This window comes from Miscanthus floridulus, chromosome 1 (genome assembly GCF_019320115.1).
Source record: "Miscanthus floridulus cultivar M001 chromosome 1, ASM1932011v1, whole genome shotgun sequence".
NCBI classification, from domain to species: domain Eukaryota; kingdom Viridiplantae; phylum Streptophyta; class Magnoliopsida; order Poales; family Poaceae; genus Miscanthus; species Miscanthus floridulus.
Genome location: NC_089580.1, coordinates 176,378,125 through 176,442,182, shown reverse-complemented (window position 1 = coordinate 176,442,182; position 64,058 = coordinate 176,378,125). Strand labels below are relative to the sequence as shown.

Here is a 64,058-nt window from a genome sequence, read left to right as displayed (position 1 = left end):
AAAAAGCTACGAATCTCACTTACAACTGATTGGTGGTTTCCAATTCAACACATCTTGTACTTTGTCTGGATCCACTGCTATTCCACCATTGGAGACAACATGACCCAGAAAAGAGACCTCCTTCAACCAAAACTCACACTTGCTCCACTTAGCGTACAACTTATGTTCTCTAAGCTTTTGCAAGACCAACCTTATATGTTCAGCATGTTCTTCTTCGGTCTTGGAGAATACCAGTATGTCATCAATGAATACCACCATGAATTTATCTAGAAACTCCATGAACACCTTATTCATTAGATACATAAAGTATGCAGGTGCATTGGTCAATCCAAAAGACATAATGGTATACTCATACAAGCCATACTGGGTAGTGAATGTTGTCTTGGGTATGTCCGCGTTTCGAATCTTATGCTAATGGTATCCTGAGTGGAGATCAATCTTGGAGAACACATAGGCTCCTCTTAACTGATCAAACAAATCATCAATCCTAGGCAAAGGGTATTTATTCTTGATTGTAACCTCATTAAGGAAATGGTAATCCACACACATCCGTTGACTACCATCCTTCTTATCCATAAAGATCATAGGTGCCCCCCAGGGGGAAGAACTGGGGCGTATGAAACCTTTTTCTTGCAACTCTTTTAGTTGTTTCTTAAGCTCTTCTAATTCATTAACCCCCATTCTATATGGACATTTAGCTATTGGTGCAGTCCCAGGTAATAATTCAATAATAAATTCAATGTCTCGGTCAGGTGGCATACCTAGCAAGTCATCGGGGAAGACATCTGGGAACTCCTCCACAACATGATCTTGTTCATTGGCATCACCATCCAACTGATTCACAGTGGCTGTTGTAACACCTCGGGTGTTTAAATGTTAAAATCTGACATGTCATCATATGCATTGCAAAGCATTTGGCATTTGGTGAAAACTTTGATGTGCATTTACTAAAACAAGTTTACATTTGTGTAATGAGTGTTGAATTGTATTGTTTGACTCAAGTTCAAAGTTTGACTGGGTTTTGAATTTTTCGAGAAAACCCCGCGTTTCAACATGTAAACCCTACCCTGAAAATCCATTTCAAAATCTAAGCATATTTTGGGGTTGGGCCCAAAAGAAAAAGTGTAGAGCTTGGCAAGTTATACAAAGTTTGTTTTTGGAGTTTTTCAAGTTGTTTAGAAAATTTTTGAGTAAATCAAAAAGGCGTAATTCGGTAAATTTCCCTATTCAAATTCAAAAGTTCATTTCAAAATCTAGACCGAATTAGGAGATGGTTATAAAAGCAAAGTTGTAGAACTTTTGATTTTGAACAACTTTTGTTTTTGGAGATTTTTGAGTTGTTTAGAAAATTTGAGAGTAATTTATGAAATTTGGCGAATGGCAAACTCGTAATTTCTGTGAACAGTACTCACCGCTCAGGCTACACCGGCGGCGATCTTCGGCTTGCTTCCAGTCGCGCGCGTGGCCGTCTGGGCGTCGCGTTGGTGCGCTGAAGGCTGCGTCGTGGCTTCCTTGCGCTTCCTTGGCTGCCCTATAAAGCTCTGGAGCCGCCGTCGTTCTTCTCTCTTCGCTCTCTATTTTTCCCGTCGCCGCTGCTCCATCTCCGGCGAGCCCGTGCCGTCGTTGTCGTGCTCCACCGTCGCTGTTAAGCTAGTCCCAGCTCCGCCTGAACCTTGCGCGTCCATCTGACCCACCAATTTGGCTTGTCTTCACCGGGAACTCGAGTTTCATCGCCTTCTTCCTCGCGGCCGGTAACCTCACCGTCGCATGCGCATCTTCGTGGCCAGAGTCCGTCGGTGAGCCGTTGCCCTTGATTGATGTCCCTTTAGCTTCGTCTCGATGCCGTAGTGCTCATTTCACTATTGTTTGGCCGTTTTATCCACTGCAGTCGCCGGCACACACCGTCACCGACGATCCTTGCTCCGCCGCCGTTGCTGTTCACGTCGACCCGTGTCTACGTTGCTTCTCCGGCCTTAATTCTTGCTTGAACGTGTTCGTGGTGAGCTACTGGACCTTCCCATGCCCTCTGTTTCCCCATTTTCGGCTTCATTTCACCGGCGTAACGTCGCTGAGCCACCGCATCCGCCATGGCCGACGCCAAGCTCGTAACTCGTAGTAATTCGTCTAGCTAGTGCCTTCAGTCGATGCGCCGTGATGATGTGGTCATTTTGGTACCTTGACCGTCGCCTTTGGACTCACCGTCGGTGAGTTTGCGCCGGTCAGCGCCGTCGTTGTCGTAGTCAACACGCGGGAGGTAGAAGATGACAGGTGGGGTCCGATGTCAGTGACTCAGCGTTCAAATGGATTTTTCTATTTTCAGATTTGAATGAATAGTGTCTATTTTTGTTATTTTTGTGTAGATTTATTTAGAGCTCCAAAAATTATGACAATTTTTGTGTGACTTCTCTGAGATGTATAGTATTTAAGAAAAATATGAAATAGTGTTTTTCAGTAAGTTTTAAATGTGATAAAAATTGCTCAATTTATTCATAAATGGATTTCCAGGATTTTTCTAGGCTTATTTATTTATCCAAAAATTATAAAATTTGTTTTGCCACTTAGTTAACATGTAATGAACATGTACTAAAATTTTGGGCTCAATTAGAATAAGTTGATTTATTTCATAATTTTGAATTAAATAATTAATTCATAAAAGCAAATAGTAACCTTTAGTGATTTAGGTTTTGTTTGGAATTTTGGATTGAGTGATGACCTTGGGTCATTTGTTGTTAATGATCCTTGGCAGTTGATGTATGTGTTTATGAAAAAGAATTAGTTTGTTTGATTTGCAACTGTACCGCGAAGGAAAGTTGTATTCAAATTATTAATTTTTCATCCCTCATCGAGCATCATGTTTAGAATTCCGCATCATGTTAAACATGGCATTGTTATTACGTGTAGTGAACGAAGGTGAAAACGTGGTAGTTAATCAAGCTGTTGAAGAGGTTAATCCGTCTGTTGAGGTCGGGTCGAATACTTGTGTAACGTCGCAGGAACCGGACTTTTCCGTCAACGAAGGCAAGCCCCGGATGCATACAACCCTACCTTGTATTTTATAAATTAATTTCGCTTTTGCTTTCTGTTACTGCATTAAGTGATTAGGAGTTAAGTAAAAGCCTAATTGGTGCATTACCACCCTTGTTATTCCATATTTACCATATTACCTGTTTTAAACTCGTATATGCCTAGTTTTGCTTAGCTATGCGTAGAACGATGAAAGTCGGGTGACTACCTGCCATCTGCTAGTTTTAAATGGAACATTGGTTAATTATGTTAGCATGTGATATGGGAATGTGGAGTAATAAATCTAGACTGGGCAGACTCGGTGTGTGTGAGCCACAAGACATGGAGGTCTTGTGAGCGGGTTCTTTCCGCCTGTGTTGATTAAGGCACATCCGTTGTTGAATTGCATGAAGTGAGAATTTGTAGTACTAACCACATACTCCGGTAAGCCTGAACTTGGAAATTCTATTAAGAGAATGGCTACTCACGCACTGGGAGTGGAGAGATGGCGGGAATAGCGTGTACCCACGTGGCCATGGGCTGGAATGGTGGAGTACTGTATTCTCGGGTGGCGTGGACCCGTTCTTGTTTTAGAGGATTCGAGGGTAGGTTGATATATGTGAGTCGGGGACCTGCATATGTCGTGTGGTCTGGAATTCCCAGCTGGGTTTATAATCGGTTCGAATCGTCGTTGCTCCTCGGTTATGGAGACTCAACTCACTGTTCATCATCGTAGAATTAATAACCAGAACTTGACTAAGGCTTGTGAAGATGTTGGATATGAAGTTTCATGATCTCAGTGCGGATCATGTCAGCTTTGTATATAATTCTCGAGAAGTTTTCTATATAAAGAATGTTGTTAAAAGAGCTTTTACGCAAAGGAACTTTGATCATTGTTAAAGCTATACCTTGAATCCCTGAGCCTGCATTACTGAGTTTATCAGTTAAGATTTCGGATAAGTCTTGTTGAGTACCTTTGTACTCAGGGTTCGTTGACCCCTTGTTGCAGGTGAGCCTCATGAGCAGATCTGTTTTGGATCGTGCTGCATGACTATCGTTCGTTCTGATGATGAGAATTAAATGTGTGATCCTTGGGCAGGATGTTTGTTTTGTGTGTTAAGTATATGTTAATTATGCCACTCCACTACTACTATGGTTTGTAATAATTATGGAACTTAGTTTGTAAGGTTTGAAACAATTGGTTTGTAAACTATGTTATTATAAGACTTCCGCTGTTTTTACTCTGGTTTTGATATTTGAATAAATGTTGTAATACTGCAATGACTCTGTAACATGATCCTGCTCGGAAATCATGGATGATTCGGGGTTCCCCGAGGACACCCGACAGTCTTTTTAAGTTAATGGAAACATATGCATGAGTGTCAATGGTCGTCGGACAGTGACAGGTGCATGTGGGCCCAATAACTTAGGAGGTTCTGCCATAGCTGTAGGCTGAGCTTGCACTATCACTTCTACACAGATTCTATCTCCATTGGGTGATGTCACAACCACAGATTTCTCCTAACACTGAATCACTGCTGGTGTTGTTTCATCCAATCCATTCCTAGAATAAGATCAATTCCTATTGTTCTCAACATAATAGGTTTCACTTTGAAGTCTACCCCCCTTAAGGAAATGCTAGTTGAGGGACTCCAATATGAAGCGGGCATACTACCTCCCGGTGAATTTACTAGTATGGGGTTTTTTCATGGCACACAAAGGTATGCTATGCATTCTAATAAAAGCTTGGGAAATAAATGAATGCGAAGAACCAGAATCAAAAAGTATTATAGCAGAGATAGAGTTGATGCTGAACGTACCCAACATGACCTTAGGCGTCTCCTAAGCTACATCAGATGACACATAGTTCACCTTCGCGGTGTGAGGTGGTTGGGCGTTGAACTTCTGATTGCTAGCCTAGTTCTGAGGGACTTGCTGGTTCTGCTTCTTTGGACACTGATGAGCATAGTGACCTACTTCTCCACAGCGGTAGCATGCATTGGGGCTATTGGGTGCACCACTCTTCACTAGAGCATTGTTGGTCATTCCCTAGTGTGTTGCCAGATTGCCAGTCTATTGCAGGGGACGCTGATTACCATACTATTGCTGGTACTGAGGGCGTTGCTGGAACTGGTTACATTGAGGATACTGACCACGGTTTCCCTGGTTAGATTGTCCTTGATTCCTTTGTTGAAAACCCTGCTGGGGATAGGCTCGCGGGCGTGTGTTGCTTCCAGAAGCTTGCCCTTGAAGCCTCCTCTTCTTGGCTTCCATCTCTTTGCGCTTATCGTCAATCACAATAGCGCGGTTCACCAAAGACTAAAAGTTAGGGTAGGTGTTGGACATCAGCTGGAGCTGCAGGCCATCATAAAGTCCTTTGAGGAAATGGCATTGCTTCTCCTTATCCTCAGCTACATCATTTGGAGCATAGCATGATAGTTGAGCAAACTTGTCACGATACTCTGCCATAGTCATGGATCATTGCTTGAGGGACCTGAATTCCACCTGCTTCAATTCCACGAGTCCATCAGGAATATGATAAGATCAGAAATTGTCCTTGAATTCCTACCAAGTGATAGCAGGAGCATTGTTGGGGTGTCTATACTGGAAAGAATCCCACCAATCCTAAGCTGCTCCCTGGAGTTGACCAGAAGCATACAACACCTTCTCAAGATCATTGCATTCTGCTATGTTAAGTTGCTTCTCTACAGCACGCAACCAATCATCTACCTCTATAGGATCTGAGGCATGGGTGAACACCGGTGAGCGACCCTTCATAAACTCTCCATGCTTATCTCTGACCTGAACAGGCGGTGGTCCTCTTGCAGGTTTATTATCCAAGCGTTGCATCATGGCTTGCATTAACTGCGCTTGCATTCCCATCAATTGTTCCATGGTCATAGGTGGCGGTGGTGGTGGATTTATGAGAGCATCATGTCCATGACCACGGCCTCTACCTCTTCCTCCTCTTACGGCCATCTGCTTTCCAACAAATGCGTAAAATTTTAGAGATTTCCAATTTATAGAGAGCTTATAAAGATAAGGAACAATGCTGAAAATTTTCTGGACAAGATTCAAATACAGCAGTTCAGTAAATCTATCATAACTCGAGTTTTAGAGATCCAACAGAGGTGTACCAAAAATGGTTGGAAAGCTTAGGAGATCAGCTACAACTTTTATTTAGATCACTTTTACAGATTCTGACATGCACATGGTCAAAAATAGCGCTAAACCGAATCTATTCTGGATTCTAGTCTGCGCAGGAACATCAACTTGTGACAGCTAGATCTCACAAACCTGAACAGCTATTGACGTGATTCCAGAGACATTTGAAAGATACAGACATCTAGTTATCTCCACAAAAATTTCAGAATTTTTGGCAGCCTAGATTTCGAGATACAAAATAAAGAACACAGGCTGCTCCAAAAAACAGCACAGCAGAGATAAGATAAAGCAAACCATCTGCATTAATATTTCATCTAAACTTAAGGTTCCAACCTAAGTAAGTTGTGGACATGCCCACAAACTTCCAGAAAACAACCAAACTCCAAATCAACCAAGTTCACAATTAAAACATCTAATCATCAAAGTTCACAAGACCAAACAAGACTAAACATGAAACACGAACTAACAACGTCATAGATTTAAAACAAGGCACCTAACATCTTTGGGGCGGTGTCAATCATGGTGAACGACCGGCACTTCTTCTTGTAGATCGGTGGCTGCCCAAGTTGAGCACGTAGTTCATCAACTAGCTTCTGGAGGCGTCTCTCGGCTCTCTGTGATGCACGTAACTCTCCCTTGACTTCTTCATCCACCCCCTGCATGGCATGGACATGCTGCACTATTGCTCCCAGAGTTGGGTCACTCTCTGGTGGTGCCAAGACCTGCCAAACACCCTCATGACCATTGCGAGGAAGGAACCTGAAACAATCCTCCTTCATAGCCTCAAAACGACGGTCATGGTAGTAGATGTAGGCGTCCTGCGCTGCATCTTCCATGCCATCCAAGGCATGGGCCCTCCTGGTAGTGGCACGATGGATAGTCTCCACCTCATGTCCATTCTTAATATCATTCCAAGCAGTGACAACCAGCTCTACCTTCCAAAAGGTTGCCTCCAAAGGATGCTGGTACTCTGCACAATGATAGCTAATGGAGGCGTGCGGATCAGGGTAGTAGTCATCCAGCACATGGGTGAGGAGGGTGTGGTAGTAGGCCATCTCCGGGGCTGGCTTGAAGTAGTACTTGCACTTCCAGCCTATCTCCTCATCCACCACAGGGACAACTGGGGATGGCACAGGTGTAGGTGAAGTAGCTGATGACTCCTCGGATGTAGCTATAGCAGGATAGACCGGTGCAACAGCTGGAGTAGGAGCAGGTGTAGGTGTCGGGGTAGCCATCTCCTCATCGTTGGAGATGATCACAATCTCCTTCTCTGCCTGTGGAGCACGTGGGGTGAACAAGGCACGGTAGCCAGCAGTGCTGAGGCGGGCGGTCTTCGGGTTATGAGACATCTATCGATTTAAAGTGAGATAGAATTAGAATCAACAATTTTATATAATAGATTAAGGTATGAAAAGCATAAATGTTTTAATAAAATAACAAGAATAAGACAGTAAGCAAGAAACTAGAGGAGCAAAGATGCTAAAACGACTGTTTCTAACTAGGCTTGCGTCCTACAGTCAACACGGTTCTGATACCAATTTGTCACACCCAATTTTAAGGATAAAATTGAATACACTAACTCATATGTGCCTAGGGATCAGTCACACACACAAGCTGACAAATTATAAAAGAGTATCATCATAGTGTATCTTACATCACGATAATAACATAACTTAGTCTTACACATCACAGCGGAAAATAAAAGATAACTCTCTCTCGTGGAACACCATCATAGAGAAGGTCAACTGGTTGACCACAAGCCTAATAATCCTCAGGAAACTCCTCATACATGTTGTCATCTATTACCCATCCGGGATTTATATCCAAATAAAGAAAGTAAACAAGCATAAGTACTTCCTGTACTTAACAAGACAACATGGGGTTATGTAGCTCAAAAAGGATGACACTGGTTTACTTGCAGTTAGCATTTTTAGTAAGTCAAGATTTTATTATCAAGTTTAATCAAATTATGCTTAAGCTCCCATTTATACCCACATAATCAGACATCAGAATCATTTGCATCATATTATCATCGTATACCATCATAAATGAACCACAATGAGTAACCATTTATTCTATGAGTTTTCTGGGCCGCTCGTGACCATGAGCACGGCTGTTATAACAGTTTGTAACCCTCTGTAGAGGTGGTGCACATTCATCACGAGTCGTGATTCCCATATGCCTGAGTTAATTACTCCCATGTCACTACCAAGGTGAGCGGGCAGGGTACACTATAAAGTCATTTCATAGGTTTCTCTAACAAGTTAGGGCCGCTAGGTTTCCTTGGCAGGCAGATGTAGGAACCCCTCTTTCCTATGGCACATATCCATCGCGGCTATACACATAGGAACAGAGGCAGCCCTATACCCAACGTGGCAAGCCCCTCTGCGCCATAAAGTTAGAGCCATATGACTCTCATGGTTGCACTATCAGTCCCAGCTTTTGCCGACAGATAAGTCCTTATGGAGGGCCGAGAGCAACATGATCAAAAGTCATTTGCACCTTCGCCCGATGGATCAGTTGATATAAATCATGTTATATTTTTAGTTCCATAGAACCATTAACCATTGTATAGATCATGTTTAGTTAGAGCACTAGCAATCTACCCATATGCAATTAACCCATAGGAGTCAAGGGAACATGTCATCAAATGACTAGAATGTCCTTATGGTTATCAAAGTTAGACACATGCACATGAGTAAATGATTAAAGTGAATAGGACATCAAGGTAAGCCCATGCTATACTTGCCTTGGTTCACAAACTCCTGTTGGTCCTGCTGGTCGTCGAAGAACTCTTGATCTCTAACGTTCTCCTCACCGTCTGAACGCGACCAACACGGCAATATACAACATTCCATAGGCATTCATGCAAAGCCAACAATCCTATAGTTAGAATAGTACACCAACAGTATAGAAAACAAGATAAAATGTTTATGAAAATAATCTACGTCTTGCTACGATCATATCAACGCGAAGTTCACGAAAATCAGAGCTAAAACGCGAAAGTTATGAATTAAACGGGGTTTTCTATAGCACTTTTTTTAATTAAACCTAATCATGAAATTTAAAAGTTGCAAACTTGATTTATAGTGGTACTAACACATAGATTATGAAATTACAAAGCTAACGCAATTTGAACGGGTTAATTCGGAGCTAAAACGAAGTTTTTATGAGCAAAATAAATCTAGTGTCATTTTTGTAAATACTGAAAACATATTTTGTACTAAAACAGTGTACTTTTCGTTTTCAAAATGAGAAAGCGTACTCTGGGAACTGCGCTAGGGACGGTGGGTTCAATTAGGTGAAACTAGGAGGTCTCTTTAGCAAATTTACCCACGAAGGGGTATCGGCCTCTGTGAGCCGTTGGATCAAGAACGGGTGGCTTGGATTAGATCTAGGGGGAGAGAGAGAAAGGGGGGTGGCGCAGCCATTGCCAGCGGCGAGAAGGTCACCGGCACACGTGGTTAGGGGCCTATGGGCCACGGTTCGAAGAACCAAGGGCACCGGGGAGTAGCGGGGGTTCTCACGAACTCATCCAGGCCGAGAAGGCGGCCGAAGGGCGCGGCTGAGGCGACGGTCGCCATGGCCGGCAGCCGAAAGCTTGCGGCACACGCAAAATGGCCACAAGAAGCCATGAAATGAGAAATAGACAGCACGGGGAGAGAGAGGGGAGTACGGTGAAGCTCACCGCGACTTCAATCGGGGACGAACACGGCTCGGGGACGGCAGTTCGCGTAGAGGGATAGACGATAGAACACGGCAATCCTCGGCACAGCGGTTTTTGGCGTCCATGGCTCGAGCGAGTGTGAAATGGGAGTGGGGATAGGCAGTAGGGGTGCGCACAGGGTCACGACACCCTTTTTGTAGAGGCCGAGCGCGGGCGACGCGCCCACGACGTGAGGAGCGGGTGCGGGACGGTTGTGGCTTGACCAGCGCTGTGGTTGTGGGAGGTGGGGGACAACGTCGACAGGTGGGGCCAGGTGGTCAGCGGCTAGGCGCGGGGCGTAGGCAGTGGTTAGGCGCGTGGTGCTGGGCCGGTGCCTTGCGGGCAGCGGTGCTGGGCCGGCTGGGCTAGGCTGGCGGCTGGCGCAGAGGGAGAAAAGAGAGTGGGCCAGCGGTGAAGAAAGGGCATGCGGGCTGAAACTGAGGAAGGGAGGGAAAGGAAAGGAATTTTCTTTTTCTTTTTATTTTCTAGAGTTTTTCAAAAGTATTTTTCAAATGGATTTGAATTCTTGTTTTCAAATTTGGTCAAACCAATCATCCCAAGAATGAATATGCAGCAGCATGTATGCATCAAGAGGTTACTAACCTTATAATTGATTTTAATTCCATAAAACTATTATTTCCCTAGGTTCAATTCTCACAAAAATTGCTTAAATAAATCAATTTGGCTATTTTAGAAAATGAAAATTTTTAGGGTGTGACATTAGAGGCTATGGTGGTGATGAGCTAGATTATCATAAGGTAGTCAAAATTATGTTGGGAGCTTATTCACCTAGAAATGAGATCGTAGTGACTCTAATTAGAGACAAGAAGTTTGAGTACTTCACACCAAATGATGTACTTGGAAGGATCTTGACCTTTGACATGCAAAGAGAAGAAGCAAATGAGAGGAAGAAGCTTGGTGAGTTGCAAGCAAAGCTAGAAGGCATAAAGATCAAGGATGTAGCACTTATGGCCAACAAATCAAGCAAGCAAGGCACTACTAACAAGTCCAAGATCAACAAGCAAGCCTAAAGCAAGCAAGCAAGTCCAAGAGCAAGTAGAGACTACATCATCCTCAAGTGAAAGTCAAAATGATGATGATCAATATGATAAGGTTGATGATGTTGCTCTCTTTATGAAGAGGTTTCAAAATGGGCTAAAGAAGTAAGGATACAAGGTAGTGAAGAGAAAGTTTCTAAACAAGAAGAAGAGGACATGCTACAATTGTGATAGCACCAATCATTTCATTGCCAAGTGTCCATATGAGATCAAAGACAACAAGTACAAGAAGGACAAGGAGGACAAGGCCGACCATAGAAAGAGCAAGAAGTACATGGGAGAGGCTCATATTGGGCATGAATGGGACTCAACTAGAGAGAGCACAAGTGAAGAAGATGAGAAGGTTGCAACCATTGCTATCCACAAGTCATCTCCTATACCAAGGCTCTTTAACAACATGTTCGATGATGACTACTACTCCCCTCATATTTATCTCATGGCAAAGGGTGAGAAGGTAAAAGTAAAGGCCAAACCTCCTCCACCTCCTAGTGATATCTCTAGTAATGATATTAGTGATAGCTCTAGTGATGATGGATCTAGTGATGAATAAATTGACATGATAACTAAAAATTTGGATGGAAAGACCAAATTATTCATCACTAAGCTAATAGAGGATTTAGAGAGTGTCCAAGCCGAGCTAGAATCTAGAGAGGAAACTTTTATCCAACAGGTGGATCTTCACATTGCTAGCAAGGAAGCTCTTGAATTAGAGAGAAGTGAGGTGGAATCCTTGTGCAAGGCTTTGGCCAAAGAGCAAGGGGACCATGCTATCACAAAGAAAGCTAATAATGCTCTCAAGAAAAAAGTATTGTGACTTGGATGAAAAATACAAAGAGCTTGAGCTGCAATATGGCATTCTTTGGGATAGCAACTCACATCCCTCTAAGACAAAGGGAACCTCTACTCCCTCCACTAGCCAGGGTTGTGAAAAATGTTATAATCTTGATTTGAATGCCTATTCCACTAACCTTGCAAACATGGAGGCTATGAAAAAGGAGATTGTTAGGCTCAATGAGATCATTGGTAAAGGGTGCATGGTTGATATGGATCAAACCAATGACAAGAAGAAGGATGAACAAAAAGGGCCACAATACAGGCAAGGAAGGCATCCCTCAATCAAGCATGGACTTGGCCACACAAAAGGGGCCAAAACAAATGGAAGAAAGATAGTGAATGGCTTTGAGTGTATACAGTTTGAAAGGAAGGACGGAATTGGTACAGATCAGCCTGCATAGCCCATGGTAGAGCAGTAGCCCCGAGTGGCAGTGTCACACCCCACAAAAATGGGAAGGCTACCAATTCTATTCCTGATCAGACTAAGCCCAAGGAGAAGGTGTTCTAGTAGAAAACAGGTTTTCTAGAAGCCTAAGGAATCAATGTGGGGTACCAAGAACAAGTATACCTATCAACCGAAGACCCATGCACCTTGACAAAGCGTGATATCGTGCTTTGTTTTGAAGAACAACAGTAGTGAAAAAGTGGTTGCTAAATATGTTGTAAAAGAAACCAACATATATAGGAATACTTCTATTTGGGTTTCTAAGTTTCTTATGACTAACATGCAAGGCCCAAAGTCAAGTTGGGGACCTAAATCTAGCAACTAAACTTATTTTGTAGGCATACTCCTCTGGTGGATTAAGTTGGGAGCTTGATAGTGGATGTACAAATCATATGACTGGAGAAAAGAGCATGTTCTCATCATATTCCCCGATGACAAACTCAAATAAAAATATTGTCTTTGGAGACAATTCAAAGGGGGATGTGATTGGTCTCGGTAAAGTTGTTATAACCCTTGAGCATTCAATTACAAATGTATTATATGTTGATTCATTGAGTTACAATTTGTTGTCCATTTTTCAATTGTGTGAGATGGGCTACAATTGTCTCTTTATGAATAAGGGTATGAAAGTCTTTAGAAGGGAGGATTCCTCTATTGTCTTTATGGGTCAATTAAAGAATAAGCTTTACCTAGTTGATTTCAACAAAAGTAAAGCTAATCTTAAGACTTGTTTAATGGTAAAATCTAGCATGGGTTGGCTTTGGCATCGTCGACTAGCCCATGTTGGGATGAGGAACTTGGCCAAACTTCTAAAAGATGAACACATCCTTAGACTAACAAATGTTCATTTTGAGAAAGATAGGATTTGTAGCACTTGTCAAGCCGAAAAGCAAGTTGGCGTACCTCACCCACCAAAGAGCATCATGACCACCAAGCAACCATTGGAGCTAATACACATGGATCTCTTTAGACCGGTCACCTACCAAAGTCTCGAGGGTAACAAATATGGTCTTGTTATTGTTAATGACTATTCCCATTTCACTTGGGTATTTTTCTTGTATGACAAGTGCCAAGTTCAAGAGAAGGTGAAGATATTTGTTAGAAGAGCTCAAAAGGAGTTTGGTCTTTCCATCAAGAAAGTAAGAAGTGACAATGGGACTGAATTCAAGAATACTCTAGTTAAGGAATTCCTTGATGAAGAGGGCATCAAGCATGAGTTTTCAACTCCATACACCCCTCAACAAAATGGTGTAGTAGAGAGGAAGAATCATACACTCATTGACATAGCAAGGATAATGCTAGATGAGTACAAGACGTCGAACCTCTTTTGGTATGACACCGTCAACACCGCTTGCCATGCCATCAACCGCCTCTATCTACACAAGAAGTTGAAGAAAACTTCATATGAGTTTCTAACTGGTAACAAGCCTAAGGTGTCTTACTTTAGAGTGTTTGGGTGCACGTGTTTCATACTTAACAAGAAACCTAAAACCTCTAAGTTTGCACCTAAAGTTGATGAAGGTTTTCTTTTTGGTTATGGATCAAATGAGTATGCCTACTGTGTTTTCAACAAAACCTCTGAGAGAGTTGAGATTGCGGTAGATGTCATATTTGATGAATCTGATAGCTCTCAAGTAGAGCAAGTTGATTCAAGTGTTGTAGGAAAGGAGAATCCACCATGTGAAGCAATCAAGCAATTGGCTATTGGTGATATTAGACCATAAGAAGATCAAGCCATTGAAGTGGAGGTTCCTCAAGTTGTTGTTGCATCAATTTCCACTGACGTACCTGATGTTGAACAGCAGCAGACTCCTCCTACAACACCTACATGCGGCAGTGCCACACCTAAGAGCGTTAGTGTCGTGCCTACACAATCAGCAGCAGCTGATTCCACTCCAACTCATAGATAGAACCTACAACCAATCTTTGAGCAAGAAGATGAAGATCCAGAAGATGAACAAGAGGCCATTGATCATCCAAGGCTAAGGCAAACAATACAATGGGATCATCTCATCGATAATATCCTTGGGAGTCTTTGAAAGGGGGTAACAACATGTTCTCACTTAACAAATTTTTGTTAATATTACTCGTTTGTTTCCTCTTTGGAGCCTCTTATGGTAGAGCAAACACTTGGTGATCCAGATTGGGTGATGGCCATGCAAGATGAGCTCAACAATTTCAAAAGAAATCAAGTGTGGACCTTGGTGGAATGACCCAATACCAATGTCATTGGCACCAAGTGGGCCTTCTGCAACAAGCAAGATGAGAATGGCATGATGACAAGGAACAAGGCAAGATTGGTTGCTCAAGGTTTCACTCAAGTAGAGGGCTTAGACTTTGAAGAAACATATGCACTAGTGGCAAGGCTTGAAGCAATCCGAATGCTTCTAGCCTATGCCACTCATCACAACTTTAAGCTATATTAAATGGATGTGAAGAGTGCATTCCTCAACAACCCTATTTAAGAACTTGTCTATGTTGAGCAACCACCGGGCTTTGAAGATCCCAAGTTTTCCAACCATGTCTACAAACTCCAAAAGGCACTCTATGTGCTTAAGTAAGCACCAAGAGCATGGTATGAATGCCTTAAGGAATTCTTGCTTAAACAAGGCTTTAAAATAGGCAAAGCCGATCCTATCCTTTTCACTCGCAAAGTTGGTAAAGATATCTTTGTGTGCCAAATATATGTCGATGACATAATATTTGGTAGTACTAATCACACTTTTTATGAGGAATTTAGTAGGATCATGACTAAGAGATTTGAAATGTCCATCATGGGTGAATGAAGTTCTTCCTTGGATTTCAAATCAAGCAAGTGAAGGATGGAACTTTTATTAGCCAAATGAAGTACACCCATGATATGCTCAAGAAGTTTAACATGGTGAATGCCAAGCCTATCAAAACTCTCATGCCAACTAATGCACATCTAGATCTTAATGATGAAGGGAAAGCCGTGGATATCAAGGTATATCGCTCTATGATCGGCTCTCTACTTTATTTGTGTGCATCTAGGCTCGATATTATGCTTAGTGTGTGCATGTGTGCTAGATTTCAAGCTAACCCAAAAGAGTGTCACTTAGTGGCCGTTAAGAAAATCTTGAGATATTTAGTACACACTTCTAACCTTGGCTTGTGGTATCCTAAGGGCTCTAAGTTCGATCTACTTGGGTATTCGGATTTTGATTACGCCAGTTGCAAAGTAGATCAAAAAAGCACTTCGGGGACATATCAATTCTTTGGATGGTCTCTAGTGTCTTGGAGTTCCAAGAAGCAAAATTTTGTAGCCCTTTCCACCACCGAGGACGAGTATATTGCAGCCGGTGCATGCTGTGCTCAACTGCTTTGGATGAGGCAAACCCTTCAAGATTTTGGATGTCACTTTACCAAAATCCTATTATTGTGTGACAATGAAAGTGCCATAAAGCTAGCAAACAATCATGTATGCCACTAAAGAACTAAGCACATAGACATCCGACATCATTTCTTGAGAGACCATGAAACCAAAGGAGATATCGAAATTCGCCATGTGAGCACAGAAAAGCAACTAGCCGATATCTTCACTAAGCCTCTCAATGAGTCAAGGTTTTGTGCTTTGCGTAGTGAGATAAATATACTTGATTCTCGTAATATGGTTTGAACAATAGCACACCTTTGATTGATGAACTAGCATGCATAGGACAAAAGAGTTGCCAAAAAGTTTAAATATTGTGCTTCAAATTGAATTATCAAAAGAAATAAGTGCATTATGATCATTATTTGTATTGATTATTTGCTGCTGATCATAGTGTGCTTGAGATATGTGTCCATATCCAATATATGTAGAGCTATTTAGTTAGTAGCTAATTCCCGCTATTCTAGGAAGTGTGGCTGTGTTGCACCTGCCCTACGATAGTGCCGCACTTTGAATTCCAATCGGAATTCGGCCCACAACGGTAGTTACCCTGGGGCCCATATCCTTTACTCTTTTCCCCATTTGGCCCACGGTAACTCTCTCTCTCTCCCAGATGTCACCGCGTGGATGCACTATCTCTTCCTCGATTCGCCGCATCATCGTCCAGCCGCACCGCTGCTCTCCGGCAGTGCCGCGCCGACCACCAGTCTTCTCCTTTGTCATCGGTGGCCACTGAAGCCCGTGGGTGGAGTAGTTTCTCCTCTTTTCCCTTCAATCCATGAGTTCCAAGGTGATAACCCTAGAACCTTCCCGATCTATGCAATGGAATTTGATTTCTATTTGATTACAGTTTCTAGTGATTGCATGAATAGGATAGAAGTAGATTTGATGGACAAATTGAATTGAAATATAGAATTATGGGTTGACTGTCACTTGAGCCTATGGCAGTGTCGCATGCTAAGCACGGCAGTGCTACGCACTGAAGATTGTTTATGCAATTCAAAGTGACATTCCATCGATGACTCTCTATTTTGATTGGATTAGTGCACCAAATCTATTACTCTCTTAAACATGAAGTTACTTTACCCATCTAGTGCTCAACTCCATGTTCTTGTTAGATCTACACTTTTTGGAATTGTATGATGGTCCAGCAGGGCATTTGTAGAGTGGTTTGAGTAAGCAAGAAGAGGTTGATCATGAGTTGGGAGAAGTACTAGGCATGGTAGTGCCGCCCCTAGGGTGCGGCAGTGCTGCACCACCTGACACAGTTGTGATCAGAGTGCTTTCCTAGCTTATGATTTGCAACTTCTTGACTATTCAAATCATTCTACAAGTGTTTTTCTACCTCCCATGTGTATAATTTCTTATTTTGGATCTATTTTCTTATGCATAGATGGCCTCCGGAGGTGAAGATGATCGGAGGGGGAAGAGGAAGATGACATAACCTCATGACAAGCCAACTCCTCACCGTGGTTGTGGGAGGACAGCAACTGGCAGCAGCAGTGCAGTAGCTAGAGGAGATGCCAGAGATAGGGGGAGGAGGGATCAGATGATCCAAGAGGAGGAGAACTTGGAGAGGGCTGGCCGCACCATTCCTCCTGGTGCTTGACTAGCCACTCCTCCTCACCTTGAGGAGTTTGATAGAGCCTATATCACTGAGTATCCTGAGGAGGTGCTCATGAGGCGTCCAGTTGATAACCACGCTCATCTCGTGCTTAATTAGGTGGGAAGGCATAAGATGGTAGAAGAAGCACGTGAGAACAATCTTTATGAGCAGCCAAAGGATTTAGGGGTTGACTATAGATTCTGGAATGAGTTTCATTCCAACTTCTATGCCTAAGTGATCTTCAACTCAAAGAAATCCAAGATTGTGAAGATGTAATATATTGACTGGGAAGAGATCAAGGAGAAGGATGATCCTAAGTTCAACAAGGTGATCAAGGCTTGTGAGATCTTTGGCCTTACTAACATCATGAGCTTCTAGTACAATTGGAATGAGGAAGTGTTAGCCCAGTTCCATGCTACCTTCTTCTATGACATCTATGTAGATGAGATTCACTAGATGACTGAGGGACGGCACTACCGTATTGACTTTATGACCTTCTGTCGGATCCTTGGTTTTGGAGAGGAGGAGCGAGGCTTCACTTATATCCATGATGAGCCTAGGGCAGAGATCCATGACATTGCATACATGTGGATTGATAGGAGAGGAGTAGATGGTCGAGTTAGTGGCTTGCAAAGCTACTACTACATCTTGAACAACCTAATCAGGCACACCATCAATCCCAAGGATAGAGCAACTCCATATCTTAATAGCTATGTGAGGAATGTACTTGCTAGGTTTGCTCCTGGAGGTGACAGGTTTAATGTCCCTCGCTTCATGTGGCATGAGCTGAGGATTGCCATGGATGATAGGAGAAAGGGGCTACCCTATGCCCCCTATCTCATGTTCATGATTGAGAGGGTCACCGGCTACAAGTTTGACAAAGATGGTCTTCACACCATCTACAAGATTGAGAAGACCCAAGCCTCAGGTGCTAGCAAGGTAGTGAGACGCTCTCCTTCAGTTGAGGACGTGCCCAAGTCCTCCCGCTCTAGGTCCCGCAAAGGTAAGAAGATGGAGAAGTTTAGAAAATGGATCAAAGCCATTTTTACCACTTGTACCTATGCAGCGAGGACTGCATATGAGGACCGGTTGGAGAACTGTGAGGCCAACCGAGAGGCTAGAAAGTGTAATAGGCTGCCACCTCTTCCTCTAGCTGAGCCACCATTGAGGTTTGATAACCTCCCTAGCCTCTCCGACACAAATTCAGAGGATGAGGAGGAGGTGCAACCGGAGCTTGAGCCTCACATGACCTTGGCATCGACCTTAGAGTCCTTGAGGAGGAGCACCAGACGCACTCACCATACTTCGACCACACATCGCCAAGGGAGGGCGGTGGTGTCCTCTGATGATGATGATGATGGCAATGATGGAGATGCTGCCCGTGGTGGAGATGATGTCGACTAGGAGGGCATCCAAGGAGATGAGGAGTGAGTTCATTGGTCTTTCTTCTTTTTCCTCTCTTTTTTGTGCTTTATGCCAAAGGAAAAGAAATTTATAGGGGGTCAACAACTTTTCAGTGCCATAGAGAGATTGTTGCAGTAGGAGCTTCATGTTCTATCTATTGAGAGTAGTCTTTGTTAGGTGAGAGTTTTATATAATAATGCTACCTAAGTACTCTTTATGTATGGGATATGGACATGTATTGATCTGTGATGTAGCTTCATGTTCTTTTATATGAGTATTACGTACTGTGTGGTGCCTGATTTTACTTGTGCTGTTATAGCAAGTACGGCAGTGCCGCTCTACGGCAGTGCTGCGGCTAAGGAACGACAATGCCGCACCTAGCTCTCACAGCAATCTTTGTTGTGCATGAATTGTCATTTGCATCACGATTATATATCTAACATAGTGTGCATCACCCCACAGGAGCATGGATGTAGGGGGAGCCCCATCACTTTTACTAAAAATGTGAATCCTGGCTTCTTATGCCAATTTAAGAATTTAATTCTCCATTCACACATTTAGGGGGAGGCTCTACACCCATGGCTCGAAAATCTCAGTTATGTTTCATATCTTTTGTAAGCTCTAATTGGGTTGTCATCAATCATCAAAAGGGGGGAGATTGAAAGTGTAATCAAGCCCTAATTATGGGTTTTGGTGATAATGACCTCGCAATTAGAGAACTAATAAGATTTATCGAGATGACAAGCAGGGAATCTATATTTGAGGATGTTATACAAAATGGAGGAGCCCCCAATTACAAACGTTGATGGCTTCAAGCTAAAAGGAGGTTTAAATTCTTTTATATTTTGAATTTAAGTATAGAAAAAGTTGTACTATAAAGGAGAACCCATTGCTTAAGCTAAAGTGTGCTACCAAGTGCTCAATCTTACACATACATCCTCAGTTACTCAGTCAAGACAGCCAGCACTTCACTCTTACCCTTGCTGTCTTGCCTAGTGCGGTAATGCCGCACCTGGATAGAGGCACTGCCGCTGAGTGGCACTGCCGCACTTGAGCCGCGGCACTACCGTGACTTAAGTGACCGTTGGGAGCTGGGAGGTATTTATACATTTCCCTTTCCCCTCCAATGTCTCTCTCTCTTCTTCTCCAACCGTTCAGTTCGTGAAAGAATAGAAAAGTGCTCTTCTCTCTCTCCTTCATTGGTGACCTTGAGTTCCCAAGCCTCTCCATTGATTTCCCATCAATCATTGAGAGAAAAAGGTCACAAACTCGATTAGAGAGCAGATCCTTTGATTCCCAAACTCTAAAGAGCACTTGGTTCACGTTTTGGTCGGCGGTTGTGTTTGTTACTCTTGGAGCTTGGCTCCTAGTCGGCTAGAGCATCGCTCATGGAGCTTGCCAACTTGTGTGATAACCCCGGAAGGTTTGTAACCATCTCTTGAAGCTACTGAACTCACCCATCATCTCAAGAGTTAACCCTCTTGACTTGAGAACGAGGAAGGGTTGCAAAGCCCAAAGCCTTAGTGGCTAACCTCAACAACGTGGACTTAGGCGAGCCTTGGTGGCGAGCTGAACCATGGGATAAATCCTTGTGTCACCTTGTGTTCGATTTACTTTACTTGCATTTCATATTGTTGTTGATGTGGTTTTAAGGGTTTGAGGCCGATCTACTTGTGTGTGGTATTCCTACCATTTCTAGCTGTTGATCTGTGATCCATATACCTGCAGGAAGATCAGTAATTTCTTTGATCTGAGTTTTCATTGACAAATTTTGAATTGTGTCTCGAAGTTGTCTGCATGTGCGGCTGTGCCGCTGTTCTGGACCGACAGTGCCGCGGTCTCAGAGTGACAGTGCCGCGGGTTGAATTTGATAAAAGTTAAGCTTTATTTTGACAGACCTATTCAATCCTCACGCTAGGCTAACCAGAGATCGTACAGTAACAGATGTACACCTCGCAAGATGCAGACCGGGTAAACCACGAAAGGGGTCCACGGCCTCCTACTTAAGGTGTGAACCTTCCTAATCGGTGGTATGTTTCACTCTCTACAGTTCGGACTGAGATTCTGAGTTGCCATGGATATAGAGTTTCAAGAGCAAGTTCCTGATGTAGAGATATGAACCCCCCTACTAGTTCTTGTAATTTTTCTTAAGCAAATGGCAGGACCTCTGTCTTTCGAATTAAGAAGCAAGGGGAGAAAAGCTGTTAGTTCTTCTATATCGACCGACAATTTGGTCTCCAGGCTTACAATCCATCGTTCTTTGTTTCTCTTTTTACTTAGTGATAAACTTGTTTCTGTTTCCATTTGGCCTTACAAACTATTTTTGAAGATGAAGGTGCACATATTTAATTCTAATTCTAGGCCCAGTCATCTCGTACTTGTACATAGCATACTAATAAAAGGAATTTGGTATGTGTTATTGCAGAATTCAATGGAACATATAAGCGAAAGGATGACTGGCACCGAGCGAACAAAAGACCATACCGACAGTTGGAGAGCATGCAGTTACATCTTAGGTGATCACAAATTATGAAATCTCAAACATCTCTAAAGCAAGAGATTGCTCAAAACGCTGAGGCTTTGAAGCTTCAATTCGCTTGTTCCAGCTTTCTATTCAGACCTCTGATACGTTCTCCCATGAACAACATCCTTTTGTGTTCTCCTGCAATTTGCAGTGAACCTATGCTTTTAGGAGCTGGCATACTATGGAATCCAGTTCAACTTGGTGACATTTCTCAAGACGTTGCTGCACGAAAGCAATGTTGTGGCAGCAAGAAACTATACAAATTGGCAGGGGACGTGCTACATCGCGCCGCTAGCTGGAGCGATAATAGCAGGTTCTTATCTGGGCAGATACCTGGCTACAGTAGCTTTCTTCACAGTCTATCTGCTTGTAAGCACACAAGCCGCACCCATTGGTAGACCTACCAAACACACCTAACCAGTTCGTTTTCGTGTTGACAGGGGATGGCTGCAATGTCTATTTCAGCGTCGTTCCTGAAGGTGCATGGTCCATCTCAGTCCGTTGTGTTCTTCCTTGGCCTCTACATGATGGCCATAGGAGCTGGTGGCATCAAGCCCTGCGTTTCATCATTCGGCGCTGATCAATTCGATGACAGCAGCCCGGCTGAGAGGCTGAAAAAGAACTCCTTTAACTGGTTCTTCTTCGCAATCAACATTGGCAGCTTCATCGCAGGCACCGGTGTTGTGTGGGTGCAACATCATTACGGGTGGGCGGTTGGCCTCTGGCTCCCAACGCTGTTCATCGTGTTGGCCATTGCAAGCTTCTTGATGGGCTCCAATAAGTACAGGGTCCAAAAGCCTTTGGGGAGTCCAATTGTAAGAGTTTTTTAGGTCATAGTTGCAGCTATTCGCAAATGGAATGTAGGCTTGCCGCGAGATGATTCTCTTCTCCACGAGCTACCTCACACACTAGTTCTTAGGTACATTAGTTGCCTCGATACAGTGTACACTCCTTCCATAGGCCCCATGTTTCTCTGACCTGGCAGGCAATTTCTTTGCGTAGATTTCTTGATAAGGCTGCAGTGGTCGTCTCATCTACTGAAGAGTTGTCTGGCTATGATCCATGGAGGCTCTGCACCGTGACGCAAGTAGAAGAGCTGAAGGTGATCATCGGGATGCTGTCCATCTGGGCCAACGGGATCGTGTTCTTCGCCGTCATGGCACAGTTCTCCTCGACATTCCTGGAGCAAGAAAGGACAATGAACAAGCACATCGGTGCGTTCGGCATCCCGCCGGCGTCGTTGGCGTCGTTCAACGCCGTCAGCGCCCTCATCTAGGTCCCTGTCTACGACCGGGTCGTCGTCCCGGCAGCCAGACGCCTCACCGGCAATGCTCGGGGGATCTCGAAGCTGCAGCGCTTTGGCACCGGACTGCTCCTGTCGATCACGGTGATGGTGACCGCGGCGCTGGTCGAGACGCGGCGCCTGGCGAGCGCGCACGGAGAGGGCCAGGCGTCGATGAGCATCCTTTGGCAGGTGCCGCAGTACTTCCTGGTGGGCGCCAGCGTCGTGTTCGCATGCGTTGGGCAGGCGGAGTTCTTCTACAACGAGGCTCCGGCGTCGATGCGGAGCCTGTGCTCGGCGCTGAGCCTGCTGACCGTGGCGCTCGGGAGCTACTTGAGCTCGCTCGTGGTGACCACGGTGGTGTGTGTCACGACAAGGGGCGGCAAGACCGGGTGGATACCCAGTGATGACCTTAACAAAGCCCACCTAGATCGCTTCTTCTGGCTCCTCGCGGCACTCAGCTCGCTCAACCTGGCGGTTTTCGTGTGCTGCGCAAGGCGGTACAAGCGCAAGAACGTTTAGATTCAAACCGGCAAGGAAGATCGTTGGTTTATATGTTTCGTTAGATTCATGTATGATTCCAAGCGACGTGATAATAATATTTCAATCATGTATTCCCTCTATTTCAGATTGTAAGTCATTTTAGTTTTCTACATACGTAGATTTTACTATGTAGATATATACTATGTCTAGATATATAATAAAAACTATGTATTTAGAAAAGAAAAAACAACTTATATTTTGAAACGGAGAGGGCCGAGGTGGGATCCAGCAAGCAAACCAGCTTCGTCAGATCCGTCGGCGAGGCGACACTGGGATCCCGCTTCGTCAGACCGTCCACAACCCCAGCAGGTCTTGTCCATAACCTCCAATCTGCTGCCGACGAGAAAGAAGGTGTGTAGCAACACAGGGAGTTCAAAGCAGAGGTAAGAGCGAAGGCACGAATCGACAGCGGCTTACGCAAGGCCACCACGGAGATCGATGGCGACGCGGATCACGGGGCTAGGGCCTCGTCCTCCGCCACCTCCATTTGTTCACCCGAGCACTGCGAGGATCGAAGACGAGGCGCGGACCTCGTCGCCCACTGCGAGGTGTGTCTGATAGAGAGGAGAGAGATGGAGGGCAGAATACATTTTTTTCTCCGCCACTTTTAGCTCTTGATAGTTCGTTTTCTTCGACTAGCGAAATGATGGTTAGTTTGATATGGTCCATCTGGCTAAAACTTAAGCGGCTAACTGTTAGCCGAAGGGATCAGGCTCTATAGCTAAATCATATATAATATAAAGTAAAATGCCACCTGGTCCTCAAACTTTTAGGGTCTTCCCACCTTGATCCTCGAACTAAAAAAACGACTATCTGAGTCCTGAACTACTACCTCGGTGCATCAATGGTCCAAAACCAGCTACGTCAGCATAGCATCCGACGTGACAGTGCCACTTTGGCAGCTGGACGCTGTGGCCATGCCAACTTTTCAAAAAAAAACCATGTCCCATTTCTCTTTCTCGCTTCCAAGTCGGGTGGGGATGCCCACGAGGATGGCTGTGCAGGGTCGCGCGAGGAGGAGAAGCGGGGCTTGGTAGCGGGGTCCAGCCGCGGCGCATGGAGTGCGCGGGTCGGAGGCGGCACCGAGGCTTGGACGTGGCGCTTGTGTTGCGTGAGGCTCGAGCGCGGGCGGCAGCCGTGGGTCCGCGGTGGAGGAACAGAGAGCCTGTTGCTGTGCTGGCAGACAAGGTGGTGGTAGTGGAGGAGGTGCAGTCTGGCCGCAGCCCGTCTGCCGCCGCCTGCGCCGCCGGCAAATGCGGTCAGGAGCATGGCCACCCCGTCGCGCGCATGCGTGCTCGACTGACGCCGCACCGGAGCCGGACTCGAGCGCGTGGGGATACCCAGGAGGAGGATGGCGGCGCCCGTGCGTGATGCCGGTTCAGGGAGGCCGTGGAGCTGCTCCGCGACACGCCGGTCTCCAGGTCTACGCCCAAGGCGGCGCTGCACGTGCTTGTGCGCACAACGGCATGGGGACGCAACCGCGTCAAGGCGGTTGACACCGGCGCGGTGCCCGTGCCCGTCTACATGCTCTTCGACGACGGGGCGGAGCGCCGCGCGTGCGAGCTCGTCTTGGTGGCGCTGGACATGCTCTTCGACGACGCGGCGGAGCGCCGTGCGTGCGAGCTTGTCCTGACGGCGGTGGCGGTGTCCAGGGAGCGCGTCATGGCCGCCATGCTCTCGGGATACGACAATTCTGGAGCTTAGACAGGGGGTTTTTGGAAAAAAAAATTGCGCAGCCACGGTACACAGCTACCATTGTTGCACCGTCGGCCGTTGGCGCTTGCGTGGCGGGCTTTGGATCTTTGGTAAGCGATGACAGGAGATTAGAGACCTAGATAGTTGTTTTTCTAGTTTGAGAATCTAGGTGGGAAGGCCTCAAAATTGAAGGACTCATGGGGTATTTTACTCTATAATATATCATACATAATTATTATATCACTACATTATCAAATCAAAGTCTGAAATATTACACCAATATACTACTCCGTAGATGGGTATCGGAATACTGCTCTGGCAATTCCAAATCGCGTCTCCGAATCTGTATGAATTGACCGCCGCGGTCCACTCCGTCTGAGACCCTCCTACCCAATTATTTTTCTCTATCGTGACGTGTAATGAATGAAAGCCGCCCTGTCAGACGAAGACAGAGCGTTGCCAGTGCGGAGCTTTTTGATCCGCTCCGGCTGTTCCCGTGGACCGTGGACCGGACTTGGGGTTGGGGGAGGCCCTCTGTCTCCAACTCTCCATGGATGAGGCAGCAGGACTGCTGTTACAAGAAGAGGGTGGAGGTGGGGACCACGAACCGCTCCTCCTTCCACTTCCACAGGTGAACTCCCCGATTACCATCTCTCTGTGGTTCAAATTCCATCCCGTAGTTTATCGTAGCCAGTCTGTGAGATTCAGTTAGTATTCCTTTCCGGGCCAGCTATTTTGTTCCTTTCTTTGTTTAACGAAAATTCCTGCTTGAGGAATCCATCCCTCGAGTTCAAGTCAAAACTTGTGAGGCATTCAGAGTTCTTCACTTTCTGTTTATGAATTTGTGATGCCATGTTTTCTGTTCGAGAAAAATTGTGATGCCATGTTTTGCATGGTAATGTATTTGATGCTAATTCGGAGTTCAGGCAAGTGGGTGGAAAATCCGACTGCCCAAAATAAATGTGTAGTTCCATTTCGACAGGGATTTGTTGAACGCCTACCGTTAATTCATAACTGTTTGCCTATGTTGGGAAGATTGATGGGAAGCAATTAAGTGCCTTTCCTTTTTCTTTGTCTTTCTTTTTTTGGAGGATAAAAATAGTAGTACTGCAAAAGCATTACGAAAGTGTATGTAATCCATTTAGGCCTTGTTCGTTTCATCCCTAAACCATGGGAATTGAGGGGGATTGGAGGTGATTGAGAAGGATTTTGACTTGTAGAGGATTTAATCCCCCTCGATCCCTCCCAATCCCCTTGGTTTTAGAGCAAAATGATCAGGGCCTTAGGTGGTTTAAGCCTAAGTGCTAGTGTTACCTTTTAGCAGGACGCTGGCCTTTACACAGGTGATGGATCTGTTGATGTCAAAGGGCGCCCTGCATTAAAGCGCACTACAGGCAATTGGAAAGCATGTTTTTTCATCCTAGGTAATTTTTTTGGCAGATGCATATGCCAGAAAACTTTGGCGCATAATTTGGCATGTTCATATTCTGTTACCCACACTATTCTTCGGTTTGATATATGATCACATTAATAATCTCAACTATCCATTGTTAATGTGTAATATGTGATTTTGTTTTGCTTAGGAGGTCAAACTTCCAACATGTTCACCTCTTCTTACAAGTGCTTATATAGTTTCACATACCTAAGATTCTCCATAGGCACTTGGCAGGCACCGTGCTGCAGGATAACCAAAAGAAAATCCTTGATTTTTTTTTCTGTAAAGCATCTCTCCAAACATCTGCATTGTACATGAAATTTATATCCTCAGGAAAATCATATATTCAGCATTAGCCAGAACAGTCAGTCATATAGCACAACACGTTTCAAGACTAACCCATATTACAGATCATATGGTAAATTGAAGCATTCCTGCACTTTATAAATCCAGAAACAAGTTTTGCCAAGTTTCAGCATTGCTAGTCTTTTGACAGGGAATGAGTGTTGTGAAAGGTTGGCCTACTACGGAATTGCGAAAAACTTAGTTACTTATTTGAAAGTGAAGCTTCATCTAGGCAACTCTGAGGCTGCAAGACATGTCACCACTTGGCAAGGGACATGCTATCTCACTCCCCTTGTTGGAGCCATCTTAGCAGATTCTCATTGGGGGAAATACTGGACAATTGCTGTTTTCTCATCAGTTTACTTTATTGTAAGTACAAAGATATTGCCACCCAAGTAATAACCATATTTTAGTACAATATCCATCCCATGCTAACTTAGAAAACAAAATAAAATCTTTGTGGCATATACTACTTAATAATTTATGGATAATCTTTATTTTTAAATTGTGGAGCCCACTGAGCATTAAAAATGAACATGTAGGATATTGGATTGCATCATTAGTGTCAGACTCAGATTAACTTGAACATTTTAATATTTTCATTTTCTTATATTTTTTATCATGTGAAATAAATGTCTACCCTTGCCTGAAGCACTAGTTAAATCAAGTATATGACTTCTTTTTTCTTTACTGAAGGGCCTGGCTATTTTGACGCTGTCAGCATCAGTCCCAACATTGCAGCCACCTTCATGTTTAAGAACAGTTTGTCCAGAAGCAAGCTTACTTCAGTATGGCATATTTTTTGTTGGTCTCTATATGATAGCCCTAGGGACTGGAGGTATCAAACCTTGTGTCTCCTCCTTTGGAGCTGATCAATTTGATGACACTGACCCAGCAGAGAGAGCTAAGAAGGGTTCCTTCTTCAATTGGTTCTACTTCTGTATAAATATTGGTTCATTCATATCAGGCACTATCATAGTGTGGATACAAGATAACACTGGTTGGGGAATAGGATTTGCGATTCCTACTATATTCATGGCATTAGCTATTTCATTCTTCTTCACAGCTTCAAATAAGTACAGATTCCAAAAACCTGGTGGGAGTCCACTCATAAGAGTGTGTCAGGTAGTTATAGCAGCATTTCGTAAGTGGCACATTGAAGTGCCACATGATACATCTCACCTTTATGAAGTTGATGGCCAAACTTCAGCAATTGAGGGAAGCCGGAAGCTGGAGCACACAAATGAGCTCGAGTAATTCTCATTCTCTGTGATGGAGTCACTACTTACTACTTTAGTTTCAGTATCATGAGGCACCGCATTTATGTAATCTTTGGAAATGACAGTACTTATTATATGCATAAAGACATTGAACTTCACTACAAACTTTTTACTGTCTCAACTTGAGGATACTGGAAAATAAGTACATAAATGCAATGAAAAATAAATAGGAATTATTCATGGGATCAGACAACCATGATACTTTCTCCCATACAATTGAATTATCCATACTTTGGCCGCAATATATTTCATATGTTCAGAATGAAATAATGGTACGAGTTTATTTATCTTGAAAAGTACTGAAGTAGTTTGATAACAATATATTGCAGCCGAAATTAGTTGTAAAAGTTGCTTTTTTGGGGGACCATTTCAAATTGCCAATGTCCTAAACAACACTTCTTTGTGAGTTTGTGACAAAGAGTAGTAGTATGTTGTAGTTCTATTAGACATCCAATACAATAGGAATAGGGGCAGATCCAAAGGGGGGGCTGCCGGGGCTACAACCCCCCCTAGTGAGCCTGATTTCTTCATTAGACCACGGTTACTTAGCCTCAAATCACCATTAATCTCTAGCCCTAGCCCTAGCCCTAAATCTTCATTATTTAGCCCCCCCCCCCCCCCCCCCTTTGTTCCCATCCTGCATCCGCCACTGAATAGGAATAGTGACTGCCACTTAATTGTCAATACTCAGTAGCCAATAGTAATCCAAATCAACTTGGAACTCCATAGAGGAAGCAAATGCATCGTGACACCTGTTACTGTGTACTTGTGATCTTGTTAAATGCTTGCTTGTAAATGCAATGTTTGGTAACATAACTTAAGCCTCAGGACAGGACTAGACACATGTTACTTGCATCTTGTACCCTTCTTTTCCTTCTTAATACAAAAGATACGCAGCTCTCCTACGTGTTCCAGAAAAAACATGTTACTTGCATAATTGTATTTTTTCAAGTATGTTACTGCCTGTAGGCAGCTTGATTTGCAGACTTGTCATTTGTTGTGTGACTACGATAACATTTTAGCTACCTCTCTTTTGTGTAGGTTCCTTGATAGAGCTGCTGTTATCTCATCTGCTGATCTGAAGAGCGAATCCTTTACGGACCCATGGAAGCTTTGCACAGTTACCCAGGTGGAAGAATTGAAGATCCTAATAAGAATGTTTCCCATTTGGGCTACTACTATCATATTCAGTGCTGTTTACGCCCAAAACTCTTCCATGTTCATAGAGCAGGGCATGGTTCTTGACAAGCGCATTGGATCTTTCAACATTCCTCCTGCATCTCTCTCAACTTTTGATGTAATCAGCGTCATCATATGGGTTCCACTTTATGACCGCATTCTGGTGCCAATAGCTAGAAAATTCACCGGAAGGGAGAAGGGTTTTTCGGAGCTACAGCGGATGGGAATTGGATTAGTCCTGTCAATTCTTGCGATGGTATCTGCAGCTCTTGTTGAGTTGAAGCGTTTAGAGATTGCCAGGTCTGAAGGTCTTATTCATGAGAAGGCTGCTGTTCCAATGAGCATTCTTTGGCAAATACCACAATATTTCTTGGTGGGTGCTGCTGAGGTGTTTACTTGTATAGGCCAAACTGAGTTCTTTTACGATCAGGCCCCAGATGCCATGAGGAGTTTATGTAGTGCATTTGCACTTGTTACAGTCTCACTGGGAAGCTATATAAGCTCCATCATACTGACGTTGGTGGCGTACATTACAACTCAGGGAGGAGATCCTGGATGGATCCCTGACAATCTGAATGAAGGCCATCTCGACCGGTTCTTTTGGTTAATTGCAGGGATAAGCTTTGTGAATTTGATAGTTTACATGGGTTGTGCTGTGAGATACAGATATAAGAAAGCCTCTTGATTATATTTACGTGAACTCTTGTAATGTGATTCCTGGTGCCATACTTAGCAAATACAATGCATTGTACAGACTTCTGAAGTCCTGCTATTCACTGACTGACTTTCTATTGCAAATCCTACTGTAATTTATTACATGCAGAATAAAGTATCTTGTGATTACTTTGTCTGTGAAATACACCAAGGGCAGTAGAGTTATTGCCTTGTTCTATGAAAAAGCTTCCAATTGTTTGTTCAAAGTAGGCCTTTGTGCTACTCGTTTGCTTGAAATGTAGCCACCCTGTTCCGCCTTTTGAATTGTGATTGCCTTAATTTCTTTCATAGTAATACTCCATAGTCCATACCATACATGGATCCAAGTAAAAACATTGCAAAGCAGCCTTTCGCTGCCAAACTTAACACCACAAATTCCATTCTCCTTACGTACATGATCTGTTACTAAGAAAGAGCAGCAAAAAGAAAGACATCAACTTTGGTACTTCAGCAAACAGATGGGATGTGCAACGTTTAGTAAGCCTACATCCATGTAGGTTTGCGTAACAGATATTCTGTCAGGTTGTGAGTCCCTCGCCTTTCTTCTGCATTTGACAAAAGAAACAGCTGGAGCATGTGCATGCCCATCTGCAAAGGAACAAGCGAAATGAGTGTTTAGTATTCCATGGCAGATCTCTCGAGACAGAAGATCACAGAATTTGCAGAAGGAAAGGTTCAAGTGCCATTTTGTTGCAGTTTGCCTAGGTACCGCAAAAAGCTAACTTCCTAAACAATGCCACAATATCAGTACTGCCGTACATTGGCCTTAGTCATTTCCGGTCTTAAAAAGTCAAAAGTTAAAAACCATTTCCTTGTATATGCAGCACAGATCACCAATAATCCCTGCAAGAACAACTCCCATTCTTGAAGTGATGGAACCTATTAGAGTCCCTGACAATGATCTCTCTCTGCACAATCTTTGATATTAACTTAATAGTGGTATGACAGTCCCCACAAATGCGCAGATTCTTGAAAACCTTGATGGGAGCACCCTTCGGAGTAGCAATGATTCCAAAAGCAACAGCAAGCCGCTCGCTATGACAACCAATGTCCTGCTGCTTCTGCTCGTCTTCTACATCATGGAGAACAAATCCGGTGTCTGCTACATACCCTTCTTCCCTCATCTTCAGATACAGCTTCTTCAGAAGCGCATATATTTCTTCAGCTTGAGGATGCAACTTATCCCCAACCAGAAACACATGCACTCTTGTCCCAACTTCAATCCAACTTGAGGCTGGCATTTTAGTAATGCGCTTTAACTCCATGATCCGTCTCGTATTCTCAACTTCATCAAACAAACCAACTGATGCATAAATATTGGCTAGAGTAACATATGTTGCTGGATTTTCAGGTTCAATTTCAAATAATGCTTCTGCTGCCCAACTTGCGAGGCAGACATTCTTATGAATCCGGCAGCCACCAAGCAAGGACGCCCATAGGAACTTGTTAGGCTTTACAGACATTGTGTTGATCATCTCTTCTGCTCGCTCAAACAGGCCTGACCGGCTGAGGAGATCAATCACACAAGCATAATGATCAGCAGTGTGCTCAATACCATATTCATCCTTTATCGAATGGAAGATACCCAGACCTTTATCGACCAGGCCAGCATGAGCACATGCAGATAGAACACCAACAAAGGTGACATGATCAGGCCTGAATCCGGACCTCAATAACATGTCGAAGGAATGCAATGCCTCATCTGGCTGCCCATTCTGTGCATAGCCAGAGATCATGACTGTCCACGACACCAAGTCCGGCTTTGGCATCCCCCTAAAGACACGCACTGCAGTTCCCATGTCGCCGTACTTGGAGTACATGTGCACAAGCGCACTCTCTGCAAAGCATGAATCCCCTGCCCTGCTCTTTGTCATTCGACCATGCACCTGCTTTCCGAGTTTCTCAGAGGTGAATTCTGCGCAAGCACGCAGAACCCCCGCGTACGTGAACTCATTCGGTTGAATGCCACTCCTCAGCATGCGCACGAAGAGCCTGAAGCCTTCACCATCGCGCCCGGCGTCAAAATACCTCTCCACCATGGCCGTCCAAGAGACGACGTCCCGAACGGGCATCCTATCGAACACGCTCCTCGCGTCGTCCACGCGCCCGCACTTGGCGTACATGTCTGCGAGCGCGCTCCAGACGACGGCATCCGCGTCGATCCCTCTCCTGACCACGTGGCAGTGCAGCTCCCTCCCCGCGCGCGCGCACCGGGCAGCCGTGGCCGCGGCGAGCGCGCTGGACGCGGTGAACTCGTTGTCCGCGCCGGCGCTCACCGGCTCCCGCAGCATCCGGCGGTAGATCGCGAGCGCGGCGCGGGGCTGGCCGTGGCGCGCGTGGGCGGAGACGATGGCAGACCAGGAGAAAGTGGTCCCTCCGGGGCATTTGGTCGAACAGCGCGCGCGCGTTGGCGAGGCCGCGCGGGGAGCGGCCGAGCGCCGCGACGAGGGTGTTGTAGGAGCACACATCGGTGCTTGGGAGGGAGGAGAGGAGGGCGACCGCATCCGGGAGAGTGGCCGGGTGGGAGGAGAGCAGGTGGAGGATGCGGTTGGATAGGAGCGTGGAGGGCGGCCGGAATGAGGCGACGGCCGCGGCGATCGCGCGCGCCGCGGAGGCGTGGGAGGCGTCGCCGCGGAGGAGCGGGAGGAGGCGGTCGATGGCGTCGTGGAGCTGGGACGCCGTGGTTACGGACACAGAGAAGGAAGGGTGCTTCATGCGGATAGCGGCTCGCGACGGCATGCATGGCCGCCGTGGTGAAACTAAACGAGCTGGGCGAATACTGATACGCGGGAAGCGGCAATGGTGATCCATGAATGCGACTCATTGCTGCCGGTGAGGAAAAGGAACATACTGTTAAGGCCAAACAATGGCTTCTAAAATCTGTAGCCGCTGAGAGCACCTCCACTAGTTCTCAAAAACCTTTTTTTTTTCCCGAAAGCGTGCATTAGCATGTACTTCCTTAAGGGAAGTGAGAAAAGTTACATAGCCCGTGGCTTTCGATGGCGAGGTGCCGCAGCAATCTTGAGAGTTTTCAAAACTCACTCTCATTCTTGAGTTTACAAGCTTTCGGCACTAAAGAAAATCTTCTCAAAACCCACTCTCAATCTTGAGAGTTTTCAAAGCTCACTCTCAATCTTGAGTTTACAAAACTTCCGCACTTAAGAAAATCGACCTATCAGATACGGAGGTGGAAAGATAGGACTAAGTTCTCAATGCAAATGTACAAAAGAGAGAGGAAGTATAAAAGTACAAATGTACAAGATAGAAAAAAAAGTATAAAAGTAGTTAGGATAATTTTGAAATAGTCCAAGATTGCTGATACGAAATTGCCTTCTATATAGTGGAACCAAACAAATGAACAAATGTACTTAGCCTCTTGAAAAAATCATTGGTTTACCGATTCTGTTTTTAGGAACTATTAGAGATTCTCTAATGCAACTCTTCCAATTGATTCTGACATTGGAAAAAATGAGCTGCTTTGCAGTTGCATCAAACTTACAGCAGGAGCGTGAATTCGATGCCCAAACCATGACTAAAAGAATTTGCGTGTTGCAAGTACCACAGGTTTGAAAGGAATGTCAATGAAAAATCAAATCCAATATTTGCACTGACTGGAAAGGGGTTCAAACATGTCTTCTACATCATGTACAGGTAGAACACAGGTGAAGTTTTCAGATCAACTGCTTGCATTGAGCCTAAAACACTGGTGAAAGGGGTGCTGCAGATGATGATCTATTGACAGATCCGGGGCAAACCACATGCAGGCACCAGACAGGTGCCTACCCTCAATTATCATCACTTTGGCAGCAGATTCATATCGATGGATCGTCCAGTGCGTCAGTGGTGAAGTCATTGATTCGTGGATATGCTGCCTTTTCGTCCAGTTGATTTTGTGTCCATTTCAACATCTTTAACAGGCTTGGAAGCTTCGGATCTGCCGTTGTGGGAAAAGGAATATACAGAGGAACTTCAATAAAGCCGGCAAGTCACAACATATCCGAACAAGGGATGTAGCAGTTTGTGTTCCAAACAAATAAGACAAACATAACTACGTCATACAGTACTGAATTATAGTGTGACCTGCCCTAAAAACTAAATTTAAATGCTTTAGTGTTGGAAATTGTACAGGCATATTATAAATTCTTTAAACCATTCAGTACATATCAATTTAATTAACACTTAAAGTTGAAGTCATACGACCACTGCACAGGATTCGGGTCCACAATACTGCTGAGCCTTATATGTTACGACAAATGAGATAGTTAAAATTAAAATTCCTTATTCCTTTCTTCTCCAGTGACAGAATCACAGAAACTAATACAGTGGACTATAATCTACTCCCTTCACTCCGAAATGTACTTCGTTTTAGCTTTATCCTAAGTCAAACTTCTCTAAATTTGACCAAATTTATAGAAAAAAATGCACTAATAGCATCTACATCATGCATCAGGAGAAATCTAAAACGACCTACATTTAGGACCGGAGGGAGTATTTTTCACAACCTTGAACTTGTTAAATACAAACTAAATAATTTGATAAATTCAATGTCAAATGTTTCAAGGGGTATAAAATGATAATAGATATGATCGGGTTTCAGTTTTTCCACTTCCTTTCTTCTCAAAGGGCGTACCCAGGGAAGGGTGTTAGTGGCAAGCCTTACCCTCGCCTGTGCAATGCGAGGAGACCGCGACTCGAACGCGGGACCTTCCGGTCACAGGCGGCAAGACTCTACCGCTTGCACCAGGCCCGCCCTTCACTTCCTTTCTTCTCAATTAATAAGATATCACCAGCCTCACCTTCCTTTATTTATCCAAATATAACTTTGACAGATTTAAATAGCAAACTACTCAATGAATAAACATTTACACATGGAAAGGATTTGATGTCAATTATGATAAGTTAAATCTTGAACTAAACAGTAGGTGTTACTAACCTTTCTCATGACTTTGGCTTGTAAGAATAGCAGCATTAACTTCACTTGCAGTCTTCAAACGTTGAGAAACATCCAATAGTTCCCCGTAAGGGCAATTTTTTACATCTTCAAAAACCAGTAGTGCTACAGTTTTTTCTATCTCCTCGAGAAATGTTTGCTGCAAAATCAGGGGGGGGGGGGGGGGGGGGGGGGAGCAGAAACCACACGTGTCTTTAAAGCAGTTCAGTTGCGTGTGGAATAGATTACATCTGAATCCTGAAACCAAAATGAAGTATCAAGGTAAATCTAGAAAAATAAATACATTTTCTTCGCCTCTCGGTGCAAGTTCTTCTTGAGCGAACTCCAAAGCTTCATTTATTTTACCCACGCGAATCAACTCTATTAGTTTCTGTTGCTGGAGATGAAAGTATAGTTGGGGATTCGTGTCCAGAATCTGCATACATTCATCCAAGTCAGCATAACGATTAAGGAGACATGAGTTAACAAATGTTACCTTTACAGAGCTCCTCCCAGAAGAACACAAACAAATACACATGCTTCTAATCTATATCTATTATTACCTAATATTAAAATACCTATTACCTAATATTAAAGTACAGTAATTCCTTTGGTCCATTGTCTCTCACTCCCACCCCTTATTGGTCCGTCACTCGGTCTGCCGTCCCTCACTTCACCCCTCTTCTTCCGTCCATCGGCCCGTCGTCCCTCACTCCCACCCTTCTCACTTTTACCAATCGCAAACCTAGGTCCATCACCCCCCTTACTCACGGATGCCAAATGTAAACCTAGGAGTCCAGGGCCCCGGGCCCAGCCAAGGTAGAGTCTATCCTTATCCAACACAGGTCGATCATAGTTTGGAGCTACAAAACCTTCCCTGGCGCTGCACAGCTGCACACTCATGTCATGGCCTGGCTAACCAAGCCCGAGCTCATGCACATCGCGACTCAGCACGGCTCGGCACATGCGGGCCTGTAGCTCTCCTTCCACCTTTCTCAACCTCACAACAAGTTCACACAATTGCCACTCATTTAAGTTGAATCAATCTCCTAACAATTTCTCATGCGGGATTAATCTTTTATTGCACCTAGCATTTATTACGGGCATTGGGGTTTAATTGAAATAAGGTTGGGCTAAGCCCAATTAAGTCCAATAAAGATAGCTAGCTCTAGGTGACCACGCAACAAGCTGTACATCCCATTGCAATATCTGGGAATGTTTGCTATTATATAGAAAATAATGAACATTAGATGACGGAAGTTTTATGACCTTGAGAATAGGGCTTCTCTATAGATTCCCTAGCCTAGTTTCCTAGACTCTCTCAGGCTTGTTGTTTTTTGCATTTCGCTGTATGCTTGTACAGCTTTGTGTTTCTTGCACAGCTTCTTTTCTTTTTATTAATATAAAATCGTACAGTGGGCCCCCTGCTGTACTATTTTTAAAAAAATGATAGGGCTTCTCCTAAAAAAAAGGATAATAAAACAACACAACTCTCACATACTAGCCATATGTGCAATATGACTGATTTTTTTTCTGGCCATCTATGTTATCTGAGTTGTATGTAAAAATGAACAGAACCCTCTTATAAAGAAACATTTCTCAAAACTTGTTAGTTATTTCCAAGCAAGGGGACAACGACGGTGGAAAACACCATTCTGAAACAGAAAACACTTGTGGAAAAAAGGATGTCACATCGGATCCTCGTCTCATCACTCATTAGTGTTGGGCAAACAAAGTAATCAACTGAGTTTAATCAGTAATCAATGAGGTGCAATTTTTATACTGTTGGGGTTTTTTTTCATGTTCGAGATACTTGGCCCTGACTCCTAGATTGGTCGAAGTATATTGGATGCTACTTATTAAGGATTTCAGTTGTTTCTACCGGTTACAAAGATGTTCAAAACTGCAACCTGCTCAGTACGAATCTCCAGCTCCTATTTTAACAGTCAAGTATGGCAAAACGTGGACAACTAATCTAAAGAGTAGAATAACCGTAAGAACTGATGATTAAATCAGAATCATATCATTTGATACAACAGGAAGCTCCTGCATACTCTCCAAACACATGACAGGTCATCAAATTAGATTGGGAAAGGATTCCATTCCTGTATTCTATAAACTAGTTGTGGCTCTAAATTGCTGACAAAGACAAACACGGTGAGTCGGTGACAGTACATCCAAGTTACCCACATTGCAAAACTGAGTGCTTCTCTAGTTGACCGTATTTATTTTAGATCTACAGGAGGATGGAAACCAAATCTGTACAACCCAGCAACCACAACCTACTTCGAGATCTTCCACAACACAATAAAATACCTAAATGTGCATCTCGGCCGTTATTCGAACTAATTTTGCTAGGAACAGAGACAGAATCGAACCGTGGGGTTAAGATCGTTGATTTTCTCGATCGCCTCCTGAACATTACCCGACTGTACTGCTCTCTTAACCTCCATTCGATCCGTGATGGTCGCTAGGTCAATCTCCGCTGCAAAAATAAAATCAGAAATTCAAACGAATTCCCCGGTAAGATCAACAGCGGAGGTGAGAAAGAGGAGCGTGCCATACGCTGGGTGCCGGACTCGATGCGGAACTTGTCGGCGGCGTCGACAAAGCCCTCGGTGACGAGGAAGTTCATGACGAGGCGGTTCATGTCCTCCTTGCGGATCTTGACGTCGCGGAGCTTCCGCTCCCACTCGTCACGGGTCACAACCTTCTTCGAGGACGCCATGGAGGCCGGGGAGTCGATGGAGTTCAGGTCGCGGAGTACGATGCGGGAGAGGAACATCAGATGCGGGGGCCAAAGGAGAGATGGGGCGGACTGCTGGTCCGGTCACACAGGCGCCATAAGCTTGCAGCGACGGGCGGCGAGGTGACGGGCTAGGGTTTCGCCGCTGGGAGGGGACAGCCGGAGGATGGATGGAGGACTTGGGGCTCGTTTGCGAATTTTTTTTTTTTTTTTTTTGGAAATGGTACTGTTATTTGGTAATTAGTGTTTAATCATAGTCTAATTAGGCTTAAAAGATTCGTCTCGTGAATTTTGTCTAAACTGTGTAATTAGTTTTATAATTGTGTAATTAGTGTTTATATATATATAGCAAAATGGATGTACCAATAAAGTCAAAGCGATTTATAATTTGGAACGGATGGAGTAGTTCTTAATGTAGGGACCAGAAATTCTAATGGAGACAAGAATTTTCAACCCCTTGAAAACTTAGAACTCGAGCACAGGTTAAGTGAGAAAAGAATATCATGTCCCAAAAAATTTGTCCGTTGACCAGAATTGGTGGTCACATAAACAGTGGACCTTAGTGAGCCACGATTTTTCGATGGCTCTGGATTTTTGGCCAATGCCCGAAATTTCCGACCATAGAACAATTAGCACTCATTTTGCAAAACTAAGGGTCATCTTCTATCACGTCTAGGTTTTAGTTTGAAACTTTTGATCAATTAGAAACTTGCAAGTGATTAGTATTCGATCCTCCTTTATAGTATGGCAATCAACAAAACCCATGATAGGATTAGATGCACTTTCAAATTCCAACTCTCGGTTAGCTAAAAGAACCGAATTATATGAATTGTACTTCGCTCATTTGCATTTTGTAAGACTATGCTTGGTTTATGTGTGATGTCTTAAATAGTCATATTTGAACTGCTATGTATTTGTGTTATTATATTGCTACTATTTTCTTAGCAATTATTATTATCTACAATGGAGAAAATGTTGCTCAAATTTGCTTTAGAACCTACACACCTTTTTATTTATCTTAACCTCTGTTGAAAAGGTTTGGTTAGTTCATCGAAAATCGAAATGCTTGGTTTCTAGAATTTTTTGGAATCGATTGGTTCTTATTTTCTATAGAAACCAAATTTATTTAAGAACCTGAGGAACCGAAGCGAAAATGATACCCTAGGCCTAGATACAGGATTCAATTCAAAACCCTCTCCATACAAGGAGCAATGCTATAAGCTATTGTGCTTGGGCCACACAATTCGCTTAAACATGTGGGCTGACTCAGTTAGCCCATTCAGGCCCAGTAACTCTCAGGTTGGTGCAACGAAGACGCACCGCGCGTTGCAGCTTCTCTGGGGCTTCTCTTACTTGTGCTTTGTTCTTCAGTCCTGCAAGTCGCCGTCTCTTGGATGGGGACACCTTGCAACTAGCCAACAACTCGATGGAGAACAGAAGTATATAAGATACATGCATGCAGATTTTATGGTGCGCAGTGCACTAATCGATAGTCACCCGATCCATTGGGATTGGGCCACTGGAGAGTGGAGACGAAGACGAAGGATGTTCCAAGACGTCACGAAGCCATACTGGCACAGCCTCGCACAGAAGGAAAACAACGCAGGCCCTCACAATCACAACTGGTTTACGCATGGGGCTGAACCTTCAAAATGGGCAAAGGCCCAGGATTTAAAACCAATGCTGCGTAATGGAGTACGGCCTAACACTGTAACAGCATGCACAATAATAAGCTTATAGCCAAACTAGTCAGCATTTTTGCTGATGTGAAAAAAGAGATGAGAGAAAAGATAAGAGAGCTTGTCTTTCATGCAAGCAACAAAAGCATAAGCATCTGTGGCCCAAACAAAAGTATATGTGAGAAGGAATAGGAAAGAGAAAGTAATAATAATAAAAATCTTTTTTATAGTATACAACTATTATAGAGCTTAGTTCTTACGGCTTGACTTATAGCTAAGTTTATTGACAGATGCGCAGAGCACGCACGCCTACTGCAGAGTGCGGACTTGACTGATTGGTTCGCAGCCGCCGTCACCACTCACTTGGTCCATGCGAAACGTGCGTTAGCAATTTACACTACTGTACGGGCACTCGCACTTGGTTGAAGCTCCACTACCACTTGTAGCGCCGGCCGCTCCACTACGCACGGGATTCACAGTGCTCGCGACTCGTACTTGCGCCACTCAGAAAAACTCGATCGAGGCGATCGATCAGTGCGTCCGGCTGTGATCCATTCAGGGAGAAAAACGCACGCGCGCAGACACATCACTCAGCCAGCCTCCGCCAGCCGCTTACTCGTCATCGAGTCAGTCTACCGCTTATCCAACAGCACTAACTGCATTGTCACTGACACTGACTCACTCTCAACAGTCTAAAACGTCTCTATATAAGCCTTGCGGCAAGAATCAGCTAGAGGAGCTAGGCAGCACTTATCGACAGTAGTACGTAGTTGTGCAGATTACAGAGGTAGACATGGAGCATAACTCCTGCAGAGACACAATGAGCTGCCTCGCCCTGCTCGCCGTGCTGTGCCTCAGGCGCCGCCGCGGTGGCGCGGGGCCAGCTGACGGACGACTTCTACGACGGCTGCTGCCCGCAGGTGGAGGACATCGTGAAGGCGCGCGTGTCCACCGCGATGAAGGCCGAGCCCCGCATGGGCGCCTCCCTGCTCAGGCTCCACTTCCACGACTGCTTCGTCAACGTACGTACGAGACACCACATGACACATACACGCACGCTCCCAATGCAACTGTTATGTACCGATCGATCGCTGAATTGAAAAAGACCTGCTCGCTGCATGCACGCAACGCAGGGGTGCGACGGGTCGATCCTGCTGGACGGGAACAACACCGAGAAGCTGGCGGCGCCGAACCTGAACTCGGCGCGTGGGTTCGAGGTCGTCGACGCCATCAAGGCCGACCTCGAGAAGGCCTGCCCCGGGGTCGTCTCCTGCGCCGACATCCTCGCGATCGCGGCTAAATACGGAGTGCTGCTGGTGCGTCCCGTCCCTTCCCTTCCCTTCCCACATGATTTCAGTCATCGATTCATCATCACGCTGAAAAATACTAGCAACCTGCTGGTGTACTACTTACTGGAGTATTATTCAGAGTGGAGGGCCGGACTACGGCGTCCTGCTGGGAAGGAGGGATGGCCTGGTGGCAAATCAGTCCGGTGCCAACAGTAACCTGCCTAGCCCGTTCGATCCCATCGACACCATCACAAAGAAGTTCAGTGATGTGGATCTGAACACAACCGACGTGGTCGTTTTATCAGGTATAACTGCTAGTCCCACGCATCTTTCACTGCACAATACTTTCCTTCCAGCTCGTCAAGAGTGTAGTGATGACTGGACATATAGTAACTGACCCGACGACGGCCACTGGACACGTACGCAGGAGGCCACACGATCGGGCGAGCGCGGTGCGCGCTGTTCAGCAACCGGCTGTCCAACTTCACGGCGACGAGCTCCGTGGACCCGACGCTGAACTCGTCGCTGGCGTCCAGCCTGCAGACGCTGTGCCAGGGCGGGGACGGCAACCAGACGGCGGCGCTGGACGCCGGCTCCGCCGACACGTTCGACAACCACTACTACCAGAACCTGCTGAGCCAGAGGGGCCTCCTGTCCTCCGACCAGGGCCTCTTCTCCAGCGCCGACACCAAGGCGCTCGTGCAGGCCTACAGCGCCAACAGCGAGCGCTTCTTCTGCGACTTCCGCAGGTCCATGGTCAAGATGGGCAACATCCGCCCGCTCACAGGATCCGCCGGCCAGATTCGCAAGAACTGCCGTGCCGTCAACTGAGCAAGCATCGAGCTGCAGCCTGCGTGCACGTCGTTGTCACTAGCTAGTGTTTGCCATGCACTGGGATCTCAAAAAAAAAAGGGCGAGATCGTGACGCATCGTGCATTGTGTTGTGAAGCGTGTTTCGTTTGGCTTAAGCCAGGGTTTGTTCATGGCCAATAATATACTTATAGTATGGGGCCAGCTAGCTAGCGTATCAATTGGGACGGATGAGTGGTAACTACTCGCCTCTCTGCAAACGAACAAGATAGGATCTGTAACTGTTGCTGCAGTGCCTGATGAATTATCAGTAGGTGCATGCGTTCCCCGATCGATGTTGTTGTTCTCGTGAACAAGCAAGAGAACAAAATAAATAAAAGCCGACCCTAGTCCTCTCATCCCCTGTCACCTAATCGTATCGTGCTACCCTTTCTGTCGATCTGTTATGAGACTGATGTCTCGCCTTCTCTCCATGATTGGCAACCTGCTAGCACATCATTGCTTGCACCTATCCTTGGCGTATAAAGTGGCCAACATCAGCAGTGTTTTCGTGCTGTATTACGTACTGTGGTGCAGGGGACCGGATCGCGACTAGGAAACAAGAGCTCACTCATCGTTATCCCAGCTGGTTCCTCGGTCAGACGAGCAAATAGAAATTCAGACCGATCCCACAGTGGCAGCTTTCAGTTAATCGGTTTTGCAGATACAGACTATACAGTATTTTTTTTTAGATAATGACAGACTATACAGTATAGCAACATCGACAGCCTGCAGTGATTTCGTTAGTCTTTTTCAGTTTTTTTTTTTGGCTGCTTTCACCGCCAATCCGTACTAACTTTTATAGATTGAGGTAGATACGAATGCAACCAAACGAGCTCTCAGTGGTTTTACGAGCACGTGACGCTGGGATTTTTTATTTAAAAGAAACAAGGGAACGAGATCACGAGAGCCGATTAGTTGCTGGCCATTTTACTTGCGGTGCGCACGGATCCTCAAATCAGCAACTAACGTACGTTCTTGGAATCATTGCGCGCTTCCAGAGTCCAGACCACCTGCCGCTCCATAACCTGAGCCTCCTTTGTATCTGAACAACTCCAGCTACTTTCAGCTACGTACACTGCACAGCTAGTGCGAGCCTGCAACCACGTAAAGTACAGTACTGGAACACGTCTGTTGCAGATTAAAGCTGGCGTTGACTGTGACCCCGCACGGTAGGCAGCTGCTCCTGCTCGTGCTAGACCGCACCGAACCAAAACTAGCTAGAACAGCCATGCGCACGCTGACAAGCAGAATTGCAGTTGCGGGGTGTGGTGTCTTTTGCTCGGCGCACCTGCATGCATGCATGCTGGTTGCCATCTCTGAACTGAAAGCGACGCGGCGACGGAAACGTTGCCAGGAAACGCTTGTCGACCCGAATGATATGATTGCCCATCCTTCAGATCCATGAAAAGGCGCGCTCTTTGTGCTCAAATGGGCACAACCACCTGTGAACTCCGTGGCTATAAGACTCGCCGGCCGGGCCATAACACCTAACTGATCGAGTCACATGCCAGTGTGCACAACAGCCACCACCTGCACGACGACTGCGAGCTAGCGCCCGCAGCAGCTAGCTCTGGGAGAGAAGAGAGAGAGAGAGAGAGAGAGAGCAATGGCGCCCCGTGGCAGCATGACTTGTCGTAGTCTTCAGCTCGCCGTCCTCATGTCGGCCGCCGTCGCGCTCGGGTTCGGCGTCCGGGCCGGCGCGGCGCAGCTGTGCAGCGAGTACTACGACCAGACGTGCCCCGACGTGCACAGGGTCGTGCGGCGGGTGCTGAAGAAGGCGCACGAGGCCGACGTCCGCATCTACGCCAGCCTCACCCGCCTCCACTTCCATGACTGCTTCGCGCAAGTAAGAAAGCAGCCGGAACCGTGTCCCGTGCTCCGCAGGCGTAAACGTACGTTCTGAGCCTGAGCCTGAGCCTGCGTGTGTTTATTTCTTCATTCGTCAGGGCTGCGACGGGTCCATCCTGCTGGACAACAGCTCGAGCATCGTGTCGGAGAAGTTCGCGACGCCCAACAACAACTCGGCGCGCGGGTTCCCCGTGGTCGACGCCGTCAAGGCGGCGCTGGAGGAGGCCTGCCCAGGCGTCGTCTCCTGCGCTGACATACTGGCCATCGCCGCCAAGATCTCGGTCGAACTGGTGAGTAGTTTTTTCGAGCCGGCAAATGTACTACCGATCGATCCACCGTTAGTCCCCAGTATACTACCTCCATCATATCCGCAAGAGAGTATAATTCTACCTCTATCTTTGATCAATTTTCTAGACTTCGACCAAGTTTGAACAAATATTGATACACTAAGCTCGAGTATAGTCACACTAATAAAATGGTTTAACTCGGTACTACACACTAATTAAAATGTATTCTTTCCGAATCGAGTATAGTCACACCAAGCTCGGGATCACCGGTTAATGAATTGATCTTGACAAAACGATCGACATTGTTCAAGAAGATTTGACACACAGAAGCAAACAAACTGTCGGACTGGCGTTGTACAGGCTTTGCTCGCCTTGCATGGAGACCTGGAGCAATAATTCGAAACCGTCGGTGCAAAATAATTGAACTAGCTACTATGGCCACTAGAGAGATCTATGAGAAGAAGTTGACAAAATTGCACGTCTTTTAAATTAAAAGCATGCACAACACAGATAACCCTAGTACGTACAGTACGACGTGGATATTCACTACGTCACATCTCGTCGGCTGTACGTCATCAGCATCAGCAGGGCGTTCGTTCGAGGCCATAGGCACCGATCACTTTCCTTTCCGTGCCACGCTTTAATCCAACACGGCCACATGACGTGTGGTCCCGTGTACTATGCACGCAGTCCGGCGGGCCACGGTGGCGCGTTCCTCTCGGCCGGCGCGACGGCACCACCGCCAACATCACCGCCGCCAACAACCTCCCGAGCCCCTTCGACAACCTCACCACGCTCCAGCAGAAGTTCGGCGCCGTCGGCCTCGGCAACACCGACCTCGTCGCCCTCTCAGGTAAGGAGCAAACCGATGCCTCCGTGATTCTGCACCTGAACGAACAGAGATGCTAGGTGGCGTCACAACGACGGTGGATGCAGGGGCGCACACGTTCGGGCGCGTGCAGTGCCAGTTCGTGACGGCGCGGCTGTACAACTTCAGCGGCACGAACCGGCCGGACCCGACGCTAGACAGGGGGTACCGGGCGTTCCTCTCGCTGCGGTGCCCGAGGGGCGGCAATGCGTCGGCGCTCAACGACCTCGACCCGACCACGCCGGACACCTTCGACAACAACTACTACACCAACATCGAGGCGCGCCGCGGGACGCTGCAGTCCGACCAGGAGCTGCTGTCGACGCCCGGCGCGCCCACGGCGCCGATCGTCGGCCGGTTCGCCAGCAGCCAGAAGGAGTTCTTCAAGAGCTTCTCCAGGTCCATGATCAACATGGGGAACATCCAGGTGCTGACGGGGAGCCAGGGTGAGATCAGGAAGAACTGCAGAGTGGTCAACGGAAGCTAGACCCGTCGAGCAAGGTTGCAAGTAGTAGTAGCTTTTGTAATTGTGGCATGCCTAAGTTACTGGTGAAAGCAGTGCTGCTGTATGTAGGATGCTGCAAACATGTACGTATAGTTGAGGGCATGATGCACCGATCGATTTGTTTATGTCATGGAGATTCAATATAAACTATAAAGTGGTGTCTGCAGTTTTGTTCAATAATCATGTACATACATTAATCTCATTACATTGGCTGCGGCTTGTGAACGAAGATCATGCGGCAAGCTGCAAGCCCTACCTGCCTTGCTGCGAGACTCTGTTCTGATATGACTTTTCAGACTTTCAGGATCTTTGCGAACTGGAAAAACCGTGCGTGGTACGTATGGCGTCCTCAACAGTGAAGAAAAAATCCCAGCGTCACCAGGTGCGCAAAAGAAAAGGATGCCATACTGCAGAGCTGTAGTAAGTGCTGCGAGAAAGAGTGTTTTTGGAAGACGTGCGAGACTAGCCCCGAGCTGCTTCAGGGGCCTCAAAGTTGAGGTGCCCAAAGTCCTCGTGCCACCGCCATACGTCGTCGTCGTGTCGAGCTGCAAGACAGAGGGACTGTGCCACCTCCCGTGGAGGACTGTAGAGGCGGTTGCTCCCCCTGTTCACCTAGGCGAGAAGGACGATGACGAGTGTCTCAGACGTGCAGCAGCCCGTGCTCGATCTCCACACACGACCCATTCTCATCCAGCTGCCCCAAGCTGATGATCGAGTTCCTCAATGCGGGAATATAGTAGACACCGGTGATCATCCGGTGCTTGCCAGTCTTGGCGACGAAGATGACGGAGCCATCACCCTCGATCTCCATGGCGGAGGCATCCCCGAACTGACGGAGCCTCGCATGGTGGAGTCTAGGTCGGAGAAGTACTCGCGTCGCCCGGTCATGTGGTGGGTGGCGCCGGTGTCGAGGTACCATTCGTTGATCTTCTCATCGCTCGAACCCTTCCCGAGGAAGGCGTGAGCGCGCAGCTCGTCGAGGTGGAGAAGCGTAGGTGACAGGCCGGTATGGGAGAGGAGTGTAGCTCAACACTCCCATGCATCAGGAACAAGGGCCGGGTCGTCGTCGTCGACCCTGAGCCTGCATGACATGGGCCTAGGCCCCCACACCTCGCCTGCCTGTAGTCCTTGGCCCAATGGCCAGTCCTGCCACAGTTGTAGCTGATGTCATCGCGGTTGGCCTTGCGCTCGCTATTGGCGTTGCCACCGGTGCCACCACACGGACGAGGAGCCTTGTCCTTCCTACGTGGTCGCCGCGTGCGGACTGCTCAAGGATCCTGAAGCCTCCCCCTTCTTCCACTCACCCTAGCGAGCACGCAGTGCTCCTCGATGAGAAGAAGCTTGTTGCCCGTGGTGGCCGGCTTGACGGGAAGTGGCTACTCGCAGGTCGTCAAAGGCCTTGAGGCGGTCCGTCACCTCCTTGATGGTGAGCTCGAAGAGGTCGAGGAGGGTCTCCACTGCTAGGGAGACCTTGGTGTACTTCTTAGGGACGACGCGGAGAAGCTTCTCGACAACTCTCTCCTTGTCGATGTCGTCGTCGTCGTACCGCTTCAGCTGCTGCATCAGGCTGGAGAGGCGGAGGGCAAAATCATCGAAGTCCTCGCCAGGCTTGAAAGCCAAGCAATCCCACTCCTGTCGAAGCTTTTGATGGGTGGACCACCACGCACGGTCGTTGTCGATGCATGCCGCGGCGATAGCCTCCCAAGCTTCCTTGGTGGTGGGCTAGGTGGCGAGGATGGGCCCCATCTCTGGTGGGACAACCGCGACAAGAGCCTCGAGCGGCCAGTCGGTCCTCGTGGCGGTTGACGCTGCCGTACTTGACCGTGTCCCACATCTACCACGTCTGCAGCTTGACCTTCATGATCAGGATCTAGTCAGCGTAGTTTGTCTTCGTGAGGACCAGCCATGGCGAGCCGCTGCCAGAGTCCTTGAAGATTGTCTGGATGATAGGGGAGTCGCCCTGGCCGTGGCGGCAGCGGACACGCTCCGGGGATAGAGAGGCGCTCGCCGGTGACGGGGAGGCATGCCGGCGTCGCTCTAGCGAACGAGGGATGAGGCATCGATGCCTCTCCGCTACCTCCGTGTCCCGAGCGACCTGCGCCGCGTGCCCATCTCACGTTGCATGCCACCACTCGGCCTCATCGTTGTTGTCAGATATCTATACTCGGGTATCCGAGCCAAAGGATTAAAGAGCGCCATGTCGCCTCATCCGATGGTTAAAGACGCAACTATGGCCTCATCCGACTCCGAGGGTGAAGTTTCCTCCTTGTCTGACCCTAGGGGCTAGACCACGCCTCGTCCAACACTGAGGATGAGGTTTCTGCATCATCCGACTCTGAGGGTGAAGTTTTCGCCTCATCCGGCCCCCAGGGGCCGGGCCACACCATGTCCGATGCCGAGGATGAGGTTTCCACATCGTCCGACCCCCTAGGACCGGGACACGCCTCGTCCGTGTAACAGAACCATCCAAATTATAAGAGCACAAGTACAAAAACGATCGCCGAAACGATCAAATTCTCGCACTTGAGCCCATATAATTCCGGTAGTCTATCGAAATCACGAAGGATTTCAAACCAACCTGCATACAACTAAGATCGTACAATTCAACATAACACATCATACCTTCCAACATTTCACAAACAGTTCACAGATAGATTACAACACTTCGGAGTCATAGTTATTACAAACCAAGTCTTGCAAAGTAACGGAAGCAAATAGTTTAACTCTCACACATGAGTTCAAATACAAGTACCAGCTCGCCGATCACATCCCACAAAAGCATTCGGATAAGATAAACAGAGATCATGCCCGTGATCTAGTCTTCGTCACCCGCAGGGTGGAGACGCTGATAAAGAAGTTCATATGCAATAAGAGGGAATCAACTCTGAGTACAAGAATGTACTCAGCTAGACTTACCCGTCGGAAACCAAAAATAAATGACACCAAGGATCATGTATAGCTTAATTTAGTGGATCTGGCTGACACTTTCTTTTTGTGAAAAAGCATAAGTAATATTGGTCAACTTTTAACCTGAGCTAGCAGTGATTTTAGCCATTAACACGTCATCTATATTAGCACCTGTACTAAGCCATCACTTGATTAAGATGCAAACATTATTAACCATAGCAGGTATAAACTGTGGCAATATTAGCATCATCATTCGTTTAACCATATCGTTAAATTAAGTGAATCTACGTTGTCGCTCCTCAGTCAAGTTCTTAATATCCGGAAGAGACGGTGACTCGAATCGATTCCTATCCAGCTAGAGGGGTATTCCTAACACAAACCTTGCTTTCCCCCATCGGGGTCGCAATCAAGTCACCTTTGGTACAACTCAGGAGTCGCGAGTCCAGACAGCGCCGCATTCTCAAGGGTGACACTCTGCCAGGAAGTGTAGGAATTTTAAGCACTGACCCCTTGGACTCACGCCAATGTCCCCAAGCACATTCTTACTGCCTCCAGAATGAGCACTATAACCCTCTGGTTCTCGGCCTGAGTCGAACTACTAGGCTTCGTAGTCAGAACGACTTATCCGTCCAGCTAAGTGTTAGGCTGCGTTCAACATGACATGAGGACGTACAGCGTATCAGTCCTTAAACGACATAGACGGAGTCACTATGTCCAACCCTACATAAGACTCCGTCCGGTCTCAATTCATTATTAACATGGTTCTTTTCCACGATAGCAAATATAGCCAACTGTGACCCACCTCATCCTAAAGCTCGCAAGTGACTGGAAATCACCTAACTTCTACCGCACTAAGCATGGCTAAGCATTTAACCCGTTCCTGAACTTAAATAGGATTCAAGTGCGATATCTGGACAAGGATAGCTATATAATGCATCAAGTGTTTTCACACAACTCCTACAACTTAATGCATCAAGCATGTAAAATTGACTCAAATGATATTTATAAAACAAGGAATTAGCATGCATCGGGGCTTGCCTTTCAGGAAAGAGGATGGGCGGTGATCAGGGCACTCGGGCAACTCCTCCTCGGTGGCTGCTTCGTCGGTTGACTGAACCACGGGCTCCTCCAGCTGCTCCTCCTCCTGGCTCGCTCCCTCGAACTCCAGAAGTGTCACTCCCTCCGACACACCTATTGCATGTATGCGCAAGATAAATATCATGGATGCACATGAACGAAGTTAGGGATGCTCGGGGAACGCACATGCTTACTGCAGTACACATATTCTAACTTAAACTCTATTCAAATCACTTTAACTTACCAAATTTAGACAACCTAATATACAATTGCTCATCTTCAGTTAAGGACCTAGCACCTGCACCTAAGTATTTTCTTAAGTTAGCCTAGCACCTAAACAATCAACAAGAACAATGCTACAAAGCATTCACACAAGCATTCATATTTCAACAAAAATGAGACTATATAACAGCATAGTAAACTGACCATAACTGGAGATTTACAAATCCAAATGACATATAACGAGACAATTTGGAAAGCTTATGAAATTGTCAAAAATTCATTTTCAGACCTCAAGGCACGATTCCAACTTATACTAGGTCAAAATCACCTAACAACAGAAATATGTCTTCACAAGACAGAGAGCAGCCAAAACTAGACTCAAACTGAGAACAGCCATATCTCCTAAACTACTTGGCCAAATACCACCAAATTTTAACACAAGTTAGTTTAGTAAGTTAACTACAACTTTGGTATTCACATGATTCCTAGCAAACACCATTATCAAAGCCTAATTCACCAAGTGCTAGAAACCATCCAAAATTATAAAAATGCTAAAATTAAATATTTACTTACATGTCAAACATGATTTCTGACCAAACCAAGTACATCATAAGTTCACACATGATATAAGATCATCATAAAGTAAGGTGTTCACCACCAATTTATTTCTTTTAATGTCTTTCTTAATTTATTTAGTTATTTAAGTGGAATAATGAACATATATGAAAACTGCACGGTTTAATCTACAAAAATTACAGTTCATACTACATGCTCCAAATAGGCTATTGTAAAAATTTCACCCAAAATTACCAGTAGAAACATCCTACACAAAAATAACAAGGCAGTAAGGCTAATTTTAGCCTAACTTAGAAACTCTATTGAAAAGTGTCAAACAACAGAAGCAATTTTTTTACTAGCTTCATATTAGTGCCATAAAACTGTACAAAAATTTTTATATTAATATGTTACATATTTTTATCCCTATAATTTTTCTTCGAAAATACCATTTATTCCTAGATAAATAGAAAGACCCTACTTAAATTAAATTTACATTAAGTTTATTATTTTTCCTAGATAAAGCATGTCAACACAAGTCCAACAAAATTGGAATCACAATTTTATGAGTTTTCTAGCTCAAGATATCTATTTTACAAGTTTACTAACATTTAAAAAGCATTTATTTAAATACATTTTAATTACTAAAAAAAATATCATAAACTGTACATTTCATATTTTGATAAAAAAACTACACTTTATGAGGAACACAAAAAAAATGGTTCACCAAAACTGGACCTCAATAACTCCACTTATGATTTTCCAAAGTTGCATACCAATCTAAAAATAAATGCACTAGCTTTCTATCCTACAACCACTGACAGCAGGGGGTCCACGAAACAAGAGGGCCCATGTGTCAATGAAACGAAAAATAGAGGAGCGACGCTGCGCGACACATCTCGGCCGGAGTTCACCGACGGTGAGCTTTTCCGGCGACGGCACTGACACGACAAGCATCCCCACGACATTGCATACACATTGAGCTACCTAGCTAGACCTATTGCCGAAGCTAACGACGACAACGGTGGCCATGGCGCTGTGGCGGTGCGGCTCGACGGCGAGACATCGGAGCTGGCCATGAAAGCGCAATCTAGGGATATGCCGAGACTCTACGTGCTACGGCGAAGCTATTGCACATGCTATTACGGCAAATGACGAATGGAGGTGGTGTGGCCACGGCGACGGAACGTGGCAGCGGAACACCGGTGATGTCATGCATGGCAAGACGGCTTACCAAGCGCTCCTAGCTAGCAAATGTGGGCGCGGTGGTGCGGTGGGACCACAACGAAGCTACTGCGATGGCAGAGGAGGGACACGGTGCGAGCTAAGGCCGGCAATGGCGACGACGACACTGCAATGAGCTGCTGCGGCTGCTACGAACGCTGTGGTGAGTGAAGGAGAAAGGAGGAGAGTGAAATGTGAGCGCTGGGAAGTCACAGGAGAGTGTGGGCTTGAGTTGGCGAGCTTTGGCCCGACATGGCCTGATCGAGCGCGCCAACAGCGACGCACAGCCTCCATGCTGGCGCTGGAGTTCTGACGCGGTCAGCACTGTAGCTGCCCGATTCAATTCGGCCATCAGAGCTATGCTCGAGCCTGACAGCGCATAATGATGACACTTAATTCTCCTAATCCATAGCTTATTAGGTGCAGACAATCTTAACAACAATTGAAGCCCTATATACCAGCTACAATTTCTATTAAAGGACTAAGTTCTAATTCTCAATGGTTTGCTAGTAAAATCGTCCCAAAGTTGAGCTAGCGAAACTAGAAATCCGAAAAGACTTAGAAAAATTCTAAGTGTTGCAAAACTAGTGAATTATTGATTTTTGTGAGCATAAAATGACTAAGCTATGCACTTAATTAGCTCATGACCCAAAAATAAAAGTTGTTACTCTACTCAAATACTACAACTTTGCTTAAAGGTTCACTACCATGCAAAGTCTCTATGACATAGTTCAAACCTCACTTAGGGGCATAATTAGTTCAATTTAGTTAACATGAACAGTGCTCCACTATGTACCCTAAGTGTAGTTAAGGTGTTTTAGGGGATAATTAACCACACCACACATTGATCACACCAAAATCAAGCATCACATGCATTGAAACATGGGAAAACTAGTGAATTGCTACTTTTATTTTAAAGTCATGTTTCATATGTTTCATGAGTTTGTTGCATAGTACTAACTAACCATGTTTCACTAAAGTATGTGACATGTTTCAAGAGTGAGTTGAACATGTTGCACTTGAGTGTTGCACACTATCCATTTCATAAAACAAACACACATAGAATATAAACATATGTTGTAGTGTTTCAAAAGCATGTTCCAAACAATCTAAGCTCATGAATGGATGAATGATGCTCATGTTTATGAAATGCAAGTGCAAATGCGGAAGCCAAACACCTAGGGTGTTATAGTCTAGTCCCATGGGGAGGGCCCCACCTTGTCTGACCCCCAAGGGTCGGATTCTGTCTTGCCCGGCTCCTAGGGAGAGATTTCTACCTCGCCCGATCCTTGGGGATCGAATATGCTACCAGACCAAAGCAGTGGTCCTAGGGTAGGGCTCGAATCGCTTCAACCACTAACCGCTTCAACCACTATGGCATGGAGGCGCACACCTAGGAGCACATCTCGGATGCGTCCTGATGCAACTAGCGGCCGCATTAGGCCATGCTAGGAAACTCACGTCGCCCATCACATCAATAGGCCAGCACTACGCTGCCAACTCTCTGCATGTGCATTGTCCAACATCAGTCGACCGGCATTAGTTGACTGGCACTATACCGCTAGACCCTCGTATGGCCTCTGTCAAGGAACCCCTTGACCATTCTGTCTGCTCGGATGGGACGGAAGACAATAATGGCGCGCGACACCTGCACGTAAGCTACAGCGACCAACAGGACCCTGGTACAACATGCTACCACCATGATCTATAGGGTCAGCAGGACCCATGCGAAGAGGAGGACGGTATACCCCCGGGAGCCTTATTTCTTTCTTTTTTCCCTCTTCCCTTCGGCTATAACCCCTGCTTTCGCTTTGCCTATAAAAGGGAAAGCAAGGCGTCCCCCTTAGAGGATCGATTCATCGCACATTGATTGATCGAACAAACACACCACATCACACTAGAGACTTGGGAGCTACCTCCCTCTCACCCATTTGTAACCCCTACTACAAGCTCAGTGCTGGTAACACGAGCAGCCTAAAACTGGACGTAGGAATATTTGACCCAAACTAGTATAATCCTTGTGTCCTCTTAACACACCATTTGGGTCTGACGTGCAATATATAAATTTACTAGCCGGTGCTTACCCAAAACACCGATAGTTGGCACACCATGTAGGGGCCTTTTGCGCATTTCAACATCAACCCTAGGCCTCAGATGGCTAGTCACGACATCAGCTAGGTCCTGGGCACACACATGTGTTTCAGGGACCTAGACTTCATCCTCACGGTGGAGGGAGAGCTAGTGCGGGCGCTCGTCATCGTTCAACCCTTCCACTCTGCCAACCTCGATGCGGTCACTAAGGCGCTCGAGGAGCTACGGCTGCATGCGCCAAAGGTTCACGCCCCCGGGAGTGGCTAGCTCCTCGACTTCGACTATGGGAGATTGGTGTGTTAGCTTGGTGCCTTCCTGGGACCCTAACCATACCAAGAGAGCCTGCACCACCTCACCTTCTTATTCGCCAACATCATGGCGCAGCTTACTAGGGGAGAGCCACTCTCCCCAGAATACCTCATCCGGAGCGCCTCGATAGTGCTCCCATTCGGTCTCCATAACACCGTAGAGACCATTGGCCACCATGTGGCACAATGCATGATTCCATCCCCCGTGAACGATGAGTTAGTTGGGGTTATCGAACACGTTGTGGAGTCTTTCCATGACCTCCTCATAGAAGAGTCGGAGTCGCTCTATAGCTCTGACTCCACAGGGGGAGCCATCACCCCTCTCATGAATGCTTCATGATAGGTACCCTCGAGGGACACATCAAAAGCATCTATGAGGAGGAGGCTACCTTGACAAATGACCTCAACAACAAGGTCAAGGGGGATGTAGGAGCCCCACCCCACCTATTGGTGGAACAACTAAGGGCCCAACACCTAGAGCTTGAGGAAGCGCAACTCCTGCTTGAATAGGAATGCGCGGAGCTCGATTGCGAGATCAGGCGCCATAGAGATGGGGGACGCGCATGTGCCATGGCTCATGACATGAACCAGAGGATCGTCAAGGACGGTCAAGAGCTCCCACACTTCGCCCAGGCAAGCCAGAACATCGCTATTGCAGTAGCCTTGCTCAGGGGACTTTCGGAGCCTACAACGCTCGAGGATCGATGGGCCCACCGTGAGATTCGCACGCTGCTCGAGCGTTCGGCTGTGTAGCAGGCCAAGAGCTCACTGTCTCGACAGTGGGATCTTGACGCTAGCTAGCACACACCCTTAGTGTGGCCCAACAAGGATGCATTAGTCCACCAAGTGCCGCACAATGGCAGGCCACACATCATGGTTTCGGTGCAGGAGCGCCTCGCCTGCAACCATGACGCACACGACACTCTCGACACCCACCGATGTCCCCGCAACGATGTGGGAGAGGGGGCCAGCCACAGTTACCACCCTCAATGGGGCAGATGCTATGACCGTGAGGAGGACCAGAGTCATAGCCCCAAGCCAACGGGGCCCTGAACTTTTAGTTGGCATATCCTCAAGGCGACACTCCCACCCCGATACTGCCCATCGACTAATGTCCCAAAATACTCTGGGGAAACAAACCCTGGCTTGAGGGCACCCCTGATCACTTTGACAAGCAGCTCGAGGGGCCATGCCCAAACCACGCCTTCCTCATCGAGCACATGTACAAGGACTGCTTCCTCATGAAGCGCTTCTTCATCGGTGGCTCCAAGAAGTGGGAGCAGAAGAAGAAGCCTAAGGTAGAAGCCAACAACACCGAAGAGAAGGACGGTGGCTTTCCATCGCTAGATGGTTGCCTCATGATCTTTGGTGGGCCAGAGCATACAACTCTAAGCGTTGACAGAAGCTTGTGTGCTGAGAGGTCTACGAAGCCAAGCCCGCCACTCCCGCTTTCCTCAAATGGTCAGGGTCTCCCATAACCTTTGACCGATCCAACCACTCGAATACCATCACACACCCTGGTAGGTACCCGCTCGTGGTCGACCCTATCATCGGCACAAAGCGGCTCACCAAGGTACTGATGGATGGAGGTAGCGGCCTCAACATCATGTACGTCGAGATGCTCGACGCTATGGGCATCAACCGAGCGTGCATCTAGACAACTAGGGTGCCTCTCCATGGCATTGTGCTAGGAAAGCAGGCCATACTGATCGGGCAGATCGACCTGCCTATCACCTTCGGGAATCCGTCTAACTATAGGACAAAGACCCTCACCTTCGAGGTAGTTGGGTTCCACCCGGTCCCTAACTACACCAACCTCAAGCTCAAGATGCCAGGCCCACATGGGGTCATCACCATCGGCACTTCTTTCCAGAGGGCCTATGAGTGCGAGGTCAAGAGCCATGAGCTCACTTCGGCAACCCTCACTTCCAAGGAGCATGCGGCCATCGGGAAGGACATCGCTGAAGGGGCGCTCGACGTGAAGCGGGCGGCCACATCCTTTGAGCCTATGAAGAACATCAAGGAGGTCCTCGTCGACCCTGACAATTCCATCGATAAGACAGCGCACATCGGCATCGCCCTCTCCCCCAAGTAGGAAGGCGCGCTCATCGACTTTCTCCATGCTAATCGAGACATCTTTGCGTGGAAACCCTCGGATACGCTAGGAATTCCAAGGGAAGTCGCCGAGCATGCCTTGAAGATTAGCCCGGTCAAACAACGCCTACGCCACTTCAACAAGGAGAAGCGGATGCTCATCGGTGAGGAAATCACTAAGCTCTTGGTGGCTGGTTTCATCAAGGAAGTATACCACCTAGAGTGGTTGTCCAATCCTATTCTTGTGAAAAAGAAAACTAGAAAATAGAGGATGTGTGTCAACTATACGAGCCTCAATAAGACATGCCCGAAGGATTCATTTCCTTTGCCATGCATAGATCAATTAGTCGACTCGGCCTTGAGGTGCAAAACCCTATGCTTTCTTGATGCGTACTTCGGGTACCATTAGATCATGATGAAAGAGTCTGATTAGCTCGCAACCTCATTCATCACCCCGTTCGGATCGTTCTGCTATGTTACAATGCCGTTCGGACTCAAGAATGCTAGGCCTATGTACCAGCATTGCATGACCAAATGCTTTAGGGACCTCATCGGGTGGACCATTGAGGCTTACATGGACGACATCATAGTCAAGTTCAAGCAGACCGACTAGCGCATAGCCAACCTAGAGTAGACCTTCTAGAAGCTTCGGGAGAACGGCATCAAGCTCAACCCCAAAAATGCGTCTTTGGGGTCCTAAGGGGCATGCTGCTCGGGTTCATCATCTCCTAGCATGGCATCGACCCCAACCCAGTAAAAATCTCAGCCATCACGAAGATGGGCCTGATTCTAGACCTAAAGGGAGTTTAGAAGGTTATCGGGTGCCTCACAGCTCTTTATCGCTTCATTTCGCACCTCGGCGAATAGGGACTCCCCATTTACCGTCTCCTAAAGAAAACCAACCGATTTGCATGGACGCCTAAGGCTTAGGAGCTGCTTGACAAGCTCAAAGTGCTCCTCACGAAGGCCCCAATTCTGGTCCCACTGACTGAGAGAGAACCACTCATACTCCACATCGTAGCTACAACCTAGGTGGTCAGCGCTACCTTGGTTGTAGAATGGTGAGAAGAGGGACACGCCCTCAAGGTATAGTGCCCCATGTATTTCATTAGCAAAGTCTTGTCCGACTCCAAGACATGCTACCCCTAGATCTAGAAGCTCCTTTACACCATCCTGATCACTAAGAGGAAGCTGCACCACTACTTCGACTCACACTAGGTGACCATCGTATCATCCTTCCCCCTTGGTGAGGTTATCTAGAACCGGGAGGCCACGGGGAGAATCATGAAATGGGTGCTCGAGCTGATGGATCAGGGCATCATGTACGCCCCATGAACGACCATCAAGTCTTATGTACTAGCTGACTTTGTGGCCAAATGGACCAAGACCCAGATTCCACCGGCGACCGTCGATCAGGAGTACTAGATGATGTACTTCAATAGATCACTGATGAAGAAGGGCGTTGGGGTTAGGCTAGTTTTCATTTTGCCCCTCGGGGTGCGCATGAGGTACGCAATTCGCATCCACTTCCTGGTTTCAAATAATGTGGCTGAGTACGAGGCACTCGTCAATGGCTTGCGCATCACCATTGAGTTGGGCATCTGATGGGTTGACATCCGAGATGACTCACAACTGGTATCGACCAGGTCATGAAGGAGTCAAGCTGTCACAAAGCCAAGATGGTTGTGTATTGTCATGAAGTCTGACCATTAGAGGACAAGTTCGACAGCCTCAAGCTCAACCATATTCTGAGGTGGCTCAATGAAGCAGTCGACACATTAGCGAAGATGGCATCAAGCCGAGAGCTGGTCCCCACTAGCATCTTTGCTAGAGACCTGCACAAGCCCTTGGTCTGATAAGAGGAATCAAAACTGACCGGCAACAAGCCACCAGTTCTGGGCTCGGGGGCTGACCGACCCTCAATTCCATCAGACCCAGAGGTCATGGAACTCGTCAAAGACCTAGTGGGGGAGCCTGACCCTCCGACTGACTGGAGAACACCTTATCTCAATTGCCTCCTCCATGAGGTGCTCCCTGCTAATAAGATGGAGGCCCAATGGCTTGCACGTCATGCCAAGTCCTTCGTCATCATCGAAGAGGAGCTCTACAAGCACAGCCTCACCAGAATCCTATAGCGTTGCATCCCCACTAAGCAGGGGAAGGACCTACTAGATGACATCCATGGAGGGGTTTGCGGACATCACGCCGCACCTAGAGCCTTGGTCAGAAATGCATCTCGGCAAGGTTTCTACTGGCCAACCATAGTAGCCGACGTTGAGCGGGTTGTACGCACCTACAAAGGATGCTAGTACTATGCTGGGCAAACTCACCTACCAATCCAAGCGCTCTAGACAATCCCCATCATGTGGCCATTCATGGTCTGGGAGCTCGACCTGGTAGGGCCCTCAAGAGGGTGCACGGGGGCTTCACGCACTTACTTGTTGTCGTGGACAAATTCACAAAGTGGATAGAGGCTTGGTTGATCACCGTGATCAAGTCTGAGCACGGCATGTTTTTCTTCACGGGCATCATCCACCGATTTGGAGTCCCAAACTCCATCATAATCGACAACGGCACATAGTTCATGGGGAAGAAATTCCTCTAGTTCTGCGATGACCATCACATCCGCATCTACTGGGCCACCGTAGCGCACCCCCGCATGAATGGGCAGGTTGAGCGCGCAAATGGCATGGTCCTATAGGGCCTCAAGCCTAGGATCTTCAACCATTTGAACAAGTTTGGCGGACGGTGGGTCGTCGAGCTTCCCATGGTACTCTAGAGCCAAAGGACGTCCAGCAGCTGGGCAACTGGTTACACGTCGTTTTTCATGGTCTACGGCTCCAAAGCCATCCTCCCAACCGACCTCAACTACAAAGCACCGAGGGTCAAGGCCTATAATGAGTAGGGAAACAAAGCATCTTTGGAAGAAGCCATGGACCTGCTTGATGAAGCGTGTGACATCGGCCTACTCCATTTGGCCAAATACTAGCAGGCGCTGCGACGGTACCATAGCCGATGCATGCGGGGTCATGCCTTTGGCGTACGTGATTTAGTCCTTCGCCGTATCCAGAGCAACAAAAATTGCCACAAGCTTTCAGTGTCGTGGGAAGGACCATACATCATCACAGAAGTACTCTGACCTAACACCTACAAGCTCAAGACTGAGGATGGCAAAGCCATCGCCAATGCCTAGAACATCGAACAGCTATGTCGCTTTAACCCTTAGTCTTCTAGCTCCAAAGCTTTCAATATGCTTATCAAACTAAGTGATGTTTCTACAAAAACCAAAAAATGTTACCTCCTATTGGGTTTGCTTCCGATCTGATCAGACTTCAGTAATACCCAACCCCGGCAACTAGAGTCAGGTTTTACTCGGGGGCTAATAGGAGTACATATACTCAGAAACATTTTCCCATCCGACCCTTCTTTTTATGATGAGACCTAGAAATAAGAGTTGTCGAAAACTAATGATGAGTAAAACTGGTCAGAATGCAAAAAACCTACACCCCGACGGCTACGGCATCGCTTGCTCACCAGCATGATCGTTACTTAGTCGCTCGCAACCTAAGTTTCTAATGCCTTAACATAAAACAAGGGTTGGATCACAATAAATTATATATATATAGAAAGGGCCAAACAACATTTCTGGCCATAATAAAAGCCTTTATAGAAAGACCGATGCTAGACTCAGCTATCTGATTAAACATTCTTGGGCAAGATTTCTTCTTCGAACTTCTCCACCAGGCCTCGCATTGGGGGCTCCGCTTCCTTCTCAATTTCGTCTAGCTCGGCGTTAGTGTAGCTAGGCATGAAGCCCTCATGGATCATCGGTAGGTCGATGTTGATCTAGTGGGAGTGGGTGACGGCGAACACGCAATCAACGCCGGTGTGCAGGGCCTCCCTTATGAGCATGTGTACCCGATCTGGGATCTAGGTAACCCGAACTGCAAGCGAGCTCATCTCCATGGCTGGGGCAACCCTGAGGTCATCGAAGACCAACCTGGTGGAAGCGCATAGGGCCTCGTGGTTGTCACTCTTCGACTAGAGTTGACCCCGCACCTCGAAGAGTTGCCTCTGAAGGGTTGCCCAAGTCGAACACCAAAGAGTTAGAAAATCAACTTTGAACATCAACCAAAAAGGTAACCAGAGTCTCACCTTTTACTTGCTCCTAGAGGACCATCTTCTCCCTCTAGAGCGCGCCAACATCCCTAGCCAAGGTGGTGGCCAGGCCCTTGGCTTCTTCCTTTGACTTATGCTCATTTTTGAGCATGCACCGAGCAAGGTCGAGGGCCAGGCGGAGTCATCCAAGCTTCATGGCATCTTCCCTGACCCGGGTGGTCATAGCCTTGAGCTTGTCCTCAGCCTCGTCAGTGTGTCGATGGGCTTCTCGTTCCTTGGTCTAGAGGCTCGCCACTTGCTCCTGCAACCACGACATTTCAACGGTAAGCCCTAGACCTCCCTCTCGTGATGGAGGAATAAGGACTTCTCCTAGCTACTCATCACAAGGGACTACAAAAAAATTAGGTTAGAATCATATAAACAAGGCTCAAAAGTAGAAAACATGAAGACACGACAACCTAGCCGGCTGGGGCAATGTCATCCTTCAACACCCCCAACACGTCGGTCAGGGAGCGGACTACGGACTAAAGTCCTGAGCACACACTTGTCCAGTCCTTCTCCTCTGCTAGGTCATCAAGGGTGAACACTGAGTCACTCGAATCCAGTTGCCTAGCCCATCAGAGCTGGCCTCCTCCCCATGCGAGCGGATCATCACCCGATCGGACAAGGGACTAGGAGGACCCAGCCCTAACTGAGGGGTCGGCCATGGCAACCGTCGACGTTGGGCTGATGGGGGCCGATGGCACCCCCTTTGTCACCGATGCTCCCTTAGGAGTGGACCCTCCAATGGCTAAGGAGGCTAGCAGCTCAGGCTCCAAAGTCCGAGCCATCGCTGCTTCTATAGGGGACACCTCGATGGCGCCTCCTCCCGTCTGCCCCACCTAAGGCGCGTCGATCGATGCGGCCACCGATTCCATGAGTGCTTCCCCAGCACAATTAGTGCCTCCACCTCCCCCGCTTCCTTAGGTCATGTAGTATCCACCTCGGTGCCATCACAGCACGCCCCTGACACCACGCTAGTCGACTCCTAGGGGGTTGGTCGACACACTAGGATCTTCTATGGCGCCAATGTTAGGGGTCTGCGGGGGCTGGTCCAGCGAAAAGCACCAACATCACACAATGAAATCTGAGAACACGATGAAAGGATGAAGAAGTCATTAACTCACCTCGGCGCCTTTACCCGAGATCATTTCGGGGGCTAGCCATTCAACTCTGACTCCGCCATGTCGACGATTGGCCGCTTTGATCCCCCGGTAGGGACGATCAAAGCAAGGTGAACTCGCTCCGCTAACCTCAGGGGCGCGTCCTCCCCCACCGATCTTGGAGGTGCATTGGGGTCAGTCAAAGTGGGGCAGACTTGCTCTACCAACCTCAGGGGCACATCCTCCCCCACCGATCTTGGAGGCACGTCCTCCTCGGTTCGTGTCGGGGCGTGCTGCGGAATTAGTGAAAGTGCATCTAGCCCTTTAGTGGGTTTTGGATGGTTGAATGACAACATGATTAAAGGTCTAACCCATTTGCTAAGTGTGGACAGGTAATAGGTTATCTCACTGGTACTTAATGAAAGCCAAATTGATGTGTTGTTGTATAAAACAATCTAGTTCAAGCACAAGACAACAATGCAACTGGAATTCATGCAAAGGCTTATTTATTGTGGGATTTCCATGTTCTATGTGAAAGCAAGCTCGTAAGAATTAATTAATGAGACATGAGGGATTGCATATGGAATGGTCTCATATTTAAAGCTTGCTAAATTGAAATGAAAAAGATGACAATACAAATGAATGGTTGATTCAACACAAGATGTGACTTGATGGCTTGAGATGGTGAAGATAGCAAGGAAAGGCTTCGAGGTACTAAGCAAGGGTGAAGGGCAAGCGATGGCTTGGTGGCCAAAGAACCTAGCTAGGGTGAAGAAGGAAGTACTTGCATTTAGTTAAGGTACTAATCAAGCTATGATGGTCATATTGATATGGAGGATCAAATCTATATTGGACAAAGTGTTTGAAGTGACTTGATGCATTTGGAGTTATTCATATTTGATGAATGGAATCAAGTCATGTGCTCAAGATGGCTATGCTCAAGTGACAAGATCAATATCAACATGTTGCCACCCTTACTTATTGAAGATTGAAAGAGATGACATTAATTCAAAAGAGGTCAACTCAAGCGGTATAAATTCGTTTTTTCTTTAATCTTGAGTTTAATAGGTATGTTGTACTATTAAGAGGGATGCATCATATTGATAGATAATGTTTCATAAGTGCTTAAGCCAACCCATGTGAGTTTTGAGTATTTGAGAGACAAAAGAGCTAACTGATTTCTTATTGGTCTAGCAATACCAGACGTGTCTGGTATTCATACCGAACATGTCCGGTATTTGCCCAGTAATGGTAAAATTATTGTTCTCGGTTGGTTCATCGGGAGTTCCGACGGGTGGGAGTTCTGGCAATAATCAGGAGTTCCGACGTCTTGCACTTTAACTAACTTAGAGAGTTCACTGTGGTGGTCATACCAGACATGTGCGGTATGGACGACCAGAGGCCAATGACTAGTTTTCAAACGCCTTGAGGGTCGGGAGTTCTGACGTGAGTCAGGAGTTTCAATGGTCGGAAGTTCCGGTATGCGTCGGGAGTTCTGACACCTCACAAACTTTAACTCAGTTACTTAGTTTTCAAATATGCTGAGGGTCAGGAGTTCCAACGTGAGTCAGGAGTTCCGATAGTCAGAAGTCCCATAATTCATCGGGAGTTCCGACGCCTCACAACATCACTGTAACTTAGTTACCGTTGGCACAGTGTAAGTCATACCGGACGTGTCTGGTATGGCAACGGCTATATAACGGCTAGTTTTTCTAAGGGGGCTATAAATACCCCCAAGCCTCCACCTTTGGAGGTTGCTGATTCTGCTGATCCTCTAGCACGTTTTTGAGCTTTGCCAACTCTCCCAATCCTCTCTTAGTGAGTGTTTGATCAAATTTGCCAAATCAAATTGTGGGTTGAGTGAAATTCAAAAAGCGAGCAATCCAACCACTTGAGCACTTGTGCATATTGTCAATCTCGTGATTCGCATTTGTTACTCTTGGACTCTTCGGTCCTAGATGGCTAGGCGTCACTGGAGAGCACCTGAGAGATTGTGGTGTGCCTTGGAAAGTTTGTAACGGTCGATTCCGCCGCCTCGAAATCAACTAGTGAAAGGAGGAAAAGGAGTTGGAAAAGACTCCAGCTAGAGTGACCTTCATGGTATCCTCTAGGGCTAACCTTAGCTAGGTCGCCCGCAGCCCCCTCAACAGAGAGTAGGACTCAAACGAGTCTAAACTTCGGTAAAACAAATATCATGTCTCAATTCACATTTTATTTGATATTTGTGTTGCTTCAGCTCTTATGCAGGCTCTCTGTGTACATTATCATCTCTAGTAGGTGCCTGTAATTTGGTTTGAAGATAGAAATCAAAAGGAGCAAGTTCAGGGGTGATCTATAGAAATCATGTATATCGAACACGTCCGGTATTCATACCGTACACGTTCGGTATTAAAGCTCAGTACTGAAAAATATTTATTCTCTGTTCTAACTTTGAATTGCAGGGTTGTAGCTTCTAGATATATTATTTATACTTTGTTTACTCTGTGGCCAACTTATGAGGGGTGGTATTACTCTTAATTTGAAGTTTCCATTTTGGAAACTCCCTTTTCTAATTGTTTCCGCATTTAAAGGTGTTAATTTTCAAAAACATCTATTCACCCCCCTCTAGGCGGCATCTTAGGTCCTTTCAATTGGTATCAGAGCTTGGTTCTCACCTAAAGCTTCACCACCACGAGAAAAGGATGTCGACGCCTATCGAGCTGGAGTCGGTGCTTCTCCAAAATGATGGTTCAAACTTTCTACCTTGGTCAATTCATGTACTCAATGCTTTTAGGGATATTAGTCCTCTTGTTGAGCATATTGTGGATGCAAGCATAACTCTTTCTATAGTTGATTGGAGCAACTACAAAAATTTGTCAAAAGAGGAAGAGATATGTGTGCAACTCATTACTCAAGCTATTAATATCATTTTGAGTACATTAAGTGTAGAGGTTCAAGATGAGGCAATCTTCAATGGACAACCACCTCCGGAGAGTGCTTATCTCATTTGGACTAGACTTTTTTATTTATACGGAAAATCCAAATGTGATGATGCACTTGAGATCGAGTCAATGGAAAGTATGTCCATTATGTCTTCATGCAGCGAAGAAGCCTCACAAAACCTCAAGAGCACTGAGCCAGAGCAAGAAGTGCAAGCAGCACATGACTTGTTGTTTGCCTGCACATACCCGGTATGCCTATCGGACATGTCCGGCATTGCCGAGACAGCAGAACAGCAAGTAGCTGTTTGCAACGATGCTCAAGCCCGGTGGCGACCAAGTGATCAGTCAACCTCAGTATCTCATGATACTCATCACTTATGTCTCATGGCTAAGAAAATCAAGAAAAAGAGTAACAAGAAAGATCAAGAAAAGGAGAAAACATAAGTAGATGATCAAGATGAGAGTGATGTTGAAGTTGAAGACAACTACAACCTTGATCATCTCAACCACAAAGACAAGTTTATCATCATGAAGATAGTTGAAAAGAATGATGAGCTTGAAGAAGAGATTAAGAAGCAAGGGCAATCACTTCAAAAGCAAGAATTGTTTCTCATCTCCAAGATGGAAGAACTAAAGGCTCTAAGTGAAATGTATGAAAAATTGTCAATTGAGCATGCTTTAATTACTAACTCCTCTTCTAGTGTTTCACAACTAGAGAAGGAAAACTTTGAGCTCAAGGCAAGGCTAGATGAACTATCAAGCAAGTATAATGTGCTACAAGCAAC

At 46.3% G+C, this 64,058-nt stretch overlaps 4 protein-coding genes and 2 pseudogenes across 6 annotated transcripts; 4 read left to right on the top strand and 2 right to left on the bottom strand.

Annotated features, from left to right (window-relative positions):
- Positions 1-21,645: 21,645 nt before the first annotated feature.
- Positions 21,646-22,940, top strand: LOC136503290 (protein NRT1/ PTR FAMILY 8.3-like; annotated as a pseudogene).
- Positions 22,941-25,085: 2,145 nt separating this feature from the next.
- On the top strand, positions 25,086-30,326 carry LOC136549294 (protein NRT1/ PTR FAMILY 8.3-like). Of its 3 annotated transcripts, none has more exons than XM_066540541.1 (5): positions 25,086-25,287; positions 25,978-26,080; positions 26,588-26,805; positions 27,133-27,689; positions 28,758-30,326. In XM_066540541.1, exons 1-5 carry the CDS (start codon positions 25,207-25,209, stop codon positions 29,578-29,580), a joined length of 1,782 nt encoding a protein of 593 aa, XP_066396638.1. In that variant the 5' UTR covers positions 25,086-25,206; the 3' UTR covers positions 29,581-30,326. The 3 variants fall into 3 exon arrangements, with proteins under 3 accessions (XP_066396638.1, XP_066396644.1, XP_066396649.1); XM_066540547.1 differs by having other exon boundaries at positions 25,981-26,080; positions 28,758-30,324; XM_066540552.1 differs by lacking the exons at positions 25,978-26,080; positions 26,588-26,805 and having other exon boundaries at positions 28,758-29,834.
- A 65-nt stretch (positions 30,327-30,391) lies between these two features.
- Positions 30,392-32,351, bottom strand: LOC136549261 (pentatricopeptide repeat-containing protein At4g37170-like). Its single transcript, XM_066540499.1, is given in 2 exon segments — positions 30,392-31,975; positions 31,977-32,351. Coding segments are annotated over 2 exon segments (1,908 nt in total). The 5' UTR covers positions 32,349-32,351; the 3' UTR covers positions 30,392-30,439.
- Positions 32,352-33,174: 823 nt separating this feature from the next.
- Positions 33,175-37,479, bottom strand: LOC136549341 (protein GID8 homolog). The gene is made up of 5 exons (XM_066540590.1): positions 37,105-37,479; positions 36,918-37,024; positions 34,844-34,975; positions 34,543-34,699; positions 33,175-33,543 (listed from the first exon to the last, which is right to left on the bottom strand). Exons 1-5 carry the CDS (start codon positions 37,322-37,324, stop codon positions 33,422-33,424), a joined length of 738 nt encoding a protein of 245 aa, XP_066396687.1. The 5' UTR covers positions 37,325-37,479; the 3' UTR covers positions 33,175-33,421.
- A 2,278-nt stretch (positions 37,480-39,757) lies between these two features.
- On the top strand, positions 39,758-41,452 carry LOC136503281 (peroxidase N-like; annotated as a pseudogene).
- A 1,101-nt stretch (positions 41,453-42,553) lies between these two features.
- Positions 42,554-44,813, top strand: LOC136503272 (peroxidase A2-like). The gene is made up of 4 exons (XM_066498404.1): positions 42,554-42,951; positions 43,052-43,243; positions 43,931-44,093; positions 44,177-44,813. The coding sequence occupies exons 1-4, from the start codon at positions 42,712-42,714 to the stop codon at positions 44,593-44,595; spliced, it is 1,014 nt and encodes a 337-aa protein (XP_066354501.1). The 5' UTR covers positions 42,554-42,711; the 3' UTR covers positions 44,596-44,813.
- Positions 44,814-64,058: the final 19,245 nt, after the last annotated feature.

What these genes read in the sequence shown, in the direction of transcription:
- LOC136549294 (XM_066540541.1), top strand. Translation starts at nt 25,207, where the DNA reads ATGGATGAGGCAGCAGGACTGCTGTTACAAGAAGAGGGTGGAGGTGGG. An exon ending in TCTCATCAGTTTACTTTATT is followed by an intron (nt 26,806 to 27,132) that starts GTAAGTACAAAG and finishes TCTTTACTGAAG; the next exon opens with GGCCTGGCTATTTTGACGCT. An exon ending in GAGCACACAAATGAGCTCGA is followed by an intron (nt 27,690 to 28,757) that starts GTAATTCTCATT and finishes TCTTTTGTGTAG; the next exon opens with GTTCCTTGATAGAGCTGCTG.
- LOC136549341 (XM_066540590.1), bottom strand. Translation starts at nt 37,324, where the DNA reads ATGTTCCTCTCCCGCATCGTACTCCGCGACCTGAACTCCATCGACTCC. An exon ending in CATCGAGTCCGGCACCCAGC is followed by an intron (nt 37,025 to 37,104) that starts GTATGGCACGCT and finishes TTATTTTTGCAG; the next exon opens with CGGAGATTGACCTAGCGACC. An exon ending in AAGCCAAAGTCATGAGAAAG is followed by an intron (nt 33,544 to 34,542) that starts GTTAGTAACACC and finishes CCACAACGGCAG; the next exon opens with ATCCGAAGCTTCCAAGCCTG.
- LOC136503272 (XM_066498404.1), top strand. Translation starts at nt 42,712, where the DNA reads ATGGCGCCCCGTGGCAGCATGACTTGTCGTAGTCTTCAGCTCGCCGTC. An exon ending in TCCATGACTGCTTCGCGCAA is followed by an intron (nt 42,952 to 43,051) that starts GTAAGAAAGCAG and finishes TTCATTCGTCAG; the next exon opens with GGCTGCGACGGGTCCATCCT. An exon ending in CGACCTCGTCGCCCTCTCAG is followed by an intron (nt 44,094 to 44,176) that starts GTAAGGAGCAAA and finishes CGGTGGATGCAG; the next exon opens with GGGCGCACACGTTCGGGCGC.